The sequence below is a fragment of the Nymphalis io genome, chromosome 9 (genome assembly GCF_905147045.1).
Source record: "Nymphalis io chromosome 9, ilAglIoxx1.1, whole genome shotgun sequence".
Lineage (NCBI taxonomy): Eukaryota > Metazoa > Arthropoda > Insecta > Lepidoptera > Nymphalidae > Nymphalis > Nymphalis io.
The window spans coordinates 7,317,443-7,389,531 of NC_065896.1; the positions used below are offsets into that span (position 1 = coordinate 7,317,443).

Sequence of the window (72,089 nt, forward strand, 5' to 3'; positions counted from 1 at the left end):
ATATAAAAAACTTTACCATTTCAGAAAAAATAAATGCGAATACTATGAATATTGATATATATTTAAAGATGTTTTTAGCCGGCTTCAAAAAGCCTGCCATTTTTATACCTCGATAGCTCTACAGATTGTGAGCCGATTTTGTTAAATCTTTTTTATTCGATCAGATCGAATCGAATTTGATTAAACCTAGAGGGAGATCAAATTTTAATATGAAAAAAACATCCCCAAAATTTTAATAAATGAGAGGGCTGGTGTATTCGTCACGTGCTCTGTATATTACTCTTAATACTACTATTTTTAATGATACAATTCCACTTTAAGAGTCCTATGTAAATTAGAATAGAAATTTAGTTAAGCTTCCATCAATATATTATAAATGGCTAAAAAGAGCCAGTGCCATTAGTAGGGAGTTTAATATTAATATTTAATTTAGAAACTAAATTACCCCAAAAAATAAACTACCGTAACAGCCTGTGAATGTCCCACTGCTGGGCTAAAGGCCTCCTCTCCTCTTTTTGAGGAGAAGGTTTGGAGCTTATTCCACCACGCTGCTCCAATGCGGGTTGGTAGAATTCACATGTGGCAGAATTTCAGTGAAATTAGACACATGCAGGTTTCCTCACGATGTTTGCCTTCCCCGTAAAGCACGAGATAAATTATAATCAAAAATTAAGCACATGAAAATTCAGTGGTGCTTGCCCGGGTTTGAACTCACGATCATCGGTTAAGATTCACGCGTTCTAACCACAGGGCCATCTCGGCTAAAAAATAAAATAAAAAAAAATATATTTTAAAAAATTAAAAAATCTACTATAAAAATGTTCCTAGTAAGTTTTTTTTTTATAGAATAGGAAGGTGGACGAGCATATGAGCCACCTGATGGTAAGTGGTCACCAAACGCCCTTAGACATTGGCATTGTAAGAAATGTCAACCATCGCTTATAGGCAATGCGCCACCAACCTTGGGAACTAAGATGTTATGTCCCTTGTGCCTGTAATTACACTGGCTCACTCACCCTTCAAACCGGAACACAACAATATCAAGTATTGCTGTTTTGCGGTAGAATATCTGATGAGTGGGTGGTACCTACCCAGACGAGCTTGCACAAAGCCCTACCACCAGTGAAGTACTCCAAAATATTATAATATTACACTAAAAATATAAAATTATATAATTTTAATATAAGTTGCTAGTTATAAGTTGCTAGTTATATTTTAATATAAGTTAACAGCGGAATTTAAAGAAAACATGCAATGAAAGGCGAAATGAGTCACTAGTAAAATTAAACAAATCACTACAAATCGTTATTTGATGTTATTTACAGCACGAACTTAATAACCTAAGTACGAAATATTATCAAATATTTAATAATAATAATATTAAATAACTACATTATACACGATACCACCATACATAAACGTAATAGTCTCATATTCATTTAACAATGTTAGATAGATACTGACAGACGGAGAAAAGATTGAAATATAAACCTGAAGCTTGGTCCACGTTCCTAAATAAGTCACGTTTGCCATTAAGCCTCGATATCCATTTGTTACGAAACGAAATTGGACTGACGTGCAATATATGACAAAGAAAACGAACAAAGCGGATTAACTATAAATTTATATTGCAAACCATATTATTAGGACTTATTAATGCAGCATTAGATATCTTTACCTGCTATTTATTGGTACGACCAGTGTGTATGCTCGGCTGGATATTAAATCATCACTATCATCTCAGCCGGAAGACGTCCACATTCATTGTCCAAGGGTTTTGATCCTCACAAGATTGTTGTTCCAGCTTGTAGGATGCCTGTTCACTTTGTGTCTTAAGTTTAAAGACATGTATGAGAACAGAGGTTACATAATGTGTACTATTAAATTCGCCATTCCATCTTAAGAACTATGTTTTAGGTAGTTAGGAAGTGTTAATAATTTTAATAGGTGGGTATTTTTAAGTGAATTTTAAATATAACTTGATGAAATTTACACAATTAAAAATTTAATTACATTATAATAATACGAAATAAATAAAACAAAACATGAAAATAAAAATAAAAAATAGGCTGAATAATTAGGCTTAAGTTTAATAATAATAATAATAAAAAGTTTCCGCTTATTATTCATGTATAAAGATATATATTAGGAATGAAAAAACTGTTTTTACCCACCTAACTCATTGTATTGGCAAAAAGTGATCGTAATATAATTAGCTAGTTTTATTTTGAATGAGGTGTACAATTGTGCACCTTCAAAAGTTATTTCATTTCACTGGTGGAAGCTCGTCTGGGTAGGTACCACCTACTCATCAGATGTTCTACCGCAAAACAGCAGTACTTAGTATTGCTGTGTTCCGGCTTGAAGGGTGAGTGAGCCAGTGTATTTTCAGGCACAAAGGACATAACGTCTTAGTTCCCAAGGTTGGTGGCGCATTGGTGATGTAAGCGATGGTTAACATTTCTTACAATGCCAATGTCTATGGGCGTTGGTGACCACCTACCATCAGGTGGCCCTAGGTGGCGGACGAGCATATTCATCCGCCTTCCTATTCTATAAAAAAAGTTATACTTTTTTGCCGTAATTAGTTTTAGTTTTGGGCAAAACAAAAAATCTCGCACAACGGCTACGTATGGTGCGACTAGTTATTTATTTCAATTTCGTAAAGGACATGTCAGTATGTATAGCTTTGCTTAAGGTTTTATTAATATAAATACATGTACTATAAATATATAATTGTTTATAAAATTTATTTGTAGGTGTTAAAAACTAATTGTTAAAATCATTTTTATAATTTTATTTTGAGCTTTTTGAGTGTTTTGTTTTCGTAGCACCTCCCCAGATCTCAATTAAATACAATAAATGGGGTTTTACTAAAGCATCGTTGATTTTATGACGTAATTTGTAGGAAATACATCTGACTATGTTACGAAGTTGTCCAGTTAGAACGGAAATTTTTCTTTTTATGTTTTCTATATGTACAATCCATGTTAAAGCACTATCTATTTTTAGGCCAAGATAACTTTCTCTGGTTTTTTGCTGTAAAGGTATATCATTAATCGTAAGAGGGTCAAACAGCGGAATAATTTTGTTTTTAGCTTTAAATATTACATAACATGTTTTAGAAATATTAATTGTTAATAAATTATGTCGGAACCAGGAAAAAGATTGTTTAAATCCCGTTGTACTTGTGAGATAATGTCGTTTACGGAGTTTCCAAAATAAAATAAACAGGTATCGTCTACGTAGAGGGTTAGATGTCCTAGTAGTCCTATTTTCTGTATTTTATTGATATAGATTAAGAATAAGTAAAGGGTTTTAAATAGACTCTTGCGGTTCACGAGTTACAGGTACGGCAATGTTTTGATAATTATTATCCATTTTTACAACATGAAATATGTTATGTTAATAAGATATAGATTTTTAAGACGTTTCCCGTAACATTTAAAGTTTCTAATTTTTTTAACAGTAAGTTACGACGCGTCGAGCGCCTTTTTTAAATCAATAAACGTACCTAGAACTATGTTTTTATTGTCCATATTTCGTTTTAATATTGTAATTAAGAAACTAAACTAAACTAAGTACATATTCGAAGTGAGTGTATTACTTTTGGACCTAAATCCATATTTCTGTTTTTAAATAATAAATAATAATTAATATTACCGGTCTATGCGGCCATCGTGATTCGAAGAGGAAACAGTATCGGTTGTTATTATTTATGACTGCAGCAATAATAATACTACAATCTCTTTCTTGGCGCTATTATTCACAAAGCTTAACAAAGAAGATTGTTTATGTCTAAGGGATTTAACTCTTTATACCATAAGGATTAAATAAATTTCTTAAAATGCGTAATTGTAATGCTCGAGGCTTATTACTTGAACTTGTAATAAGAGAAGAATATAATATTTACATACGTTTCTTTAGTCTGTTGTTTTGTATTTTTACATTTTATAGGGCATACAAAGCCCTTTTTTTTGAATAATGAATATAATGAAATCCAAGTATACAAAACTTGGAACCAGATTTATTTCCACCGTCAACAACAATAACAATTTAGTATAAAAATTACAAGGGCTTTCCTTTTTTAACTTAAAAAACGATGTATTATATAGTTTTGTTGAATAATATTTATTATAAATGAGAGCTAAGATGGCCCAGTGGTTAGAACACCTGAACTTTAACGAAGATTGTGGTCCCAAATTGTATTTATATATTGAATGTATATGACTTTACTTCATGATTTCTTACAATATTTATGAAAAAATATTTGTAAACATACAATGCCGTAATCTATCCTATAGCTCTCTCTTGTTGCAGAGGATTCGGAAGTTATTTTAAAACGCCTTTACGGTTTGTGGGTATGCCGACTTGAGCACAAGATGAATTATTTAATAATACTAATTTAGTTTATAAAATGTTATTAAATCGGATTAAAAATCACGACCGTTAAGCTCACATGCTTTTATCTACGTTCATATTGGACCCAATAATTTTAATTTTTATAACTCGTAAGCAAAATCAATACGTATTTTAACGAGCAACCAATAACGGATTGAAATATTACTCTAGTATTTATTAAAATGAGGATAACAATTATAGTTCAAATTATTTTGATTTTAAAAGCCGGACGAACTAATTATACTGGAACATCGTTTGAGTAATTACTAATTTTAATGAAATGCCACCACATAATGATTGTGAATCACATGTAATTTATCAAATAATATTATGTTTAACATATATGCCTAAAATTAAACCATATTTGTTATTTGGTAAATTGTAGTGTTTATAAATGAAAAGGTTTTTGTTATTATAAAAATAATATAATCTTAAACAGCATGGAATGGCAATGGCATTTAATTTTCCCTCAGCTAATGTAATTATGGAATTAATATTCATTACCTATGTATTTTTTTCGGCCTAAAATTTTCCGTTACCCTGTATAATTTAATTAATAATAACTAATTGAAACTACAGCTTGAATATATTAAAGATTTTTCTTAATAAGACCGGAATAAGATAAAAAGCGTTGTTGCTTTCGTTAATATATTTGGGTTTTAGGATTTTTTAAATATAATACAAAAACTAGGTTAAAGCCGCGAGTTACATACTGTTTTAAATATAAAATTGACTATTTTTAAATATTAAATAAAAAAAAGAATTTCAAGCATTTATAAAATTCATTTCTTGTAGTTTCTCGATTGTAAATTCAATTTCTTCAACAACGCTGAAACCTAATAATATATTCAGTTATAAAGCTAACATTGTGTATATTTTAAATTTATAAAATATACACCTACTGATGATGATCTCCTCCTGACCGATTTCGGCCATGGCGGCCTATCTCAAGAGAAATTATTCAACTGCACATGTCATCGTACACAAGTGTGTGCGCTATTATATGTGACTCCCTTATTCTCAAAATCCGATGGGACGGTAAACCGACACGACTTGAAAGTCTTCAACAAATCCATTTTTTTTTTGTATTGGCCGATTTGGGGGTTGAATACAGTACTCCGGGATCTGCGGTCTTATATCTAGCCACAAAGCGACGAGGCAGTTATCTATATTTATAACTTGTGTATATATAACTATTATATATAACTTGTGGTGCTGGTGCCTCGGCTAAGTTTCACGTGCTCTATCAAACTAGCCATCATGGCATTTTTATATATTACTTGCTACTAGTCTCAATTTTAAATGGGTAGAATAAAGATCTACACAAAATGGTTATATTGAAAGAAAATGTTAAAATTAGGCCTTTCCTTGTCCAGGTTTAGGGAGCTTACTACACTTACTCCAAATGCTGGTGTACATAAATGTAACACAGTCATCCAACACGCTTAGACTTCTTCTTCTTTACTTATCAATTAATGAAATCATAACTGAAGTTAATATTTTAAACTTTGAAATGAATTAATTAACGCTGTGTTTGTGCACATCACGTAAGAGACAATCATGATAATATATCTGGAACTATTGTTATTCTGTCGTCGACGCTAGAATTCTGTATTCCATACTTGGTTGGACGTGCCAACTAGGATGTCCCATTAATCTATAATTATATAAATAAATGTTGTTATATTTGTATGAGGTTATTAGTTTTAGTCACCGCTTGACTGATCGCCATGAATACTCACTTTTTTTCGATCAAGTCGTTATACTATTCACTTTATTGTAACTAGGCATTAGATGGCGCTGCAGCTCATCAACTTTTGTACCGACCAAAAGATCGCTATATCAATCGATATATATTTAGGCCGAGCATTAGCTGATTACATATAATTATGTGATTTGTTCGCTTTACGATAAAGATTATTACTATTTTGATAATACATGTGTTTATCAAAATAATAATAATCTGTATGTATATTCATGTCCAAACTTATAACATTATCATTTAATGGTACGTATACTTTATGCGTTTATTAGTTTTGGGCAAACCCGTCTGGGTAGGTACCACCCACTCATCGCATTCTAACACCAAACAGTAATAAATCGTTAGTATTGTTGTGTTCCGGTTAGAAGGGTGAGTGAGCCAGTGTAACTACAAGTACAAGAGACATAACTTCTTCATTCCCAAGGTTGGGGGCGCAAAGTAAGTAATAGTTAATATTCGTTACAGTGTATTAGTACGAATGTCTATGATATATTTCATTTAATTTACTTATTAAGTCGGTAAATTAAATTTAAATGTAATTGATAAATATATACACTCACTATTTAGTAAACCTTAATTCCGGATAATTAACGATCGGAAAGCTATTTCATATAAATCAAAATAAATTCTTCATCGAAAATTATAAACACAAATTCGCAAGCATTTAAAATCATCACATAGTTTTCAAAATTTTCTAAGTTAGTTGTTGCTTATACATTTGTTTTGGAATGAAATTCTTTTACAAATTATTTACGCTTCAGTATAATAAATGTATAAATTAATCTCTCTCGGGTCGTATCGGCTAGAAGACTCATCGATCTATGGAAGTTAGGGATTGCAGAATATTCCGATTTTTGAGCACACATTATAGTATCTCTAGAATTAGAGAGAAGAGTATTGAGCGTATGGAAAAAAGACAAAATACAGTTAAAGAAGATAAAAAGAAAAACTAAATTTAAAAAAGTCCAAACAGTATGGAGAAAATTAAGATAACATCGAGTGAAAATAAAGTGACTTTTCTTTGATTAAAACCCACAAGATAGGCGAGGAAGTCAGTTAAAGCGATGGGACGATAATTTTGCGAAAGTAGCAGGTCCGGAGTGAATACGTACGTACGGATAGCTTATAGGAAATGACAGAATCACTTGTGCAAGAGATATTATACAGCACACGTATGCCTACAAACACAGGCGCACTATTTATTCCTTCACTCGTATAATGTTGACCGGAGAGAGATATTTCTGTTCCTGAGGCTTGCGAGAGTATATAAGAGGTCATAGATAATACCGACAAGTTAATATCCTGACTGACTATCGAATAACTGCTAAAGCTATACAAGACATAGATACTTAACATTTTGAGAGATGATTTAGCGAAATGTTGATGTAAGCTACATCTCCTCAATCTTAAGCTACATTCTATCCTCTCATTGCCATTAACCCCGATGGACTGCTAAAGATGTCGCTATCTAGAAACCGTCTTATACGAGTATATATGTTTAATTTATAATCATTTCATGATCATTTTGTTTAAGGACATTTTTAAAAATAAATTTTGTTAAACTATTTACTATAAAATATATTATAACTATGTGGCCAAGAACAACATTACCTTAATAAATTCTTTATTGAGAATCTATTTAATTAGAACATATATAAAAAACTATATTACTGAGTTTACTTAGATTTCAAATATATAATATAACTTCTATTGATTCTCCACAAATTTTGCAAAGAAAAGTTTTCAGGAACGTACTAAATAAATATAAATAAAACTTGGTAACCTATTCTTAATACTCTTGGAAACTTTATTTAAGACAACATTAACAAAATATATTAAGTTTTATTTTAAAGGTTAATTATGTGTTTTGCTAACTTCAATGACAGTAAGCCCCATATTTAACAATGTCATCTCAGCATTTACATGTCTGCTTGCGTTCCCAAGAGGGAAGTCTTTCTCCACTATTATTCTCTATATTTATAAGTTATTCCATCACATTACTTCCAAATGTAAATGTTCTTTATACATATAAATTTGTTTGAAAACGACTAACAACTTTATGCTCAGTCTAAGTTAACAAACGATCCCTGATATCTAGTGATAACTGAATAATGCTCTACTTTTGGCCCCTCAAAATATTGTTCTGATCTGAGAAACTAAACTTTCTACCTGTCAAACAACTCAGAAATCATAGAATCTTACAATTCACTATATTTTAAATTGAATAAGCCAGGAGCCTGAATACCTTAAAATCAAATTAATCATCCTACGTCACCCCTATAACTGCTAAATTTGGTCTACTGATAACCCGTTCCTTCGTAATCCACCATGGCGTACTTATTACCTTCCTATTCACTCTGAGATTGTGAGGCTTTGAAACTAACGTCCCATTGACGCAAGAAAAGCGATCACTAAAAAGTAATTTAAGTATAAGGTTAAAAGCCCTTTTCTCACGCTACAGTGTACACAGTAATCTCTTTGCGTACAATTTCTTCCCTCATTTAGTTTCTCCCTTGAATTAAGTCCATTCGTTTTGTTTCTTTCTTCTTTTTTCCCTGTTATGACTAGTGCGAGTTAATTTTTGTCGCAATTATGTTTTAGTTTATGTATTGATTAGTCATTAGTTGCTCATTATTGCTATTATTATTTATATTTTGTGTTGTTTTCACCATATTTTCAACTTTGGGTGTACAGGACGAGGATAAGATTTACCATTGTCTGTTTTGCATCATTTGTATAATAAATAAACAATCTGATATTATTATTTTTATTCTATAAAAAGCAATATTTTTATGTTTCTTGCACGTTTCTTAGAAAAAATATAAATTAAAATTAAAAAATTATCTTTGGAATATATAGAGAAAATGAATTTACTTTTTGTGACTTTTCAAAGTCGCGTTGTAAAACGAAACGTGCAAGTATTACGCGAACTTAGTCTTTTATAATTAAGGCGGGGCCATACTAGTTATTTATACAAGGGCAAAGGACTCACGTAGCAAATTGCGCCAAGACTACATCATGAATTGAAGGGTCGACGTCAAAACTACGGACTCGCAATATAATTCAGTAATAGCAGAGGCCGTGTGAATTAAGAACTAAAATACACATAACAAAGCGAAACTCATATGAATAAATATTTTAAGCATCTATGTATATATGTCTATAAACCTTTTTGTATAATAGCACTGTGTATTAATTCATTGTGTAATTTTACGCCATAACGATTCGGTATGTTATTTTTTATAGAATAGGAAGGCGTACGAGCATATGGGTCACCTGATGGTAAGTAGTCATATAGGCATTGGCATTGTAAGAAATGTTAACCATCGCTTACATAGCCAATGTGCCACCAACCTTGGGACCTAAGATTTTATGAGTGGGTATCCACCCAGGCGAGCACAAAGCACTACCACCAGTAATTACAAACAATATTAAAGATTAAACAGAAGACAATAATGACAGATTTTATAATTCACACATGTGAATGTGGAGGTGTACCCTTATTCATCGCTCTAGTAATTTGCAATAGGTTTCTAATATCTCTTAATTGACAGCCTAATAAAGTAGTCAACATAATAAAGAATATGTTGTAAATAGAAATACGATCATAGCTATTAGAATTATTTTAGCTTGTTTAAAATATAACGTATTCAAGGTATCTTCTTATTGTTATCTTGCTGTAACATAATATGTACAGAAGATTCGCTTCCTCGCTATCGTTTGTGTTTGATCCTATTAATTATTATTAATTAAAATTTGTTCTATAAATATTTGTGCCTATTTAGTCTTAATAAAAACTAAGACCTTTAATAACAATTTGTACGTTTTGCAATTATTGTAAGAAAACATAATTTTATAATTACTAAATTATTGATTACATCGAAAATAAAATTACTGATAATTAAATACAATATACACAGTAGATATTTGTATTTTATTTACGCAATATCCATCGAAACCACCTAGATTTTAAAAGAAATTTGGTTAAAATATATAAAAATCACTACGTATATCGTATCGTACTAAAAACCAACCAAACTACTTCTCATATAGTAATTTCAAAATAAATATGAGAAAAAAGTTAGAGCCCGAAGAAAGACCAATATACAGTGTAGTGACCGTGTATCGTGAGAGAGGGTAAGTAATGAAAAACAAACATTTTTATATTAGAGTCTGTAAATAAACATAAATGAAATGATGTATTTGCAGCCAAGTTCTATACAATTATGATTTTAAATCAAATGTTTATTTTAAGTACTACAAGTTAATATAGCTTATGCTTAAAAAAATTAAGAATACATTATAATCCGAGATAATCCTATGGCTGGAACACTTAACTTTTAATCGAAGATTGCCAGGCAAGCTTCAATGAGTTTTCATAGGCTTCATTTGTTGTTCTAAGTCATTACCTTCTCGGTGATGAAGGAAAATATTCATATAAAATCTATATATAAATAACTGGCGACATTTTGTCAAGTGTATATTAAACTAACACGCAGTGGAGCCGGCTAAGCAAATTCTATCTGCTCATGAACATTTTAATGAAATGTAAATTAGTATGGAGTACATAATGTAATTATAATATCTTGTATTGAATCCACTGTTGGTTGATAAATAAAACTATTATTACCAAGGTTTGAGCTCGTAAATTGATGCTGATTTTATACAATATTCAAAAGTTTTTGTAAAAAAAAGCTTGAATAAAGTTTTTTTTGAGACCTACGAGTATACATATAACGATCCTAAATTTGGTAGGTCGGAAGTGGTAGATCCTATTACCTTTTTTATACTACATTCAGGCGGACGAGCAAATGGATTATCCAGTGATTAGTGGCCACCACCGCTTAGGGAACTAAGGTGTTATGTTCTAACCAGAACACAACAATACCAAGTGTTGCTGTTTGGTGGTAGATATGACATGGGTGGGTAGTACCTACTCAGGCGGGCTTGCACAAAGCCCTACTACTACTAAAGTAATTACTATTTCTCACCAATATTTCTCACAACTGCAATTACTATTTAAGGTTATCTAAATTCAACCAACCAGGTACCGTATATGCTTAAGTATAAATTCAAAGTAAATAAGAACTCGTAAATGCACTTACCTGTAAAATTCTCTCCTGTTAAGGAAAAATATGTAAATAAAACCACTACACTGCTACTCTGCGCAGTACTGAATATGCATGTCTCAATTTTTAAAATATACATTTATGTTTACAGTTTTGCAAAATAGCAATTTGAATTAAATGAATATACAATTATTATGTATACCGAGATTGCTTATAATATTGGTTAGACTTGAAATAGAGCACATCAACCTATAATCTTCGGTGATTACAGGTTCAAGCCCGGGCAAGCACCATTAAATTTTCATGTGCTTAATTTATATTTATAATCCATTTCGTACTCGTAAAGAAAATGACATGATTGCTTCGGATAACGTTCTGCCATACATATGTGTACCTACCAACCAGAATTGTAATAGCGTAGTAGAAACTCCATTACAGGCTGTTACTTTATAGTCCGAGAAGGCTTTCCGACAGAGATCAAGCGCAGGAACAGCGTCATGTGTTTTCTAAAGCACGGGAGTGTAACACTGTGACTGCTGATTGACTGAAGATTCCGCGATAGAAAAATCTTCATCCGTAAAATTAATGAGTCACTAGCCTTTTACTTTTTAAATTTATAAATCACCATATAACCATAAATTGAGTAAAAGGGATTTAAATTAGGAACAAAATCACATCCGATTCTTTTTGTAATGTATATTTGTATTATAAGTAACCAAATAATTACTTAAAGCCGTATTAATCCATTTTGAAGTGTGATAAAACGATTGCCATGTACACTGAAGATAACATTTCCATTGACAGAAATTACTTGCAGCGCTTGGAGCAATTCGAGAAAGCAATTCTCGCTTACAACGAAGCTCTCCGGTGGAATGTGAGTTATAAATATTTTGTTAGAACAAATTATGTGTCTCATACTTGTCTTTCGAAAGGAGATACGAGTATTTATCTCGGATTATGTAACCATATGCTAAAGTATAACAGAGTATTATTTATTTATATTATGGCATAAACTTTTGTTTACATTTTAATATCACAGTTTAAGAATACTTATAGGCCGACTTCAAAACAGTTTTTTTTTGTATATTACTCGATAGCTTAACCGAATATCAACTGTTTTTGATAATTCATCATCAATTATATAACTATAAGAGGGCATATAAAATAGAATGAACTTACACGATTATAATTACTCGATTCTTAGGCTATTGAAAAAATATTTTAATGATTCTTTTTTCATTGAATATTCTATTATAATATTGTACATATAAAATAAAAGTGGTAAAATTATAATCTTAAGTCGAGTCACTTGCTTTGTTTTTTTAACTTAATAACTTATATCTTCTATTTAAAATATTTTTAATTGATAGATCTGATATTGAAATATATTTATAGATACTCTGAGAGTGGTTCCATGTAAACTTACCTAGAGTATAAAACTTTGTACTTCGAAACGACGCTGTCTCGTTTGAGCAATGTTTGAACGTGTTTTGTAGCTATATTTAGTATAGTTATCAAAAATGAATTAAAATTAAAATAATAAAAAAAACCTAAGGAATATGAACATAGTCTAATATTATGTCTCTGGATATTAGATAAAAACACCTCTTTACCTATTTTATAGTTTTATGTGAAGTGGAACTTAACTAGACTTCAGTATGTTAGATATCGTTAGTAGGAATTTACTTTCTTATAAGTATTACAAACAATCTTGTTTGCTTTACATTCGTAGAACTCTGACATTGGTTCGCTGCTCGGTAGAAGTTTGGCTCGCGCCAAGGCGACTCATTATGCTGGTGCCTTAGAAGATGCTGCACGAGCTGCCCGTGAGTTATTTATTAACATTTACAGATATAAAAATACACTATTGTCGTATGTTAGATATCGTTAGTAGGAATTCATGAAATAAGGATTCATGATATATGTAGTATAAAATTAATTAAGTAAATTCTATGACTATATTTGCAAGCATGTTTGGCCGAGTGTCACATAGATATTTAATAAAATTTCTTAACATATTAATGTGTTCCTTGGATATTCGAAAAGCGATATATATCGTTTCAATTCAATTGAACAAAATGTATAGCGTCGTAACACTGTACTATGCAATACAATGAAATAAATACAATACGGTCGATTTTAAAATGAACATAAATGTGTATAACGTCTAAGAAAGCACGTCAATTAATGGATTTAGAGATTTCATGAGAAAGAAAAATCTACGTAGCGATACTGCGTAAATGTATATTTAATTTAATGAATAGGTAAGTGTAAAGTTGATTGATCATAATTTATAATTTACGTTTGATGAATCCTTTTCAAGCAACAACATATAACTTAAAAGTATTATATATTGATATCATATATCTATTATAAACATGAAGTATTAAAATGAACGGTGCATTTATTTAAAAATGTTAAATATAATCTTGGTATTATCGCTTCGTTAATATAGAACTCGAGCCGGAGAATCTGACAGCTCTGCAAATAAAAGCGAAAACTGAATATGAAAAATGTGAATTCGAGAGGACCTTAGTGCTCGCTTATCGAGGCCAGAGATTGAGATTATTGCCGCCAAACTTCGCAGATTGTGTACGATGCGCTGAAGAAACGGTAATTGTTCAATCTATACTAATATTATAAATGTCAAAGTAAACCCATCTGTTTGTCTGTTGTACTTTCGCGGTTAATTTGCTGAACCGATTTTGATTAAATTTGGTATGAAGAAGGCTTAAAACCATAGACTACTGTTTTATATCTAACACACAAAAACTAGTTTTAAACAAATTACATATAATCATATATGTATGCAACTATTCTATTCTTATGTTTTTGTAAATTTAACTTGCAAAGGACTATTTTTTTAACACTATTTTATAAACTAGTAACTAACTGTATAAAATATATTTACTTGTATTGTATATATACATACGCATGTATAAATGACCATGATGAATATTTTGTATATTTTTATAAAATATATTCATAATTTTTAGCTACCTACATTTTTCATTACAACATATGAATTCCTAAACCTAACATTGTCTGGAATGTATGATGTACTTCTGCATTTATTTGTGTTATGTGTATAAGAGTATCTATATATATAGATATTCTTATGTATATATATATATATATATATATATATATATACATACATACATACATATATATATATACCGTATATATATATATATATAAATATATACATACATATATATATATATACCGTAGCTAACGTACGTACCTAACGTAGATTAAATTTGTAGAGTTGTAACTTATTTATAGTTTCTTTAGTTTACTGGGAACCCAATAAGTATTCTAGGTAAGAGTACGTAAATAGACTACAAAATCTTGTTCAAACGGGTGCTTATCTTTGTGCGACCCGGACTGACCTCACCGGATAATGTTGTCAAGGACCACGGGACGCAAACTGTTCTTTATTGAAACCTGTAATGAAAATACCTTTTAAGCAAGCTCGACACATCGTTGACAAGTTTAACAATATCAACTAATATTGGAAATTCTGTAGGTATTGCTACTTTTAAATCAATCGAATAGGGAATCTTTTTATTTGTTTTTTTTTTTATATAGAATAGGAAGGCAGACGAGCATGTGGGCCACGTGATATTAAGTGGTCACCAACGCCTATAGACATTGAGATTGTAAGAAATGTTAACCATGGTTTACGTCACCAATGTGCCACCAACCTTGAGAACTAAGATGTTATGTCCCTTGTGCCTGTAATTACACTGGCTCACTCATCCTTCAAACCGGATCACAACAATACCAAGTACTGCTGTTTTGCTGTAGAATATCTGATAAGTGGGTGGTACCTACCCAGACGAGCTTGCACAGAGCTCTACCACCAGTATAATTGTTTATTTGATAAAATTAATTGTCTTATAAATAAAAATCTTGTGATATAATTAGTTGCGTAAAAGTCGATCAGAAGTCGAAATTCTGAAATAATCATTAAAATACCAACTACCACTTCAAACTAGAAAAAAATGAAAGGAACTTTATATTGTAATATTCACGCCTGCTTAATTTAGTAATTTGTTAAGGTACGAGAATGTGTTGGCGAAACAGCTGAGAAAACACTATCTTCGAGAACTAAACAATTACAAGTAATTGATATGGTTTACGATACTATGGACAACGTCATAAATGTACCCAAACGAAAATCTAGGATGCTGCCACAAACAACCCATCAAGTACATATAATAATAATAATAATAATATCCTGGGACATTTTTCTCACACGGCCTTCTGATCCCAAATTAAGCCTTTACAAAGCTTATGCTATGGAAACCAGACAACTGATATACTACATATACTACTTTTCTTTTGTAAATATATACTTATATAGAAAATTACACCCAGACTCAGGACAAACAGACATGTTCATGCACACAAATGTCTGTCCTGGGTGGGAATCGAACCCACAACCTTCGGCGTGAATAGGCAAGTATCTACCGACCACGCCAACCGGCTCGTCAAATTACACAAATTAATTGGAGACAATTTAATTATTTTAATCTGTAAAGCTATTCTGTATGAACAAACTCGAAACTCATCACTATAATAACAATATTTTCAAAGAAAACACGCACCTAAATAGTATGTTCATAAGTCGGTTGTCAACATTTCACGGTTGAGTAATGAAGTGAGTTCTTACAGACTAGCACTTACAATATGTATGAGAAATATTAGAAGTATTCCATTTGTTAACGAAGGAAGACATATATATATATATATATATATATATATATATATATATATATATATATATATATATATATAAATTAATATGAAGAGGGACTCTTAACATTCTTCGCGTTTTAGATTCAAGAAATTTCTCGTGTGGAAAAACAGAAGGCTGAACATATATCCCGAGTAATGGCTTCGAAGTATTTGGAGCAAATGGCTCATGATAAATATTTTCTCACAACACTTTGTAAAGATGAGAGACTTTATTCCGCAAATAAACTGGGAGCGCAGAAACTACAAATATTAGCTAATAAAGCTTTAGCAGATGTTGAAAAGAGACAAGTAAATATATAAATTATTGATATTTATTTATTTATTTATTTATTGATGTTGCAGTAAAAAATTCACAGTAGAAAAATTTGTATAATAAAACATAAATAAAAGTAACTCAGATAATTATGTATTTACTGCATTGGTTATTATATTTTCAAAGAAGATGAATGCTTACACACATATGTACCTACACATTAAATCTATGTATTAATTGAATATTCCATACTATTTATTAGAAATATTGTAATGATATTGTAATCAGATACACAATTAGAATTATTTGATTAGTAAAACTTATTGTTTTCGATCGAATGCAATAAAAATTGTACTACTTTTAAGCGATTTTTAAATATAGCAGTTAAAAGATTAAAAAAAAATATATATTAGAAATATACACTTTAACAGTGCACAAAAGAAATTGGAAACACGCAATGCACATAACATTTTGAAATATAATTATGTTTTAGCTTAAGTTCGCATATTTTTTATTGTTATTTATTTCAATCAATTATTATATTATATTGAATTGTATTAATGCGGGCTATAAATATCAATATATTAAAACAATGTTTTAAAGCAATTATTTATGGTAGGCTGTTCTTCGGGAACGTAGACCTTTGTATGCTGCACGAGCCATAGAAGCAGCTGCTAGAGCCAGACTATCCAAAGCTCGTAAGCAAAGAATAGGGCACGCCCAGCGTCAGCACGCAACAGACGCTCGTCGACTGGTTACTGCTGCTCAAGATATTTACGAGAACCATGACACGGCAAAATGCCTTGAAGCAGCTGAATTTGGGATGGAGCAAATCTCCAGAATTCCGTCAAATATGCTACCAGACAAAGATGTTTATTTGCAGCAACTACATGAAATCATCGCAGAGGCCTTCTTAGATCAGGTTACTTAATACGATTCATAAAATGAACATTTGTTATTAAAATACCAAATAAACCATAATCTTGTTATAAAACGTATATGTATGTAATTATTAAACTTTTTTTAATAACTCTTCGTCACGCTTTCAAAATTCTAAAACTAAATTTGTCATCAGTCATACCTTTTATTTTTTTATTATTTTTCTTTGTATTAAGTCTTTAGTCTGTAAATTTATTACGTTTTAAATTTCTATTTTATTCACAGAAGCGTGTTAGAGATGAAATGAGCGAAGCAGATCGCGAGAAAAGAGCCTTTATACTATTGGGAATACCAATATCGCGTGAACCGAGCCGAGATTCAATTTTGCGTACGCGACCTCCGGCGCCCCCTCGTGATGCGAAGTTAGAACTTTACGTGAATATAATATTTTACAGCTGAAATTTTAATATTGAATATTATTATTTAATATATTCGTTCATTGGAATATATTTGCGTGTATAAATAGACGCATCCCTTAGACATTGATTAGACATTAGATATATAATATCCCTTAGACATTGATACTATATTATACTATAGAGAATAAACCGGAACACAGCAAAACAAAGTATTGCTCTTTGTTGGTAGAATTTAATGGATTATGGTATATCTATTTGAGATTAATAAACTTCAACACCTGAAATTTTGCGCATACCAATCTGTATTTTTACAAGAAGATTTATAGTTGTAGTAGCGCTCCAACGCATCAATTTCTATACCCTTCAACCGATGTGTTATGCTAGTATACACATACTTATTTCGCGAATTTTACATTACATGTATAGCTTAATGATAAACATTTTTAGACGTCGTCTACGAAGGTTGGAGCGAGCGTTAACTGTAAGCGGCCGTGCGTCAGAACGCTGTTACGCGTTACATGAGTTTGGACGCCTTCTTGCTGACACGAAACAAGCACACAGAGCAAGATTCTACGCTTTGAAATGTCAATCCGGTAACACGTCATGTTTCATAATACTACAGTTGTATTTTAAAAATAATATAATAGAAAACAGTTATTCATTTTATAAATTTGGCTTTGATAAAATAGAAGAAAACATGAAGTTGGATAGAAGTTCAGACGTCAACATTTTTAAATTTATGTTAATATGCGGACGGGCAAATGGGCCGCCATATTAAGTGGCCACCACTACCCATAGACATTGGCGATGTAAAAAGTATTAACCATTCCTTACACCGCCAATACGCCACCAACCTTGGGAACGAAAATGTTATGCTTGTGCCTGTATTTATACTGGCTCACTCATCCTTCAAACAGGAACGCAACAAAACTAAGTATCTCTGTTTGGCGGTAGAATATCTGATGAGTGGTTGGTACCCAGACGGGCTTGACAAAGCCCTACCACCTAGTGAAGTTATAGGTATTAGGTTTAAAAAGTAACCTATGCCATTCCTTTGGGTTCATGCTTGCCTCTTACCAAATTATATCGAAATCGGTTTAGTGGTAGTCAGCCGACGCGTAACAAACGGACAGAAAGAGTTACTTCCGCATTTATAATATTAAGTATAGATATATGTTAATTGATTTGTGCTGCTGGAGTAGGATTTAAAAAACATTTTATTTTTTTAAACGGAAATATAAATAAACGAATTATAAATGCTAAAACTAAAATAATCTTATTTATAACATTACGTATAAAAAGCTAAATATATAAATATTTAAACTTTGCAGAAGCGAGATCCACTGGTCAACGTGTTTGGTTACTAAACGCAACATTTCTCTTAGCTCGATGTCACATACTACAAAACAATCGTCCTGAATCCAGAGCGGCACTGATAGAGGGAGCTGGACTTGCTAGGTCTTTTGGTTATAAAGATGTTGCTGCATTCTTTGATACGGTATCAATAAGCAGTTTGAATAATTCTAACGTAGTTGTAATTATAGCTCTGAAAATTATTCGTGATTTTGCATATTGTGTGTCGCTTTTTGCGTATGTGCGCGTTATTGCACGTGTGTTGCTATACGCCTATGTGTACGTGCTTATCGTGTGCCGCTATATGCGTATGTGTGCGTGCTTGCGTGTGCCTCCCTACATTAGCATGTATGTTTGCTTGCGTTTGTGTCACAATATGCCCATGTGTTCGTACTTGCATGTGTATCGCTATATGCATATGTGTGGGTGCTTGCTATTGTTTGAGTTTTTTTATAAATTACATAAAAACAAATACATAAGTATGTATAAATTTACCTTTACTCTAGTTCAGTAAAACATGTTGTATTTGCATGCAATCCGTATTCAATATCGTATTCAATTGTTTGGATGAACTATTGTTATTTTATACACAAGCATAGTCTAGCAGGAAGTAATAACAGCATCAAGTGCAAACACAACTCTTCATAAATCTACAGCAAATGTGCATTTTATTTCTCACTACCTACTTTGTTTCACAATATTATTATGAAGCTGAACAACAATATATGAATATTATTTAGATTTATAATAAGAATCATTTAACATATCGAAATAAATATATATATATATATATATATATATATATATATATATATATATATATTCCTAATATATGTTCCTAATATATAAATATATATATATATATATATATATTAGGAACATTTATGTACTAACCAAATTTAGTAGTATTGTTATTCGGTTTTGATTGCATTTTTGAATAAAAAGCGTAAAAGTTTAAAATAACAACCTGTATTCGCGTACAATCATTATGTAAGTTTTAATGGCATACGCGCCGCTGGGTTAGTATTAAAACGTCCCATACTTTACTAATGGTCGGTATACATACATAAAAATTATATTTACGTACATGTGTCTGAAAATATGGAAAGCCGAGCCGAGACGGCTTAGTGGCTTGCACACGTGAATCTTAACTATAGATTACGGGTTCAAACCCGGGCAAGTACCACTGAATTTTCATGAGCTCAATTTGTGTTTATAACTCATCTCGTGCTTAGCGGTGAAGGAAAATATCACGAATAAAACTGCATGTGTCTAATTTCGCTGAAAATCCAAAGTGCCAAGTGTGAATCCACCAACCCTTATTGGAACGGCGTGGGTATTTATTTTTCAAGGTCACCAACGTAAATAAAATCTAATATAAATTAATATTATTTGTCTTCCATTTAAAGCCAATAACACATATATTTGTAGTGCGTTGATGTATCATTGGAAGGGGAGATAGGCTCTTCAGATTCGATATTGGAAAAACGCGAGAAAGCTATGGTTAGTCTGATGCAGGATGACGACATGCGCAAGGCAGCTGAGCACCTGTTTCGAAGAATGTCTGTCATACCCGCTTCCAGGTAATATTAGAATTTAAATATAATGAGATCAAGTTATATACTATATTCCTTACTCCATTCTCACTTTCATATGTCACATTTTATTTGTCAAAAAAGATGTAATACGTAACGCTATATTTGTACGCATGGTTAAGGAAATATAAGTCTTATAAATTTAATTACTGACAAATATTACATAGACACGCTGGTAACTAAAACTTCTATGTTGACATAATATTTAAGAAACATAAATCTCACATAGAATATTTTTAACATCTATTATAATATTGAAAACATTTGCCAGAACGTCCGAACGGATAATTTTCTCTCGGACAACGTGAAAAAATAAACTGTATTTTAAAATAATCCTATAAGAATTCCATTTTTTCATCAGACGTCGAAATTCTATAAATACTTTATTAAAACGTAATACATATTTAAACATTTAACATTCCGAATCAATAGTGTTTTTTTTTTTATAGAATAAGAAGGTGGACGAGTATATGGGCCACCTGATGGTAAGTGGTCACCAAACGCCCTTAGACATTGGCATTGTAAGAAATGTCAACCATCGCTTATAGCCAATGCGCCACCAACTTTGGGAACTAAGATTTTATGTCCCTTGTGCCTGTAATTACACTGGCTCACTCACCCTTCAAACCGGAACACAACAATATCAAGTCTTGCTGTTTTGCGGTAGAATATCTGATGAGTGGGTAGTACCTACCCAGACGAGCTTGCATAAAGCCCTACCACCAGTAAAGTGTAGTGTAGTCTGGACGTAACTGTAACTGGTAACCGGTAACTGGAGGCCACGACGTCAAAATTTTATAACCTCTAGAGTTTTTAATGTAATATATATACAACGTGTAAAAAACATCCTGTCCGAACCAAAAGCGGCATATAGATACGTTCTAGACATTACTAAAAAAAATTAAAAAACAAATATTCATTAATATAAAAATGTTTTGTTTTGTTTTTGAAATGTGACATCAACAGAGCTTTTCGGCAGCTCTTTTGAGTGCCTTTGAAACGCCGCTAGCATATACAATATACATGTCACTACTGCTCAGCGTCGACCGATGTATTGTCTGCCGACTAAAATATCGACAAATCACCTACTTTACACTCTCAGTAAGCGGTTAGTGTCCAAATTGCTCAGAAATTTGAACACTAACGTGTAATTTATTTATTTAAATTTAATTATTAATTTTTTCAGGGAAACATATAGTAATTTTTATACTTCAATTTTTTTTTTCATAGCACAATCAAGTTTCTTCGACTTACTGAAACATACACCTAATTAATCTCACACAGATTATAAGAGATTAAAGAAAAAGAAAAAGAAAAATTAAATAAAAATAAAAACACACTTAATAAGTGTGATGTGACACTATTACGACCTTGAAATATTTTATTATTTACGCACAAATATCTTTTTGTTAAGCCATCTGTCGGCTGTCGTTGCCATTATGGCGGTTTCTGCTTCTTCAAAGACATGGCGGGGTGGGCGTCGTCACGTGACGTCGCTCAATTTAGCGCTTAAACCGCGATATATCATATTCTCAATATCAAGAGTATTTTAATATTCCTAATTTGTCTGGGTAGAAATGACTTTTAACGAAATTTAATGGGGCATAAATGTGCTACAGCTATGTGCAACGATGCCAGACCTCTATCGCTATTGGTGGTAAACACATGGAAACATCTTTGCTACAGCCATCTCAATGACGTCTATATCAAATGATTTGGTACACGATATCAACTCGGACACATCAAATAACTCTTCTCAGAGCTGCATAAAGTTCTGTTTCTTACTACTGTTACCAAACGTTAACAACAGCTGATCAACTGAAGTCATGACCTCGTGTCATCGCTGCCCAATAAGTAAATACCTAGCGAGCGCTGTCACCTGCGCCTGTGTTATCATGTGATTTTCGTCATTAAATTAAATTTTAATTTTATTCGGGGTAATTTTTTACTTATTATTTTAATAATGATTACATAAATGAACCGACTCACGATACCTAATAACCAGTTTACGAGTCGGATAGGGTTTTTTTACACACTGTATGTGTAGGCACATTAAAATACCATAAATTAAAGATACGATACACCAAAGTCACTGACAACACGTCTGTGGAGATATAAATACAAGAAATATATATATTCAATCATACCATATGTATATATATTACTAGCTGACCCGTGCCCACTTCGTTGGGCGATGAACATTTTTACTTGTGATCGATTGGCCAAACATTAATAAAATTGTCTCGCGTATTTTATATTTTAAATTATTTCTTAAACTATGGAACCAAAAAACAAACTGTAAACCTAATTTGATATAAATAAAATATCCTTGGTAATGCAATTTAAAAGCAATTTATTTCTAAATAAATTGACGTGTTGTATATAAAAAAACTGTCTAATAAAAATATCACTCAATAGATTTCAACACGGTGGCTTTTACATACCTATGTCGTATTATCTCTTTAACCATTGATCCAAATTATATGCAGTAAAAATGTAGTCTTTTGTTCTTGAGTTAATTTTAATTATTTTGATAACATTTCATAATTGTTGATATTATAACCAATAGACATGACTTAACGAATTAAATGATTTTTTTAATATAAAAAACTACTTTTTGTGACTTAAATATAAAAGTTAGACATATGCTGTCGCTGACTTTTTTGTGGGCATTATCAAGTTCTACAACCTTTTTTCTAGAACTCAATCATACATCTCTCATCGTTAGGGCAGCGTTCGTAAGAAACGTTTTCATTCGACCGTTTTTTCTCCGACTAACTTTGCAAATCCCACTACCACGAAAAAGTCTTTTCATTTTTCGAGTTAATATATATACGTCGGTCTATGACGTAAACGTATAAGTATAAGTAAACGTAAATGATGTGGCGTTCTATTGGTAATAGAATTGTCAAAATCGGTTAGGTAAATGCAGAGATTACCCCCTACAACGTCACAAACTTTACCTCTTTATAATATTAGTATAACTTATTTTTTTTAAGTGTATAATTATTTAAGTGTATAAATTATCATTATGTGAAAATTTAAACCGAACATAACAAATATTCTTTATAATATTTATAGCATAATTAACAGTTAGTTATCTATCTATGCAGAGATGGCATGGAGGTTAGAAAGCGTCAATCTTAACTGTTGATCGTGGGTTCAAGCCCGGGCAAGCACCACTGAAATTTCATGTGCTTAATTTGTGTATATAATTCATCTCGTACTTGACAGTGAAGAAAAACATCTTAAGGAAACCTACGTATATAGTAATAACTATACAAATAATCTGATAAAATGCACTGAAACCTTTTTACACTTTTATTATTACTCATAATAAAAATTAAGAAAAAAGTTAAGACTCACACGTCATGTAAGTATTATCTTTTAATTGCAGACGTTTCTCTGTGATGCCGGGCGCTAGAGCGGAGAGCGCGCCGTCCGCCGCCGGCCGTCGCGTATCGATCATGCCGAGAACTCAGCAGCCTGTGCGAATTGCACACAAATCACGACACCCGCTGGGATTTCAGGATTTCGACACGTGACTCCATCACAAAAGCAATTTACTAGTTATTTTATATAAAAAACAAAGATATAACATTTCACATATACTAAACCTAACCTTATCTAGTCTTTTCTATTTCGACATATTTTTATTAATGTTTATAGTTTATATTTTGATACCCTTTTATAATTGTTAAGCACTACGAAAATATTTACATAAAATTCTAGTTACTCCAATATTATGATAGTTTAATTTCATTATAGAGATAACAAAAGGGTAGAATAAATTAAGAAATGTATCTGATATTATTAAACATTATCGATAAAGTAAAAATCGAAGCAATACCATATTTAAATTTTTGAGTATTAGAAGAAAGGGAAGTCCTTTGTATCTCTCATATGTTTATTTATTGCTAAAAAGAAATAATCGATCGATCATAAATAGTCAGTTGATTTTCGGAGCAATTTTCTTTAATATTTTAGTGTCTAATTTATTTAATTGGGCTATTTTTTTTCAATAAAAGAATTTTATTGAAAACCGCACTTTATTTTAATAATATTTAAAATATTAACAATAAATCGCACCATATTTTCCAGGCCTTTGCTAGAATTAAATCCTAGCTACGCTAAGCATACAACTACAACTATGGGACGCGAATGTAAAGCAATAAGCCTATTCTTATCATAATGATATATAATCTATTGACAGCAGTTTTCATAGATATTATAGAAACCAACGCAATCACAGTTCATATAAGATTAAATTATAATATCATGTGACCATTTATGACATTATCGACCTAGTAAATTATATAAAAAATAATAATCAGGAGAAATATATTGCTAAAAATATAAAGTATATAGTAGGTATCTCTCTACGAAATATCACTAGCAACCTTTTATTCTAACTTTTTATTATAGCATAAAATAAAAATGTTATCTTCCTACGCTAACCATATACGAAAATAAAGGTAATTTAGTTTTTTTTTTAATAAATGTTACGTGAATTGTGATAAAACTGGAGTTGGTGGCGTTTTTATAAAACTAAAAGTCAAGTACATTAAATTATTAAAAATGGTTAAAAGTAACGAACGCTGTACACATAGCTCCCTGGTGAAATACCTTTTGGCTAAATTAGTGTGTATTGTTATTTGGTATTATTTCGCAGCAAATGGTTACCTGTCAGACTATAATAGAAGTTTCTTAAAACTATGAAACTATTGTATAAAACCTACAAAAATTCACACGCACACAAATTGTATTTTTTCTATTGAAATTTAAAAATATATATATACTTTTTTTGTATTTATCTAATAATATGTAGGGTCCGACCGTAGGCCGATTTTTGCCCGAAGCCGTTTAAAAATGTGGCACCGCAGCCTTTGGCCGTAGACAAAGCCGTGTTTTTTTAATTCGGTGTCGCTGGCCAAAAATCGACCTTCGCTCGGACACTACATAAGTAAAACGAAAAAATTATATTTTTTTTATATAAAAAATACAATTTTTTTTTGTGTGAAGTTTTGTAATTATCACAAATAAAAAATATTAATAATAAATTGAAATATCAGAGAAAAATAATAGACAATATACAATAAAACTTCCGACGACGATAAGTTTTTCTTTTTCGTGAACGTCTGAAATACTTTCAAACTGAATGTTGTGTTTTGTATATTTCTGTCCCGAAAAAAAAGAGACATACGTTTACGAAGTACAAAACTCGTCTAAAAGATTAGTTTACCGTGGGTCTGTCATAATTAATCGGGAATGCCATAATCTTTACAACAATCATTAATAACTAGTAAGCATCCGCTATGAAATGCTTGTAAACAGTAAAAGTTCATTCAGTGACATTTGACATTTCTAGACATCTCACCCTAAAGAAGCGCCTCTCGTGGTGTATTATTGTTTTATATACTCACATTGCATAAAAAAAAAACACAGAAAACGAATTAAAAGGATAAATTAGGCAAAATAAAATTATTCTTAGCACATATTTAAATAGTTTTTATTTTGACGTGTAATGGAATAGTTAGTTATAGTGGCCAATAATATTATATGATACGCTGTATGAAGTTAAATCGCGCTAACATTGTCTTAACTATTACAATGCGTTAGCAAGGGTAAATAACTGCTCTTAAGGGTGGATGGATACAAAAAATTAAATATGTTCCATTGCTGAAAATTTTTGCAAGTCTCCATTAATCTCAATGCGAGACGACGATATGAAAATAAATATATTTGAAATGTACGTGAAAATGTGTGTGTGATTTAAAAGCAGTAAAATCACATAGAGATATTTCGTCACATAGAAAGTTGAAACGTTTTTTTTTTTTATCTCATATCGTTTGACCGTTGAGTTGCTTGATGTAAAACATAGACACGTAGTCCAGTCAAATTAGCGATCAACTTCGGAATGAGAGCTGTAATAAGCTGATTTTTCGTATATACCTTCATTTAGACGTTCTTAAAGTTGTCTCAAAAGTCTCATAAAATCTCGTGTCTGCGTCGTAGCTTATTCAAGGTCAATGATAAAAAAACACCCGTAATTATCTCGGTTTTTATTGCTTCAATGATGTTAACAGTTAATACAAAAATTGTAGAACATTAAATTTGCAACAAACTTTATTTGAAACATTTTTTCATACGCTCAACCGTTTTTGCTATAGAGGGAAGTGAACGCGCAGCACTCCAAAACTCAATTGTGACTACGGAACATCTGTCTCATGAACTTACTATATAATTAATGAAGAAGGTCGTCACCGATTCCTTTGCACTATAGCTTATTCCAACCACAGGATTAAAGATTAATAAGCAACTTTGACATTGAATTGACCTGATAACATTCGTCGAGATTTTGAATAATATGCGATTTTCATTATGAATTTATGAAAAAATTGGGTTTTCAATGTCGAAGAAGATTTGGATTAGGTTTTGAATTGGGTTTTTTTTTTTTTATAGAATAGGAAGGCGGACGAGCATATGGGCCACCCGATGGTAAGTGGTCACCAACGCTCTTAGACATTGGCATTGTAAGAAATGTCAACCATCGCTTACATATCCAATGCGCCACCAACCCTGGGAACCAAGATTTTATGTCCCCCGTGCCTGTAATTACACTGGCTCACTCACCCTTCAAACCGGAACACAACAATATCAAGTATTGCTGTTTTGCGGTAGAATATCTGATGAGTGGGTGGTACCTACCCAGACGAGCTTGCACAAAGCCCTACCACCAGTTTGATGTTCTCAGAACTTTGTAAGTAAAATTAATGTTTTTTTTTCCTAAAATATCTAAGTGGACGGGCAAGTGGGCCACCTGAAGGTAAGTAGTCGCCACGGCTCATAGAATAGGCGCTGTAAGAAATATTAACCGTTACCCTTAAAACTCGCTTACCCTTCAAAGTGGAATACAACAATACTTAGTTATTGAAATTACTGTTTGGCGGTAGAATATCAGATGAGTGGTCGGTACCTACCTAAACGGACTTGCAAGTGGATATATGTAAGTAGAAAAATGGAATAGAGTTGTATTATAAATAATGATAAACTAATCAAGAACTGTTTATCTTGCATAATAGTAAAGCTTTCAGAAAATCGCATGGAATATGTAAATCTAAGGTTTATTTATCTCCACTCTTTCTTGGATTGAAAATCGCTATACTTATTCTTATAATAAAACTTTAACAACGTATATTTATAGATAAAAAGATAGCTCGACTCGACCATGTTGTATTTTATTGTAAAAGGTAATCTACCTAAGTGAAAACTCTCATTCAAGTTAAAAGGAGTAAAATCTAGAATTGAATCGGGATCTCTGTATTGACTGCAACCCGCAGACCCCAATTTACTTATATTTTAATTTGGAAGAAACATGCCTTTACTTCGTGTATAAATCGAATGAGATTACTTTATTGTAATATACTTAAACATTAATTTTTACTATTACATTAATTTTTAATATTAATTTAATACCGAAATGGCCTAGTGGTAAGAACGCGTGAATCTTAACCGTCGATCGTAGACTCAAACCAGGGTACGCACCACTGAATTTTCATGTCCTTAATTTGTGATTATAATTCATCTCGTGTTTGACGGTGAAGGAAAACATCGTGAGGAAACCTACATGAGTCTAATTTCACTGTAATTCTGCCACATGTGTATTCCAACAACCTGCCTTGAGACAGCGTGGTGGAATACGCGCCTAACCTTCTCCTAAAAAAAAGGGAGAGGAGGCCTTAGCCCAGCAGTGGGACATTCACAGGCTGTTACTGTATTCATTTTAACTTGTCTAATCAAATCAAATTATATAAAGACTTTGAAACTTTTGAATCGTCATCGTCAATCGTCAAGTAAATATAAAGCTACCACCGGTTCGGAATGTAGATTCTACAGAGGAACTGGCAAGAAAGTACTTTTTCATCCTTTTAATGACAATTATTTTAAATTTTTAAATTTTAATAAGTCAATGAACTAATACAATTAAGTTTATGCATATCCTGCTTGGATATCAAACAAAATAAGATACCTACATGCTTTTTGTCATTTCTAAAATCTTGTATTGAGTAATTTAATATATAAAATCTAAATCCTATCTATCAATCTATCTAATATCTAAACTAAATCTAAGCCCTATTTATCAAAGTTATTTTTGGATTTAATTTCATTTATAGTCAATGTCTTATTGAGTCGAAAACTAGGTGTTATTGTATGTAGTAGTTTATATTTGTTGCATTGTTGAAAACGTACGTATTATGCTTAAAAACATTGGTCAATTTTAACTGAAATTTTAGGCTATTCATTCTCGCACCACAATTTACAGAGTTCATGAACTAATTTGAAATGTATGTTATTTTATATGAATGATGATCCCTGTCAAAGTTAATTTAAAGTTATTACCATATTATGATTGCTATGAAAATAATTTAGTTATTTGATTAATTTTAGGAATACCATGAAAAGTGTATAGTAGTATATATTTAATATAATATCATTCTTAGCTAATATAAATTAGTGAACTCAGAATATCATAGTCATAGTAACTTTACAGCGAATTAATTCTCGTATTATATTTATACAACATTTAAGCAAAGTATTAATAAATTATAAAAAAATCACTTTATAATTATTTACCATAACCATTATGATAATCCGCAAAAAATGTCGCATTATTTGAAGGTGATTTCAAATGGATTTTATCATTCATACTTACATTATATTTGCATTAAACAGACACGACCTTTTCCTAGCAAATAAAGCGATGGACATTGCAAGCGCTACATTAAAGCAATAACAAACTTAGGATCAAAGTCGTGTGTATGTCAACTGGATCTTAACTTTACTGCAAATACACGTCACTCATACTTAACTTGACTTGGCTAGTAAACTCTGGTTGGTAACCGAGACCGATTTAGGGCGCTTCAACCAGTGTACTGTTACACCTGCACTTCAAATTAAGTTAAACATTATAAATACATATACACCTAAAATCATTTATTCCATAGTTAACATATTTCGGCACATATCTATCCATAGTCTACTATGTATCTTCGGAAATTATAGTAGTGAATAACTATATATATGTATATATAGTGAATAATTATAATAATTTTTATGTGAAAACTAGCTAATCGTCTAATAAGAAGAAAATTGTAGTAAAAAGAAAATTTGGATAGAATTTGCGTAAAATCTGTGACAAATTTCATGTCAATCGGGCGTATATTTTAGGAGATCACGTGATGAATGGTATTTCACCTATATATATATATATATATATATATATATATATATATATATTATATTTAATGATTAGTACTTATATTTAATGATATATAAATGTAGGCAGTACAGCCATACCGACAGTGTTCTCAACAAGGATTGCTTATATAAACTCAGAATATCATAATCATTAATTATAATTTTCGTTACCTTGCATGTTTACTAGTGGTATTATTTTGCAAGCCCCTTGAGTAGGTACCACCCACTAATCAGCTTATTGCTCAACGTCAATAATTTGTATAGGTATAATATATGTATATTGTGGTCTAGTTGGAATGTTATATATTCACATTAGAATCGCAAATTGTAGTCAATAAAAATAGTTGTACTATGTAATTATTTAAAAATATATTATCAGACGAGGCACGAAATTTATATTGAAGTATTATTTTGTTCCGTGTAATATACTAACTTCGGAAACTTAGTAGTTATTAAAACTAGTTCTCATTTTCAACTTTATTTTATATTTTTTATAAATAATTAAAAAAAATAACTTTTTATTAAGTCCTGTTACATTTTTACATTTACATTTCAACTAAATTGCAATAATGACACCGCTTTTAATATAAATGCATCTCGTCTACCTGGAATTAATAATCCTTCACATTGAAGTGCATTAGAGCAAAAAGCCATTAAACTGCGACCATTAGTGTTAGATAGATTTAAAATATATTTTTTAAATGTTTACCACACAAATTTTACCACTCAACTTTTAAGTATGTATGTATGTATCAAAAACGTTAAATTGCAAAAAAACTGACTTCTTAGATGATAACACACAATGGGAATGAAATGCCTCCAAGCCCTTTCAAATTGAAATATGAATAATTGCATTTTAAATAACAACTGGTAGAGAAAAAAGAAAAATCCCGTTAATTTGTGTTCCTATGAGAAGCAAAGGTCTCATAGGTCGGTGTTAGATTTGACAATCAATAAGTGTAATGCAATATGTAAAATAATATTGAATGGTGATTTTCAATTCAACTTTGAATATAATTTTAATAATCTCTATCGTTATGTTTATGGTCTAAAAATCTCTCGTAGTTAGTACAATTGTCGTTAGCCTTTATGGAACAATTTTTGCAAGCTCTTTGAGTGGGTACCACCCACTAATCAAGTATTATATTTTCTGCTAAATACCAATATTTTATATTGTTTTGGTCCCGTTAAGTATTCCACGTCACCTAGTGAATATATTAGATTTCATTGCTGGCATCACTATAAGTGGTGAGGTTTTTTTAACATTGCTAGGGCTAGTGATACAGTGTTCCGGATTGATTGAGTGGGTCAGTGTAATCGCAGGCAAGACTTAAAGTGGTATCCTTTAACTATAACCGTAACCGTAACAGCCTGTGAATGTCCCACTGCTGGGCTAAAGGCCTCCTCTCCTCTTTTTGAGGAGAAGGTTTGGAGCTTATTCCACCACGCTGCTCCAATGCGGGTTGGTGGAATACACATGTGGCAGAATTTCAGTGAAATTAGACACATGCAGGTTTCCTCACGATGTTTTCCTTCACCGTAAAGCACGAGATGAATTATAATCACTTTAACTATAATCATTAGCAATGTAAGAACCATTAATAAACAATTTATCTGTATTTTTATTATTTTGTCTTTATATAAATTTGTATTCGTAATTATGTTTAGTAAGCTTTTTACACTACAGTTTCAGTTATTTTTTGTGAAGCAAATAAATTTCGGATATAATAATTGAGTTATTTATTTATTTTAATAATTAAGGGTCTTGCTCTAAGCGGTGAGAGTGTTTTTTTTTATAGAATAGGAAGGCGGACGAGCATATGGGCCACCTGATAGTAAGTCACCAAACGCCCTTAGACATTGGCATTGTAAGAAATGTCAACCAATGTCGCTTACATAGCCAATGCGCCAACAACCTTGGCAACTAAGATGTTATGTCCCTTGTGCCTGTAATTACACTGGCTCACTCACCCTTTAAACCGAACACAACAATATCAAGTATTGCTGTTTTGCGGTAGAATATCTGATGAGTGGGTGGTACCATGGGTGGTACCCAGACGAGCTTGCACAAAGCCCTACCACCAGTAAAAAGAGTGTCTACCCAAATGGATGCACCATGGATGCAGCGCCATGGAGCGCACCACACCGGCGTATAGGGGCCGGCATGGTCATTCCGGCCCCCTCACGTTGAATAGGAGAAGGTCGTAATCTGCGTCATAGAGGATAAAGCCTTTGCACAGTATTGAGACATAAAGCGGCTGTTACTAAAATATGTTTAGCTAACATTATTTTAACATAAGTACTCACATAGGTAATTGATTATTTTCTAAGACTATATATGGAATCTGATCGACGTAACTATCAACGTTATTCTTTTTAGGAACATTTTTAAAAGTCGGCCAAGGATTCATCATCTCTCATTATTTTATTATGGTTTATAGCATCGGTGTTACATTTATTAAATCAGTTTCGAGAACAACTACTCATTTTTAGTTAGCTAATTATAATTTTACTAGGAGATTATTAGCTACACACAATTGTAGTAGCGGTGGCACCGTCCTCTCGTGGCATTCAAAATGTACTTGCATATTATATATTACATAGTAGATTCAAAGTACCAAAGTAACATAAGAGTTGTGAAGCTTGTGATCAAAATAACTTCAGCGCTTCTTCAATTAATAAATAAAATTAAAATAACAATTTAATTTAATAATTGTAGCTAGTAATTTAATTGTCTAATGTACCAGGACAGCAAAGTATTAAGAGGACGGTGTTTACGAATAATCGGTTTACTAGTATCAGGGCGACACGACAGCACAAGTGGAGGTTAGTAGATATTGTTGTAGCCGTATTCACTTACGGATTTTTATACAAAATTTATATTTAATAGTCTAAAAATAACAACAACAGGTGTAGTGTTGTTACGTTCGTACTTTGGCGGTCCGGTGGGAAGGAGGTATAATAACTTGCCTAATAAAATAAGAGACTGCCAAAGCACAAAAGTGTAGGTACGTGTTTAAAAAAGTTAAAGTTGTTTATTGAGAAAATTATTTAATTAAATAAGTTTGCAAAAGTTTAGGATTTGTTAAGAAAATGTAGAAAACTATGTAATCGTTTTAAGTCAACTATAATGTTCTTATCAGAAAAAAAAAAGTTTTTCAAACCCAATTTTATTTCCATTGTTCCTAGTGACTTTGCCGACATTCAAATGCAATTTTTTCATAAATCCACAATGAATACCATAGATAATTATTCTCGACTAATGATGGAGTTCATTTACAGCTCAAAGTTATTTGTCTTTTATTTTTATATGCCTGCACAATAGTGACGTAACAATTCTGCACAATAATTATTTACTTTATTGTATCTAAATTAAATAATTATGCAGACGATTATAGCATTCTTGTTTTATTAATCCTTTATATAATAAATAAAACTCAAACTTTGTAAATCAGTATATTTATTTTTCCTTAATGTTACAACACGTTTAATGACGTCATACTCATTTTAATCCATATATCTAATAACGCACCGAATTTATTAAAACATTTTTGTTAATAATATTTATTTATTTTAAATTTAATAATATAATGAAAATATTAGAACCAAAGGCCGTCTTCCGCTTCTTCTTCACTGTCAGTAACTTGTAAATCGTCTTGTATAGCGGGATCCGGCTGAAAATTACCACAGATTATAAAGAATCTTTAAATCATGTAAAATATTTAATTATATAAGTACATTCATTATCTGTTATTATTGTCTAGTTTTGTCATGTCTTATGCGTTATGAGTATCGATCGAATCGGCATTAAACATATTATGTATAATTTATTATATTATAAGCCTGTTTATGGCCTTGCTTGAATAAAATTATTCAGAAAATTACCAATATCAAAACTGTATTTTAATTAACAAAAATTCAGGGTAAATATTTTCATATTTCCTATTTCTAAAAACGTCGTTTTATATTGTATAAAAAATCCAAAGGATACAAACCTGCCAGTTCTCGGGCGGTTCCTCTTTGAACTGTGGATGCTCTCCTGGGACATTGTCCAACATCGGGACATCCATATTCATGTCTGGTTCAATCGGCTCCTCCTGTAAAAAAGCATTTTGTAATTAAAATTCGCGTTCAATCAACATCCAATCGTGATCAACTGGTCATAGGCGGAGAGCCCAAGGTCAGCGTTGTGACATTAAGGTGCACCAAAGGTCACGGTTCTCCGCCTTTATTAGGCCATCGTTTGGCGAGTCCCGGTACCCACTCTAGGAATCGTCTGCTCCAACAGCGGCAGTCACACAACTGTAACTCTTCCGAGAAAAAATAACTAAATTAAGAAGACACCAACTCATGCGCAGCATAGAAATTCTAAATTAAACACATACAAATGTCATACATATATGTGTAAATATATATATAAATTTCCGTACCTTCACGACAGCAGGATACATATAGTCTCTGCTATGTTGATCCAAGTCAACCAGGTCGTCTGACATCTGTGGAGGCTCGTCAGGCACTTCCCGTTTGATGAGGAACTCGGACGTGTCAAAGCTTGGCTCGCTCGGTGCATCGTCATCTACAAACAAATAAATTAATATATAGACATAAGTTTAATCTAAAACCTGTAATACAAAAGGTATTATTTGTACTATCGATGTAATGGAAAAAATTGTCTTGTTAACCGTAAATTTAGCTTTAGTATCGAGTGATTTTTTAATGAATTCAGAAAAATTCAAGATAGCCATCTTCATCATATTTTAATGTATTTCATTATCCTTGAAATTGGTTATAATCTCGAATTAATTTTCGAAATATATATTTTTAGGCACGATTGACGACGAAACGATTCTTATAACAGACGTTTAAAAGCCACCAGAAATATAATCTCACCTGGACGCACGGACAGTTGTACCATCGCTTCGGCTGCAAATTTCTGCTCCACCTCTTCGAGTCCAGAACTACCACTGTCGGAATATTGAAGATCTGCAAAGAAAAATGTAGATATAGCCTTTTTGCTTAAACACATGAGCGCTAATCGAGGCACGTGGATGGGAGGATAGCAACGTTACGATCACATAATAGATGTCTAGCCTCGCTTTAGCTACCACCGACTTACAAAAGTAGCATAAATGCTAATAATGATAATTCTTCAAAGTAATTTTGTTTATTGTAAATTAACTACCACTGATCTACTATATAATATATCCAATAAAATAATCACTAAAATCAGCGACGATATTGAGTAATATACACACAAGTCAAAGTACGCAATAGTTTTTCACTTTCAGCGGTGATTTTTTTAAGAAACCTCTTTTCTCGATGTTTTTATCCATTTAGTTTAAAAAAAAAGCAGTTATAATCTGATATTGAGGATACACCTAAGAAAAATCAAAACGGTCGGCTATTAAAGAGAAATTATAAATAGACAAGAGTAAATTGTATATCATAACCAGAAAATAAAGATATTATAATCTCGCTAAATCATTAATAAAATCAATTTAAGAAACATTGTAGCGCAAACTTATAATAATAATAAAAAATGTATCTATTTGCTATAAATCTGCTCGAGGCAAATTAGTTAATTAATCTATGGACAACTTAGTAGGTATTAAAAAAACGTGTGTGTCTCGTTGAATAATTAATGTATATAACAAATGTTTCTTTTTCTTTTTATTTAGTAACAGAATAAACAAGAGTTATTATTTAATACATAGTATTATTATATATAGTATAATCAACTTACCATCAACAAGACTGTTTTGATCTTTCTTTGGTCGACCACGTTTCCTTGGTGTAGCATCTGAGAAAAATTTTTTATAGCAAAATTTTTAATATATATAATAAAGATTTCATTACAATAAACCCAGTAGTTCGCACGATTGACTGCCACCACACAAACTTTACATTTATAATATTAGATATAGTAACATATTTCAACAAAAAACCTGACAAAAACATTTAAATTGTACAAGTCCCCTGAGAATACTACTCAGTGCACCATGTAACGGAACCATAGCGCGATTAGAAAACCGATACAGCGCCATCTACCGAGCACTTCTGCAAGGTATTTTTTTATTATTAAATATTACAAAAAAATAAAAATGTATTACATAAAAATAATTTATTTTATATATGATATCTTACGCCCGCGACAATACATCCAACGCAAGAAGTTCTTCTAGAAAGTTCTATGTGCAAGCTCGTCTGGGTAGGTACCACCCACTCATCAGATATTCTACCAAACAGTTGCAAAACAGCAATACTTGATATTGTTGTGTTCCGGTTTGAAGGGTGAGTGAGCCAGTGTAATTACAGGCACAAGGGACATAAAATCTTAGTTCCCAAGGTTGGTGGCGCATTGGCTATGTAAGCGATGGTTGACATTTCTTACAATCCCAAGGTCTAAGGGCGTTTGGTGACCACTTACCATCAGGTGGCCCATATGCTCGTCCGCCTTCCTATTCTATATAAAAAAAAAACTTACCGTCAGTAGACGTAGAGGGGAGCGCCTTCTGCTTCCGTGGCCGTCCCCGACCGCGCTTCTCGTCGTGTTGCGGCTGCAGCTCGTCGTCCAGGTCGGAGTTCTCTGCGTCCTCTAACATCTTCTGCTGCACGCGGACGATGTTCGCCTCCAGCTGACTCACGTGCTCGTCGAACTAGTTACAGATAGCTTGTATCAATTGGCATTAAAGCATAAGAGACGACTGGAACCGATATTTTTATTTCCGTTATTTTTCCTATGAAAACATTTAACAGATTTTGAAAATTTTATCAAGTATATTTCTAGAATGACAATGAAAATTGTCAAATGGAAAAAAGGATAAGATTTATAATTTTAAAATGAATGATGAATAATAATAAAATGTAAAAAGACACATTAAATGAAGTCTTTAAATGTTTGTTTTTTTTTGTGATTTTTCAGATAAACTCAGGTAAAGCTTTATTTACTCATAGATACTCAAAAGGAAATATATAAATTGTTATATATATTTTAACTGACTAATGTCTTTGATGGTCGAGTGGCTGACATATAAGGCTGCACATCCTTTATTCGTAGATTTTAACTGAAATTTAAACTAATAAAAAAAAAAACTTTCAGTGTTTACAGTGCCTTGGAAGGTGCGAAAAGCCACTAGTCTAACGCCTGAACTCTCTTTAGTTTTGTTGTTTAACCTTCGATCGATCTTATGCATTATGAATGAGTATCAATATATTATCTCCTGCATACTTGGTTCAAATCAATCTCGACCAAAATCTGACTGGAAGACATTGTCAGAACACCAAATGGAATAATTAGACCGCCCTCGTAAGTTTATAAAATGTTAATGTTATTTAAATTAATTGAAGAAAATTAAAATTTAAAAATCACTATAATATAACTATTTCCGTTTCACATATAAAAATATAACTGAGATTAACAAATACATGTGTAGTCGAAATGCAAGAAATATATTACCTGTTCTAAAGCCTCCTGGGTAACCTTGAGTACGGCTTCAGCTTGTCGTGTAAACTGCGAATTGATGCCGTTATATGCGCGGCAGTTGTCCACCAACAATTGTATGTCTCGTAAAAATTCTTCCCGACTATGATATTTGTGTGCTAAATAAAGTAGGAATACATGTTATTGAAATGTTAAAGAATTAAAATATATAATATTTTATTTACGAAATTTAAAGATATAATTTTATGTTTATCGTGTAGTAATATTTTTTTGGGATATCACTGTGGTGGACCCGTTTTAAATATTTAATTAAATAATAAACCAAATAAAGACCCGCCATAACAGAATAATGCCAAAAAAGTTACCATCAAAAACAGTTATTCCCAATTTTCTACAAACCAAATGCTAAACGCCCAATCGTCGGTGATGATTTTACAATACAAATATACAGATTATAAAATAATTATCTATAACAAATACCTTGAATCTTTTTGCCGATGGTCTCCATATCGATTGGTTTCTTGATAACATTGTAATAATCCTTCACTTGTTTTTTGTTGACAGGTTTTAAGAACGGCCACGCCTCCGGCATGACTTTCAGTTTCGTTGTCAAAAGATTTTCAAAGATAAATGACAGCGCGACCTGTTTAAAAATACATTTATAAAAGTAATATTTAAAAATTATATATTATAGATCTATTTAATAAAATAGGTATATAATAAACACATATATTCTGAATCAAAACTATATAATTTTTTTAAAAGATTACGTTAGAATGTTTTTAGTATATATACATATATTATTCACCTTATATATTTAAGGAAAAAATTACGAACTCGAGGATAAGCATAATTTGAGGATAGAAAAACTACCCGAAAAACATACCTGATCATTGTCATCGAGTAATGGATTGATTTGTTTTTCCAATTTCATAAATTGCTCCTCTTTTTCGGCAAGCTTTTCAAAACATCTTTGCATCATACGCTGAGCAGCGACTGTCAAACTACTCGTAGGACCTAAGGTTGATATTATTATTATTATTTTTATAATAGCTTCTACTAACACCGAGAAATTTTAAATAATATTTTAAGGTCTTAAGCGTTATTATAAAATAATAAAAAAATTGTAAAAATACATTTTTAATGATAACTTACCATTATACAGATTCGAATTCTCTACGATCTGATTGACGTCAGCCAGGAATTCCTCACGGCTCTGATAGTGTTTCTGCCTCAAATTATCCCTGATCGTCTGTAGATCCATTGGTCGAGATATAATTCTATAATAATCAGCTACTAGCTGTAAGAAAAAGCAAAGACGAATGCATTAGTGCGAAAGCATTGGTAAAAAAATAATAACAAAGTATTGTCTACCTTATCTATAAAGGTAACCCTCCCACACAGAAAACAACGATATAAAATTTATCAAAAAATTATTCTAAGCATATTTAATACGAGAAAAGTATAGCATAGAAAATAATTATACATTGTAAAATAGAACACAACCGCTTAAACCAATATTTCATAGATTTTTTTATAAATTCCGTAGAATAAAATTAGCAATCGGTATCAGTAACTTACCTTAGGGTTAACAGGAAACAGGAAAGGTTGAACATCCGGCAGATGTCGCATATGATTCAGCACGTCCTCCAGCAGCGAAGACAGCGTCACCAGCGGGTCAGTCCGCCGTCTCTCCGCCGGGCGCTTGACCAAGTAATCGCAAGACTCGCTAGCGGTACCACGACGTCTGTTACGACCTGCTGCGCGAAACTCTCCACGACGACTGCCACTGCGACGCTTGAAATCTTCCGCTGATTGCTATGAATTAGTATTTTAGATTCAGTACAAATAATTGATATAATAAGAAAATGCATTATACAAAGTTGGGGCTTTATAGAAATAAACCAAAGTAGAAATTAAATGTTGGTCCTTACAAGCCGGATATCACAAACACGTTTTTAATAGTTTACAAATCACCTTGATGAGCTTGGAGGGCAGGGTGAGCTTGGTCCCTTCCACGTAGCCGAGGTCGAGGTCCTCGGGCTCCGGCGGCGGCTCGTCGTGCTCGGGCGACAGCGCGCCGCCGCCCGTGTACAGCGGACACGCCTTGTTGGTGCGCATGTGGCCCACCTGCCCGCAAGCGCCGCACTGATAGCGGGGAGTTATTGATTAATATCAATATCAACACTGTATGAACACTGCTTTCAATTACAAACCGACGACGCTATTTTTTTTACAAGAGGTAGCTTGACAGCAAATTCTATGAAGATAGCTTTACTGTTAATAATGTGTAAGAAAAAAGTTAAAGAACAAAATCGGAATCGAGGAACCCGAGATATTATGAAACTCGTGTCTAGGATAACATTAATATAATCTCAAGAGAAAAATACAGTCAGCAAAACAATTACTTTCTGTTTTATTTTTTATAAATATATTTCATTTTTTCAATCCAAATAATAAAATTATATATAATTTTATTAATACCTTCTTATTAATTGTTATTAAATCTTAATAATATTTATTATTATTATTACCTTTAACTTTAAATCGGGTTTCAACTTAGCGCGTCGGCGAGACGGCGTGTGCAGATCCGGTTCTTGTTTTATTTGACCCAGAGGAATCAACCCAGGCGAGGTAGGGACTATATCCGACATTGTTGACACAGTAATATCTGGAAATATAACTAAGTATAGTAACTTTTCGAATAAAAGTATAGTTATAAAATAAATTTACAATAAAGATACATATTTTTACAAAATAATCCAATTATCATTGAACTTTTACAGAGCAATCTCCCTCTTAATCAGGAAATAGAGAGCCCAGCCCAGCCTAGATGCCCTTATATTTGCGCACACTCTTGCGCATCCTTTGAAAGCGGCGGGCATGACCGAAATCGTACATCATCAGTTTTTGAAATATCGTTTGTCGCAGATTGTGTACAAGATATATAATATCTCATATCGATCGTTAGAAACTTAATTTCAATAAAAAAGGAATCTTACTCCCTGGAATAGGCGTAGATGGTACGGATACATTTCCTGCAAGCCTTTCTCTTTCTTGATTTCGCTTGATACGCCTCAATTGTTCCTACGAAAAATATAAAAAACAATGACAAAATAATATAAGGCTATAGGCTAAATTAAACTTTACAAACAATAGTGATATTCAATCATCTAATTACTCTTCTTAAAATTTAGATGCAATACAATTACTACATAAAAAAAATTGCTAATTAAATACAATTTAAAATAGTAATTGTCATTTTCTATTTGGGGGGATTTTGTCATATTTGTTGTTCAATATTAAAAATCGTAACTTACCTGAATTCTTCTCTTTTCTCTCTTCATCTCCTCTTTTTGAGTCTCATCCATTGTAGCAAATTGCCGTATGAAAGCGTCATCCTTGGTGGATCGTATCTTGGTATACGCCTCGATGACCGCAGCTTTCCGTACTAACTCAACGCGAGTGTACCGCTGGCCGGATGCGTTACGGAATGTACGAACAATACGAAGAACTCGGCCTAAAGAAAATGAAATAATTGATATAATAATAGTTAATGAAAACCTTATATAATGATACACAATATTCTTCAAAATTAAAAAAATAATCCCACGTAGGTTTTATATGGGTATATGTAACTTTTAACTCTGTTGAAATGTTGACTCCTTGAAGTACGAAATTTATTTTGCGTAAAAGATATACCTTTACCTTGAATGATTTAAAAAAAGCAATTATTTAAAAATACAAAGATAAAATATCATCATTCATCATCACCACGTTTAGCCTGAACTTAACTAAGTCGTTATCTGAGTCGTTTGTTAATTTTTTTACACAAATAAAAAGTAAGTCTTTAAATGTCCCACTGCTGGGCTATGGCCCACTCTCATTAGAAATACCGGTTGGTGGTTGTACACAAGATCAAACGATTATTTTACGGCGTGACTAACGCCCCGTAATTTAGAAAAACCGTGTTGTTAAGATTGCATATGTACCTTGATTTGAAGCATTCTGCTGATCATTTTGATTGATTTGCGGCTTCTTTTCTGACTGGCCCAGAATCATTTTTCTTAATTCAGCTCTCTCAGCTTCTTCCCTTTCCATTGTTAACTACAACATTATGTAGACAATTTTATTAAACCATTAAGTTTTTTTTTAATTAATCGCAAAGTAGATGAACTGCCAACTGGGGGTTCTAAGGATAGGAGTGCACCTTTTCTTATAATTCAGTAAATGGCCTTTCTAGCACCAATAATTAGTTTTATTAATAAAAATATCAATAGCTTAACGTTATAAAGGTGTAAGTGATAACGTATCCAGAGTCCTCATACAAGTTTAAAACTAAATCACCAATAGGAATCATTCGTTGTCTTTAGAAATTCATAATAGTAGACAAATTAAGAGCAATACAACCAACTTATTGGTTCTTTATTGCAATTTTAAAATCATTTGTACTATATATTTGAATATTATTACCTGTTCCGTAGTTTTCTTATTGGCTAACATATTTTCAAGATTTTTGCCCATCTCTTCCAAGTCCGATTCCTCGCTCACTGAACTTTCCGCTTCGTCTGTACTTAACACTTCTGTGCTTTGTAGTACACGGTTCTGTAGTTCGAATATGCGCTGGCACTCTTCTTTGTATCTATGAAACACCGATTATTATTTTTTTAATCTCAAAGTGTCCCATCCAACAACCAAGGTCAACGGCGTATATCCATATATATATATATATATATCTCTTAAGTCGATTAAAGCGTAAATTAAAATCAAATCATAAAAATATGTATAGAACAATCTGACAAGACATATAATTTAATCTATCCTATACATCATATATCTTTGCAAAAACAAATATCGCAATAAATAAACCTTTCTTGATGCTCAGCTATGGAAAATCGGTTCCCTCTTGAGAATTTCGTCATACCCTCTTCACCGGCCTTTGCCTTTTCCGTTGACAAAGTTCTTACTACGTCGATAACCTCCCATCGAGATAGTTTTTTAATCTGTGAAAAAAAATATTTTTAATCTTTGTCGATCACAGATCAGCTAATGTTGTTCTTTAACAACTTGGAAAGTGACTTTTCACTTCTTAAATTCTTACCTCTTCTTCAGGCACTCCGAACTTCCTCAACAATGCCTTGGCGTTGTTCAAGCTGAGTCGCCTCAAGTCTGCATCAGTACCAGTTACAGTTCTCTTGGGTTGTTGTTCTTCATTCGGTTGCTGAGTCGGTTTGTTGGGAACGCGGACGTACGAGAATCCCTCGCCGCAGCCCGTGGGGTCGGCGGGACCGGTCAGCTGCAAGAGGCATTTGCCTCGCATCGCTTGAATATACGCACGTGTTGTGTTCCATGGAGCCACTTTAACCTTAAAAAAATGACATATATATATTTAATTATAATATTTAAGCACATTGAAAAACCCGCAGAGATTTGTCCTTGACGCGATTCAGCAACGCAACGCAACGTCCCTCAATATCCTCAGTCGTCATACCCCCCACGCCCCTGTACCGCGCAGGCGACGACTCATTAAAGCGGTCATACTATAGATTATATTATTTTTACATAAATATATACAACAACGGAGAACTTAGCTGAACTATTACATTTCATGGGTATTCGATGACCAGAAATTTAGAGAATTAATTATTTGATCAGAGTTTTAAAAACTGGATGAGAGTTTTGTCTGTATACGTTTAAAATGTTTTCGTAACTACGAATATTTTGAAACTAATGGTAAAACTGATTATACATATTAATCAACATCTCAACATAAATATATAACCTCCATTATAATACCCTAAGCTTAATTCTTATATTTACAAAAAAAAAAAATCATAATTCTCATGACATTTCTAAAGGCGTTAGTAATAAAAATTAAAAAATATATATAATTACTTCGAAGTAAAACCTACAAATTCAATACGGTACCTCGTCATCCATCTTTAACTGCATTTCCTCGTCATCATCCTCCTGCGGCGTGAAGATGAACTTCTCTCCGTAGCCCGCATCTTTAAGTCTCTGTTCCGCAGCCGCCATACTGAAGTACGCACAACACTGCTCCGGCGACACCATCGCACGTATCTCCTCTTCGGATGGCAATCGAAAATCTGGTTTTATAACCCACCTGGCATAATAGGATATGTTGTTAAATACAAACAAGTATCATTAAATGTTATATGTATTTGTCATGTCACAATAGAAGATAATTTTAACATTGTGGTCGTTTGCCTGTGTGGGTACCACCTATATATACACTAGAGGTTTCGCCAAGCAGCAATAAATTCTATTGCGTTCCAGTTTAAGTAATGAGTTTAATTACAATAACAAGTAATATTTATTGGTGGTAGAGCTTTGTGCAAGTTCGTCTGGATAGGTACCACCCACTCATCAGATATTCTACCGCAAAACAGCAGTACTTGGTATTGTTGTGTTCCGGTTTGAAGGGTGAATGAGCCAGTGTAGTTACAGGCACAAGGGACATAACATCTTAGTTCCCAAGGTTGGTAGCGCATTGGTGACGTAAGCGACTGTTAACATTTCTTACAATGCCAATGTCTATGGGCGTTGGTGACCACTTACCATCAGGTGGCCCATATGCTCGTCCACCTTCCTATTCTATAGAAAAAATATATATTTACAAGTAATTTTATAAGTTCAATACTTTGGCGCATTGAATTAAATAGAAGTCGTTTATACTTCTTAAAGTGCAAGTGTCTATTTTCGAACTTACTATACTATTTGTTTTGTTAAAATTACATAACATACCATTATATACCAACATACCATTTACATAACGTAATATATAAGTCATCGTTTGTATTATGAAACTATTACAAAAATCTTTAATTACTTTACAAATCCATATATAATTGGTAAAAATAATAGTATTCTATAAATTATGAAAAAATAATTTTTAATAATAAAAAATAAAAATTGTCTATAAAATCGTTAACATAATACACACCAATTAGAATCACATCCGGTTCGTTTGAAATCTGCACATAGCTTCAGACGTTTCCGGATCGAACTCTCCGAGTGGGATGGAAAAGCTCTTTTGATATCGTCCATTTTTATGCGACGCGGATTGTCAGGCGATTTCCAGAACAGCCTATATATGAAAACCTTGAAAAAAAAGAAAATACTCTCAAATAGTTTATTTTGTTATATATTAATTAATTCGATAGATAAGGAAAATAATATAAATAGAACATGTAGATTTTCACCTTACAAGGACCGAGCAAGAACAACTATTGTTTCACAAGCTTAATTAGTTTTAATTTTTTTAATTCAATTCTTTGCGATAAACGAAAACACCGTGAGGAAATAATGTATGGGAAGTTCTGCGAAATGCATATTACAATAGAATAAACTTCAAAATTTTCTCCTCTAGAAAAGAGGCGTTAGACCAGCTGCAAAATATTTAAGGGTCATTACTGTTATATAATAACATTAATAGGTGCCATTGGAGAGACCTATGTTCAGCAGTGGACGCGAAAAGGGCGATGATGATGATGATGATGATCCTGATGATGATGATGACTGTTATATGTTAGTATTTTAACTAATAATCTTTGCAAGAATGATTTTTTAATTACCTGTAGGAAATCTCTAACGAAATTATTAGCTCTTTTCGAATTTGGTCCTGGAACTTCATACAAAGGACATTCCTGACCAGCCACGAATAAAGCGTCAACTTCACGTATGTAATAAGCCTGTCTGTAATAGAATACAAGTATTTATTCATATTTAAAATTAATTTGTGACGTCATTCAAGCACAAATTCATATTATTATCATTATTCAGAATTGTGTAAAGGCTAAGGTAGGTCAGGTGGGCCACAATAGTTTGCCAGTGTAATATACACTGAGCTTACCTCAATCAAATGGCATAAGGCCACACGAATGAATGTTTGTTACTATAGCCGATTCCAATGAAAGAAGGATTAAAGATAAATAAACAATTTTGTCCTTGAATTGACATTACATTATATCTATGGAATTTGTGATTAAATTTGCGGAACGAATTTTGAAATAAAAAAGTAGATATTACACGTTAAATGGATTAGTTATTATAATACATAAACAGAGAAATATCAATCGAGAACTGTTTAGAATTTATAATATAGTATTAGTAGTAACAGCCTGTGAATGTCCCACTGCTGGGCTAAAGGCCTCCTCCTCTCTTTTTGAGGAGAAGGTTTGGAGCTTATTCCACCACGTTACTCCAATGCCGGTTGGTAGATTACACATGTGACATAATTTCAATGAAATTAGACACATGCAGGTTTCCTCACGATGTTTTCCTTCACCGTCAAGCACGAGATGAATTATAATCACAAATTAAGCACATGAAAATTCAGTGGTGCTTGCCCGGGTTTGAACCCACGATCGTCGGTTAAGATTCACGTGTTCTAACCACTAGGCCATCTCGGCTCTTTATTATTTATTTGCTATATTTATAATAGAGCAGAGCTTTTAGCAAATCGCTTGTTTACGTTCATCTACGGTTTGTTTATCTTTCCTCCTTCCCCTTTTGATTATATAATATACAGGCGCTCAGTGCCGCGTACTTGGTGCGTATGACGAGGAAGTCGGTGATATGCACGGTGTGCTCGTAGATGGGCGCGCGGTACATGTTGTTCTCCACCACGGACTGCGTGGCGCCGGGCGGCAGGATGCCCAGGAAGGGCGACGTGTGCGCGTACGCGATCTCGCCGTACTTCAGTGGCTTCGGACCGCTGTCCTGGAATTATTTAGTGCAAGTTTCGAGGAGTTCGTTTTGTGCGGCTTTTTGGTGGGTGAGTAAGCAAATGCAAAGCGCGGAACGTAATATAGCGCACTAGTGCGCGCGCAAACAGTACGGCAAATCTCGACCGAAAAATGTTTAGACGGAGGAGGAACGGGTTAACGTACTCCCCGAGGCACGAGAGTATAAGCTCTACCGACACCCGAACTTTAGGATGCTACTAAAAGTTTTTGACTGAAAAACCCAAAATCTTTTTATTATTGACTCGACCTGGGGTTTGTACCTACGACCTCAGGATCTGCAGCTTTATGAGTTCGCTGCTAAATCAACGAGGCAGAGTAAATACAGGCACAAGATACTATTTCTTAGGGCATTAGCAATAAATTTCACGCTCAATACTACTGACTTTCTATTTAAACTACATACTGGATCAAAATTAAATACAAAAATATTGTTAATATTAATTCACATTAAACATACCTTAGTAGCCGTTCTTTTGTAATAGTTCTTGATCTTTGTACACATTCCGACTTGGCTAATCAGTGGCGGATGTTCTTCGCAAAACTCCACGAGAATGAGTTCACCGTCTCTACCACTTAAGTCTTCAGCCGTCCTCATGAAGAACACGTCACCTCCACCTGAAGCTAGACGTTCAGCTTCACGTTGCTGTTAAAAAAAAAACTAGATTATAACAAATATAATCTATATTCGTTTTACTACAAACTACAAAGTCTTATTTTACATTTATTCAACCTTATCAGAAAAACAGCTAGAGGAAGTTATTGTACACTAATAGTAATAAAGAATATATGGCTACATAATAAGAGGAAATATGAAATATATATATATATAGTTTTTAAATTATTTAAAAGTACGGTTACGGATTTTTTATAATCATATAACGCAATTCATTTTTTTGTTTTGTAAGCACAAATATTAATTATACAAATCTGTACCCAATGTTGCGTTTAAACATTCCCATAAATAGATTAGCGCAGTGAAAAAATCATAACAATCGGTCGTATAATCTTTCCAGTGAAAATACGATAAACGATGAACCTTTCATTCCTTAGAGCCGATTAAAATGAACTCCTATTAAGGTTAAATTTGGTCAATTGGCCTCTAGGTTAAACATAAGAAAGAAACCTTAGCCTTCTTCTTGATATGTTTGAGTAGCGGCTGCACGGGGTGCGCCCCCTGCGCCGCGATGGCGCCGTACGAGAGCTTCCGCAGGGCGGGGCGGTGGAAGGCGCGCAGGCGGGCCGGGCCCATGTGCGTCTGGATGAACGGCGCGCGGAGCTCCACCACCGGCGTGCTGTGCTGGATGAGCTGACCGCCGCCCACTTTCAAGCGAGGGTTCTGGGATTTCGGTTGATAGTATCTGAAATATTTTTAACAATGTTTCAAATTGAACAGTTTTATTTATTTAAAAAATAACTTTACTAATCAAAACTGTGTATTTGGAACAAAATACGGAGTAAATGTTGCTAAGCAAGTTAAACGGTTTTAATTATTATAGGTTATATATTTTTTTAAATATATATAATAGGTTTACGGTCGGGCGAATGAGCTACCTAATGATACGTGGTCACCATGGCACATAGACATTATTGCTGTAAGAAATATTAACAATTCCTGACTGTGTGCTATCAACCTCGGGAATTCAGATGTTGTCCCTAATTACTGCTGTGTGGCGGTAGAATATGTGATGGTGTTGAATAGTGTGTGGTACCTACCCAGACGAGCTTGCACAAAGCCCTGCCACCAAGTGAAATACTTATATAAATATGAATTGATAAATCAATCAGGATATAGGATACTAGACGATTAGCGAAGACTTTAAGATGACACATAAACATCTTTTTGTTCGCATTAATATTCGTAACGGCCTCGTTTGAAAAAAAGTTAAGAACTTACACATCATTCGATATATTGAACGGATCTCGGTCAGGCGACTTCGGCGGTGGTGGGGGAGCATCCTCTTGCAGCACGTTTATAACACCAGCTTTACCTAGCAGTATCTTAGACTTCTTTACGTGCGGATGCGGAATCTTAACTTTGGGAGCTGGCCCTCGTTCTGAAAAATAATAGATCATGTGAATATTCACTTTTACACACAATAATGCACTCTATAACTCTCATAGCCATATAAGACAAAAAATTTGACTGCTATACGAGCCTCCTTCCAAGGTACGAGAATGTTAAAATTGCCAACTTCCAAACTCCGGACTGATAATGAAAATTACTCAATGAAAAAACAATGACGTTTATTTTGGTCTGACTCTAAGTTTAAGCTCAGAACCTCGGGGTTCTCTTTTTTATAGAATAGGAAGGCGGACGAGCATATGGGCCACCTGATGATAAGTGGTCACCAACGCCCATAGACATTGGCATTGGAAGAAACGTTAACCATCGCTTACGTCACCAATGCGCCACAAACCTTGGGAACTAAGATGTTATGTCCCTTGTGCCTGTAATTACACTGACTCACTCACCCTTCAAACCGGAACACAACAATACCAAGTACTGCTGTTTTGCGGTAGAATATCTGATGAGTGGGTGGTACCTACCCAGACGAGTTTGCACAAAGCTCTACCACCAGTAAAGCTATAGCTATAAATCCAATGAGACAGTCAAAATATACTCTGTATACTATATGTATATAACAATATAATAAATTTAATAAGCATCACTTACCTCTAGTTATCTTTGAAGGATCCACATCGTCTGGTACTCCAAGAATTATATTTTCATCATTAGGATCCAATGTTAATATTTTTGGTTTAGGTATCTTGGTCATATTCTCTGCATCCCAAATTACCTCATCTTCCCATGTGCCATAGACAAGTTCTTCGTTCTCAACTGGAAAGATACTATACCATGTGTTGTCTTCTCCATCAGCTGAAGATGCTCCTGGATTGTTTGACGTGGATGATAAGGATCTGTTAAAACAGTAAATTTATATATTTGAAATTTCTTTAAATAAAATACGGTACAGTAACAGCCTGTGAATGTCCCACGGCTGGGCCAAGAGGCTTCCCCCCCTTTTTTGAGGAGAATGTTTGGAACTTATTCCACCACGCTGCTCCAATGCGGGTTGGTTGAATACACTTGTGGCAGAATTTCAGTGAAATTAGACACATGCAGGTTTCCTCACGATGTTTTCCTTCACCTTCAAGCACGAGATGAATTATAACCACAAATTAAGCACATGAAAATTCAGTGAAGCTTGCCCGGGTTCGAACCCACGATCATCGGTTAAGATTCACGCGTTTTTAGCACTGGGCCATCTCGACTTACTTAAATAAAACACTAATGAGCATAATATTATTTCCAATTTGTTGTATAAAACACAAAATAAATATTTTTAAAATATAAATTTATCAATCATTCAATATGTACATATTTTTCATTAATCACATACAATTTTATTTATAAACAGCCCTTTTTTCATGTATTAATAGAGTTTTTATTTATTTTTACATTGTATATTTATGTATGAGTAAATTATCTTTTTAATTCAAATTCGAATTAGAGAGTGTATATTTATGTATATAGGTGTAGTATGTATGTACTAACGTGGGTGGCTTCTGCAAGGGTGCCGGTGGCTGCGGGCGGGGGTGTGAGAACTGCTGCGCGGTGCGACTCACGGACGTGGGCACCCAGCCCGCTGCGTTACTCTTACTATTGAGACGAGCTAATACCTGTAAATTAAATATTTTTTTGAATTATATTAATTACTAATACTCATAGTAGGTATAACTACATTATACTGGTGGTAGATCTTTGTGCAAGCTCGTCTGGATAGGTACCACCCACTCATCAGATATTCTACCGCAAAACAGCAGTACTTGGTATTGTTGTGTTCCGGTTTGAAGGGTGAATGAGCCAGTGTAATTACAGGCACAAGGGACATAACATCTTAGTTCCCAAGCTTGGTGGCGCATTGGTGATGTAAGCGATGGTTAATATTTCTTACAATACCAATATCTAAGGGCGTTGGTGACCACTTACCATCAGGAGGCCCATATGCTAGTCCGCCTATTTTATAAAAAAAAAACCACCCCTCCTCAACTCATCTAGTACCCATGTACATACCATTAATATTAAATAAAGTAATTAGTGCCTTATCAACCTTTATGTATGATGATGTTTCTTTTAATAATACCTAGGAATTCTATAGCGTATGATATAGCATATACAAAGTGCATCGACCTCAATAGCCGATACTTTGGTTAATTGGACCGTGTTGTGCCGAAATGTTCCCAACTACAGAAACATTAACAAAAGTTATTAATATTAAAAGAGAAAACAATTTTTTTTAGTTATATTAACCTTGCTACATAATGTTATCAATATTTTCTTTAAAGACATTTCTTAACATAATGTAACTCGTATTAGGCTTTATATGGGTTCGAATATTTCTGCACAACAATTAAATATATACATTTAATTTAAAAAATTATATATGTCTTTATTAAGCAGCAATCTTATAGGTAAGGATCTAATACAGGTAACATGATGCTTTTTTAGGCATAATAGCAAATTTAGATGATATAAAAGTAGTTATACCTTATGTTTTATTTCGCTGCCATCCCATATGACGTCATCTTCCCATTGCAATTGAGACACCATGAGGAAAGCATCATCTGGGAACCCACTGTCAGGACTGTCCACTTGTTCTTCTACTACTGGATTTGGAACTTCTTCTGTTGATTTTTCATCTCGATCTGGAGATGGTGCCTGTAATAAGAAAAACGTGATTAATTAATTAAAAACATGTTATATGATTTTTATGTTTAATTCAGTGATGGACAAAAGAAAATAAATTTAAAAAAAAAACACACACAAAATACATATTTAAAAATCTTTATTGGAAAAGAGCAAAAATTTATATCATAACTTAGTATGTGTCCCATTCCAATTGTTTGTCATATCCTAAAAATAAATACTTAAATAATATACTATATCTGGCAGGCTAGGTAAAACCAAAATAAATATTGGTAATAAGATTACCTTGACTTTAAATCCATAATCAAATCCTTCTCCCGTCTCAGGCACGTTGAGCATGTCATACCAGGCCTGGGCCGGACCAAACCGCCAGTGCGCCGGTGTAGGCCTCTGAGACTTATCGCCTGATGACTGCGAATTATTTTCTGATTGTGATGTTTGAGGACATTCCTCCATAGGTCTAATTGAAAGAAACATAAGCTTGGTGTAATCAATGTTGTTTTAAAAATTAGTAAAATGTAAAAGGCAGAAGCTCTATTCTATAATCAATTCCAGTGGTTAGGTTTCGAACAACATTGAATTTCAATCTCATTTTTCTCATTAAAAGAATTGAAATTTTTATGCTCACTTCTATAAAATTACTGATGACCTTCATTAACTGATTACTTGAAATATTAATATATTTTTTCAATAATAACTGTTCTTAATATTTATGTTAATTTTGGATGTTATACATAAAATTAATTCATCTTACTTAAGAAATTTCTCCTCATCGTCACTTGCATATTGCACTTCTTGTTGTTCGGGCGGCGGCGCGGTATCGCTGCCCGTACTCCCACTTCGTTTGCGTCGCCGACGTTTCTTCACACCACGCCATATTTGTGGTAAGCTGGATAATTTTCCGGGGCCGAAGAGTCGAGAAAACAAAAGTACCTGCAATAATACTCCATAATTAGATTTATAAAACAATTATAATTTTTATTTTTGCCTGTCTCTGTTTATTTGTCTAAGGAAATCTTCAAAATGTGTAATAACAATAACAAATGTAAATTATTGTCATTTATAATAAAGATTACTCTAAGTAACCATTAGTTGATGAAAAATCGTTTGAGTCTGTCAATAGTTAAACAGCTAGTCAAAATATTATTCATCACACTAAACATTTTATACTAATGTAATAATACTTAATAATTGATCATCTATTTCCTTACCTTGTCCGGTCTGAAGTCTGGAAACAATTCAGTAACATCGACATTTGCATATTTCGATGGAAGCATGGCAGCTAATGGGGTTTCCAACTTCTTAGGTCTGTCAGATTTTGCTTTACTAAAAATATTCAAATAAAGGTTTAAGCATGAACTGATCTTACGATTATATACAAAAGACTATTAAAAAAATTATTGCATATAAAATAATATTTTGCTTACAGAATACTTTTCTTCTTTCTTAAGCAAATGTAACCTTAATGATAATTAAAGTATTTCATAAACCTACTTAAAACATTCTACTTTATAAGGAGTAGGATACTTTACAAACATTAGTTGATACAAATATTTAATCAGAATTTCTTTCAAAGCATAATAATAGTGTCCTTATAATGATTTCCTTTATGTTTAAAATAAAATAGAAGTAAAATTATTCATATGTTGCCATCCACTGTACAATACAATAAGACAAAAAAAAATTATAAGTAAATATAATCTGTAGAATGTTAATAGAACTAACGGGACGGTCGATGGTGGAGGCATAAGTTCTCCATCCCCTTCCATATCACCATCATATCCTTCATCATTGTTGCGTTGTTCTGATTCATTGTCTGCATCTTCGGCTTTCCATTTTTCAGTACCTGCCTCTTTATCATCATTCTGCAACAATTTTTTTTTAATAACTTTGATGTCTAAGTCATGTTGTATAGAATTTAATGTAGAAATAGTATTAATAAATTTAGTTGTACTTGATGTGAGTATTATAACTATAATAAGTAACCGTACCGTAACCGTAACAGCCTGTGAATGTCCCACTGCTGGGCTAAAGGCCTCCTCTCCTCTTTTTGAGGAGAAGGTTTGGAGCTTATTCCACCACGCTGCTCCAATGCGGGTTGGTAGAATTCACATGTGGCAGAATTTCAGTGAAATTAGACACATGCAGGTTTCCTCACGATGTTTTCCTTCACCGTAAAGCACGAGATGAATTATAATCACAAATTAAGCACATGAAAATTCAGTGGTGCTTGCCCGGGTTTGAACCCACGATCATCGGTTAAGATTCACGCGTTCTTACCACAGGGCCATCTCGGCTTAATACTACTTAATACTATAATAAGTACTGTGACAATAACAAACTCTAAGCTGTGGATCTTTTAAATTCATAAAGAAAATCATATTTGTATCCAATTATTTAAATTATTGCGAAGAAACTTTTATTGTTTTTAAATGTTTACATATTAAATGTACCATCACATAGGAAATAGGTGTGATTCAAGTTTGATAATATTACTTTATTGAAAATAATAAATTTTTTTCTGTTATATAATTCTGAGTCTTAAAATGAATGCCCAATTTCTAACATAATAAGTTAAAATCAATATGTTTTATAAAACATTTTGGTATAACAAAATTGTTAATCTTTTCAAAACTTCTAACATACAAAATCCATTAAGAAAGTGTACTAATTATTACAGTAATATTAAAATAATATTATATTTTATTTTGAAGATTAATTAATTTTTTTAAATATTTTTAAGGGTATCAAATAATATTTTGTAAGGTAAATAAAAATAAAAGGCAATGCAAGGTAAAATAAATGTAATAATACAATTGCTTAATTTTTTACCTTCTCTTCTTCAGCGGCATCTTCAATATCAAAAAAATCAACAGCTGAAGGACTTTTCTCCGTGTAATCTGAAAGAAACATACAAACAAAATAATACACCTTTATAAAAAAACATCATATAAAAGAGTTTCTAAGGTCAACAGCGAATAATTACAATACCTTTTTCTTCATCATCCTTTACTGTTTCTTCTTCGTCCAATACTTCGGATAACATAGATCCAAGACCCAAACGGTGAAGAGATGACAACATGCGCTTAGACTCCCCATCAAGCAGGCCATCATCTTCCAACTGTCCCCTCTCATCAATATTTCCAAACAGAAAACCAGTCAAATCCATGCCGGATCGGCTGTGCTCATTAGGATCGTCGCTATCACACATTTTGTTCCTCTAAATCCTTTTTAGTAAGTAGTACTCATAAAATATCAAAATAATTTCCTCTCTTTGATAAATTTAAATTTTATCTAAATAGTTAATAATTAGCATCGAATTAACATTTTTTTCTGTATAGCGTCGTTTGTTATATTTATCCTAGTTGACGTTTGACAACTCATTCTACAAATGTGAAATGTCAATAATGACTTTTACAGAACCAGCACAATTGACATTCAGCTACCGAGATACAGATAATAAGCAGCGAAATATAGAGTTATGGTCTATTAATACACAGATTACAACAAAACCCAAGTTACGAATTGCAATAATAATTTATTCTCTTTGGTAAAAAAGCAAAGTTTAATTTCTTTTTTTTTACTTGAGTGTTCTCATACGTAATAAACATTTTATTTAATTTTATCATGTATTTATTTATTTATTAAGGATCTCTGTCAAAGGATACACACTTCGTGGAATAATGTTTTAAAATATGCTCTTTCAATTAAAGGAGACCACAGCAAGCAGATAAATAATGACTAAACAGAAATTAAAAAAATATAAAATAAATGTTATATAGTGGTACTCAATAAATAAACACAGGAACTAAATAAAAGGTAAACAATGGTTAAACTAAGACAAAGTTGTGCAAATTTAAGTACTAAAAATTAAAATTAAAATAAAAAACTTTTTTTAATAAAAGAATAATAATATTTTTTTACGTTTCAAGTTGTTTCGTTGTATTAATTGTAAAGCTTTTACTTTAAAGTATTTTTATTAGGTTATTTGGTACATTTTTTATACGGTAAATTTTGTTTACGTGTGTTTCCAAAAGATGTAAACACGCGTTGTTGACACCTTTAAAGACGTATCACGTCGTAAAATTATTTGTTTTTGTTGTTTGTTTGTTGTTTTGAAAGCTTAGTGATAAGTAGAACATAATTTTCAAGTAATGTTAATTATAATTGGGAACCAAGCGAAACATTTGTTTTGTCAGAAAAGATAATACATAAATTAGAAAAGGCTTTAATAATCTGAAATATATACGTACATATATATATTTCAGATTATTAAAGCATATATATACATATAGGTACGTATATGAAAATTCCAGGCTTTACTTATTATCTTTTTACAAATTTACGTTATTGTTATTTATAGTGTAGACGCATTTAAGAAGTGACGATGGCTGAAGTTCTGTGTTGTTTGTTGAAGTGAATGGCAAAAAGCATTATTAACTTCAGCCGCCCGTTCACATTATACCCTTAGAGATTTTAGCTCTGACTTTAGCGCTGAGTATATGATACATAATAATAACATTCTGTCTATGTAAATATTTATCAATTACCAAATAAGGGTACCTATTTCTTTTATTATATATTAAAGATGGCCCAATACTTAGATGGCCCACCTGATTTTAAAAGGTTACCAGCTCTCATAGTTATTGGTGATGTAAGACGTGTAAACAGGGACGGATTTCATACCTTGGTTTCCCTAGGCCGATGGAAGGTTGCTGCTCTGCTACTAGTTGATTTTTTTAATAATCAGGATCTATAAATATCACCAAGTTTTGACGCCTACTAAATCCACCCACACACAAATAAGTGCCTTAGTTGGTAGTGAAAAAATTGCTAACACGACCAATGCAATACCAACTTAGGCACTTATTTGTTGTTGTATTGTTTTCGATCATAGAAACAAAGGCGATAATGTGCTAACATTATATGTGTTATATAGAGCTTGAGGCTGTTATATTATGATCAAATTCGCTTCGATTGCAGCCCGCGACACATGTAATTTTTATTTTTAAAATTTCCCTTGCTGGCGTAAAAGAGTAGACAGTAGTAAGTAAATACAAATAAAAAGCGCAAGCATATCTCATGCTGTAGCCCCTGTAATTCCGATTGATTTCTAATTTAATACCAGGTCTTACAGTTCTATGAAATTAAATCTTATTCAAATTAAGTCTTATTTAAATTTACTTTACATGACAACAAGGATTACGTGTGTAATGCTCCGTCGCTTATCGTAGTCGATTCGTTGACGATTGAATTAATAATTTATGAATCTTATGATAGTTGTGTGTGTTTTCTTTGTTTAAATTATTTTACATAAATAAATAATAACTATATCGGGTTACTTACTATGTCTACTACATGAACTTGCGTACTTACATACCTAATATATTATAGTAACCCGACTGTGCGAAAGTGAGGTTGATTATTTGTTCGTTTTGGTTTCACGTCTTAACTATTTAACTGATGATCATAAATAAGCAGCTTATTCAGTAGTAGTACAACAGTAGTACCTAGTTTTTAAAAATTGCGGGCCCAAATCAAAGGGGTTCCAAAAGTTACCATGCACTTAATAATTAATTCTTTATAATCTCGGGCCCGGCTGTGAAAGAAAACATCTTAAGGTAAACCTACATGTTAGATGTGTATCCAACAACCTGTCCAAACATAAGACCTTTGCATACAGAGATGTCCTATAGACATCTGACCGTTGATAACTTACTCATTATTTATTATTTATATTAATAGAATAGTTTTGTTGTTAGCGAAGTAATAGCTATATTATAAGTTTGTTGTTCGAAATCTATTACATAATCCTTCATTCGAACTACATGTGAACTAGACATGATATGTAACCTAACCACAAGCAGGACGCCCTACATAAATTAGATCCTAATCAATTTATTGTCCGACGTTTTAGTAGCACAGTTATCGCGGCCAACCAGAACTAAAGTTATATCTACGATTATAATTTATCCACTAAACTTACTGTATGTGTTAATCAACAATGTTTACCGTTTTAGTTTAGTTTATATTCACTTTGATAATTAAGCTAATAACAGTGTGTTAGCTTGATAAAATAATCATGTTTTAATTTCAAATAAGTGTTGAGCATTTTGTAAAGAATAGCCGTGCCTATTAAAATAAGTCTGCATTATGAAAATAATGTAATAAATAATAATTTATATTATTGTTATATTTACTACAAAACATGTGAATTTTGCTTGTTTATTTTTATATTGTATATTTAAATATTTCGTATTTTTGCTATTTTGACTACCGGTTTCGGTGAATATTATATTAGTATTAGTCAGTTGAGCACTTGATATAATTTCTCATTTTTGTGTTTTAAAAGTAAGAACGGCAATCATCATTGACTTGTGAAACAAGTTTGGTTGTTAACACTGTTGATATCATATTGAGTTGTATTAAAATAATAAAATCGTTAAGACGGAGAAGAGTGTTTGAATTTTAATACCTGCGAAGTGAAAATTTTTAACAAGTGGAATGGATTGAAGTGTAATATTATATTAATAGGCTAAATATGCATTGATAAACAAAAATAGTTTCTAACAATGCTTTCATGACTTTTAAGCATTTATAGCAGAACGTCTACCTACTTATAACTTAAATCCAGTAAAATATTTTAACCTATTATTTTGCGTTCAATTAAATTGGTTTCGATTTAACAGAAAGAAATTGCTATGTTTTCAAATGTTGTGTCAGAATATTAATTTTCACCGTGTAGAAATAGATGATTCCATTCAATATATAATAATTGAAACATGACTAAGGTATTAATTAAGACTAAATTACGAATCAATGGAATAATTACAAATCACATTGCACCAACGCTAAAGGATCATCGGTCTAAATGTAATCTATTTAATTATGGTACATATATCGATATCGATGATACAATTACCACTACTATGAATAGTGCTGGAAATTTATTTAATGGAACACTGTCCATGGCTATTTTCTATGTAATGCCAGTTTTGTATATCGTTCGTAATATTTAATATCGCTAGTAAGTACGCAATTTGTTCTTAATAATATGGTAAGATGTAGTTATTATTTATAAATTAGGCTGAATTAAAAGTTGTTTCAAAATACTAATCTAAGTACATATTATATTAATCATTACATGATCATCCATAATTATCATAATTCAAAAATAAGCATTGAAATTTTATCGTAATATAATTGTATACCTATTGTTTTAAAGTAATGCTACAACATTAAATTTTATTTTTTATAACAAGATTTTTGAAGACTTTACTGTAAGATTACAGCAATGTTTGAAAAAGATAAATAGTATTCAATCATAATATAAATCATAAAAACAATGTGCTGAAGACGGATGTTTTTAAAATGGGATAATATTGAAAACGGAAATGAAGAAAAGGCAGTATTCTCTTGTAGGTTGTATGCATGAAAAATGAAAAGCTTTCACCGATGAATAGGAAGAATAGTTTGCTATTTATAGCTTATGCCATCTTAAAACTTCAAGTACGGTGAGTCGGAAAAATGGATGTATTTTTCCATATTTCGATCATGGTTTTTGATTGTGCTTTAATTAAGGTAAACTTCGGCCGAAGAACTAATTTAATACAGACATAAATAATTAATGTTTTACGGCGTTTAAAAATTAATTCAAAATTAATAATTATTTTAAAATCATTTGCAAATAAACCTTTATCTTTATATATACTAGTTAATCGTGCCGGCTTCGCACGGGTAGATAAGAAGAAAAATGTATTTTGGATAACTTTTGCGTAAAATCCGTTCTTAGTGAGCGTCTGCGTCGGGGTGACTATATATATACTGTGACAAATTTCAAGTCAATCGAATAGGAGATCTCGTGATGAGTGGTATTTTGCTTATATAATATATAGATATATCCTGACTTTCTCGTTGGTCTAGTGGCTTGATGTAAGATCGCAGACCCGGAGGTCCTGGGTTCAATTCCCAGGTCGGGTCATTAAGAATTTATTGGGTTTTTCTGTCAGAAAATTCTCATAGCAGCCCGGACTCTGGAAGTTGGAAGTGTGTACACTCCCGTGCCACGGAAAGCACGTAAACCCGTTGGTCCTGCGCCTGAACTCTTTCCGGTCGTGTCAGATTGCTCACCCATTGGATTATGAGAGTTAGCATACAGCACACAGTGCATTTGTGCTTGCGCACACACTTGTGCACTATAATATCTCCTGCGCAGTTGACTAATCTCTCTTGGGAATGGCCGCCGCGGCCGAAATCGGTCTGGAGGACATTATTATTATTATTATTATATAGATATATTTCTTCTGTACAGGTGTATCGATGAACTAAAACGGCTAGACCGATTTTGATTAAATTGATGGCTTAGCTTGGACCCCCTATGTGGTCGATAGGTTCTAAGATATTTTTTTAGCAAAAATTATAAATTAAATGAATTTTTTATTTCACCAGTTCGATCAGTCGGATCGGGCAACTAATCTTATAATAAAAACGTGGAAACATACACCATTTTCTATATTTTTATCATAATTTGTGCTTGTACTGTAATTATGATGAGCTTCGGCCGAATAATTAATTCAATAAACACGAAGGTTAATAGTTTTATTTCTTTGGTTAATCTGGTTTATAGAGACCAAGCACACTCATATTATAAAGTTTTAGAGAATTTAGAATTAATAACGATTGTAAATGAATGTTATTATAAATAATTAATTAGTTTATAGCGTGAATTTCGTTTTTGATGGGTTACAGATCTATCTATGGTAGAATCAACCCGGGTTATTCTATTGCCAAACAGCTATATTTAGTATTGATTTGTAAAAAATGTTATAATTAACGAAAGTAATGGAGGTACTTCCTTCACCATCAAGTTGCCTGCTCTTCAGCGTTCTTTAAAAAAAATTATTGCAAATCTATTTTCTTTCGAACATCAAATTAATAATGACAGAAAGAGCGAGATCAGTGTTTAACTAAACAGCCGCTAAGCGACGTCTATAATAACATTGCATATACTTTGTGTTATAATATCGTAAAGAAATATAAAACTACGTAGAAAACTCACTTGCTTCACGCATTTATCTACAGGAAATTAGAGCTCTTGTTATTTTCTCAATAAAATAATTTTCCTGTCGATATGAAATCGTCTGAATGCAGACTTTAATTTTAATATTGTATATGAAAAACTTTTTACTGAAATTTAATTCGACATCTTTTTGAAATAAAATCGAAATAAATTATATTCAAGATCACTTTTATCGTCACTTGGAACCAATTAACAGTATATAATTTTAATGTAAAACTATCACCGGTTTGGAATGTGCCTAGATTCTACGGAAAATAAGCGACAAAAACTGAGTAGTTACATAATTATCATCATTCATCGAACTATCATATTTTAATTGAAACGAATAGGTATTATATAGTGTTCGCGTATGTGCTTAAATACAAGTGCACTTTCTATTTCCTCACTTTTATAAACCAACGCGACCGCAAAGAGTTTAAGCTCAGAATAAACTGCTTTTCGTGCTTTCCAAGGCACGGGAATACCACGCTACGTTGACGTAGACGCTAACGTAAAAACTGCTATTGAGAATTGCTTGTCAAAATACCCAATTACAGTTTATTTACCCGATCTGGGGCTTGAAATCGAGACCTTGATGTCTGGAGGCTTATGAGTTAGCCACTAGATCAACGAGTTTAATTTAGAAAAGAAATATCGTAACACATAAGTTGACTTACAATATTATAATTTAATAATTAAAGTTATATGAAAGACTCAAGTAATATGCGAAATATAAAAAGTCAGTCACCCTAACTAATCAAAATCTGTTTAATTTTATACTTCGTGACGTAATTCTTAAGGCGTGATAAAGTTATTTTACAAGGGATTGCTCCATAATCCTTTAGCAAATTCAGCCAGCATTCGTCGGCTTAATTAGCGTGAGATTCAAAGCTTGAGATAAATAAGCGATTCGACTGGTTTATTTGTTTACATTTTGTGAAACATCTATTGAAATGCCTTGGGGGTGAGACTGACTCGTATACCGCGACGGCCAACGGCATGATGCCTTTATAATGTCATCTCCATCATTTCCTTGTATGCGTATACTATTATATAATAAAAAAGCATATTTATTATATAATAGAAAAAAAAACAAGATTTTATATTATATTTATTTTATTAAAGATACTCGTATGTTTTTATTTATTTTACTCAATAATTTCGAGGTTTCACGTCTGTTGGACTTCCCGTGTCTATCACAGTTTTTTAAAGACTTTTTAAAAGATAAATTTAACTTGTATCCCAAGTTTTACTTTGTCTCCGTACTTAAGATACTACGTAGGATTCTAAGATTTAGACATCCAGGGAAGCCAATTCTACTAATTTATAACGGTTACGATACGTTCCTGATTCTATTCTTTAGAATTTGCTCCTAGGATTTAAGCATGGAAACTGTTTTCTATATAAGTTTAAGTTGCATAATACATTTAATACAATAATCGAAAGTTATAATAAATAAATCAATTTAAGAAAAACATTTGAATTCGAATATATTATTATAAAATAACGTTATAATTTTTAAACTTCTGTTACATTCTAACGAAAAAACATTCATTTGATGCCAGATAGTATCAACATTTGCTATGAATAAAAATTTCAATTTAATAAAATTACAATATAAAAATATCAATGAATAAGTTAATCCAATAACGACTCGTTACTATTACGCTTTTGAAAGCTGAAAGTTTCCCATCCGCGAATAAATCACGTTGAAGTCAGCAATTTACGTTTGACATGATAAACTCAGTCGACGGACTTAATTTTGGGGCAAAAACTGTAAATACCTACCATGGGTAATGATTAATTAAAATTTTATGTTTAGATGTTAATATTACTTTTTTACTGGCATTAGAGCTTTGTGCAAGCTCGTCTGGGTAGGTACCACCCACTCATCAGATATTCTACAGCAAAACAGCAGTTCTTGGTATTTTTGTGTTCTGGTTTGAAGGGTGAGTGAGCCAGTGTAATTACAGGCACAAGGGACATAACATCTTAATTCCCAAGGTTGGTGGCGCATTGGTAATGTAAGCGATGATTAAATTTTCTTACAATGCCAATTTCTATGGGCGTTGGTGACCATTTACCATCAGGTGGCTCATACGCTCGTCCGCCTTCCTATTCTATAAAAAAAAATTACGATCATCGATACACGTCAATAATATAAAGCTACTTACAAATTGCATGTAAGCGTTTAACCACATCAAGATAAGCACTATTTTTTAATTTAGAAGCATTCTAATTTTATTTATCGAACTCCGAATAATAATGAAATAAAATATTTTAAAGATCTTGAAGATCTTCAAAAGAAGTCGTATCGTTTAAGAAAAATTTAGTTCGACACGTGAAACGTTCGAGTAAGTATAAGTAAGTTCATATTTTATTAAATTATTTATTCATCATTATTATTATTGAACGAAACGTTTTAATAAAGATTTCCTTATATTTCTAGTACTACAGTTCCTTACAGAATTGTAATGATCAAAACAAGATTCCATTAAAATGTGATTTGTGAAATTTGTTATGCTCATGCCCTGAATCCAAGTCGAAATGTTAACAACACAAGATAATTTGTAAAAGTTTTCAATATAAAATGAGTTTGTAAATTAAATTAATTGTCATATAGATTTCGCAAAGTTTAAGGAGTTGGAAACTTCAAATACATTATGAGTTTAAATCTACAAAGAACGCCAGAGAACATAATATTATATATCATGGATTGTTTGTGAGCAAATATATATTTTTTATTATTAATAATTGTATCTACAGCCAGCTCTATACCTTTGTGCCCGTGGCTTGTTTGAGCATTAAATGTTATATTGTTAGGCTCCCATTATAATGACTAAATTCTTAACATCTTAACTACTGAATTGAACATTATGAAATTTTGCATGCAGGTTGTCACGAGTACACATCAGAAAACAAGGTATCTAGTAGTCTACACACGTGGGTGGAAAATAGTATAGTAATAATAGCGAATTTAAATTGTAATATATTAACGATCTTAGACATTAGTTAGCGAGTGATAAGTTATACTGTACTGCGTATTCTGCTTTCGAATGTCAATTCGATAATGACAGATAGAGATAAATCAGTGTTTAACTAAGCCGTAAGGCCGTATATAATAATAATATAATTACCATCCATTCTTAAATGCCATTATTTTGGGCCTTTGTATTAAAAGCTTCGGATTCGCACCTCGGATAAAATCAAATTAAGCAACTCATACGCAATCCTCAGTATCAGTCAGCTCGTCGAGAACCCACGAAGTCCTAGTTCATTAGAAACATTTTAATGCTATGATCTACTATCACATTATTGGAGCAGTGATAATATACTATGATTACCTAGGCATTTTAAAAATGTAAGTAAAATAGAGACACACAGGGACAGCAGCTAAAAATAAAAAGAAACAACACGACATTTTCACCTTTTCCTGCAAACGAAAACTTAATTACTTAGGTACACGTTTACGAAATATATACAGAGTTAAATAGGCTTTGAATCTGTTAAGCTCAACTCTTTTAATTATTCTCAACTTTCGGAAAATTTACATTAACTTTTGCTTGAGCCTAAAATTAATTCTCTTTTGGACCTCCATTGCAACAGACGACTTCAACAATTTAAAATAATCGTTTTGTTGTTAAATCAACATTTTAAATTCAATATTAGAAAAGGCTTGATGAAATATAAAAATGAAAAGATGTGGCTTAATGACTGTATTAATGCATCATATCGAATTTGAAAGCTTTTTTTATAATTGTAATTTTATTTGTAAATATTCTGTTCGAACGCGAGGTCACGCATTCAATTTCCGGCGGAGATAAATGTTATTGTTATGAAAAATTCGACAAAGGTTTTTTGACCCACGGCTTGATAAATATAATATAGGAATAGGATTCATAAATTTAATCTACTTGTATATGATTGATGAAAAAGAGTAATTGACTAAGTTTCTAGCTGGTTTTTCTCGTTTTGAACATGTTGCTTTACATTAAATTTAAAACCTTTAAAATCGTTTGCCCAGTTATTCAAAATTTATTTTGATTTTCATAAATTTTGGAAAAACTTTTTTTTTTATAATAAATATTAATACATTATGTATAATTGTAAGAAGTTTTTATCATTTGTTTAAATGATAAAAAATTCTTACGAGAACAATAAATATCACGTACCGTCTACACCACGAGTTCTTATTTATCTTATTGTTACATGTCATAATATTTTTATTATCTCATAGTTGAAAAGCATGCTCATAAACAAGAAAGTGTAAACTGCCGTAAAAACAACACGAAAAGTTTATTTTGCACCCTCGCGAAATAACTACATAGTAGGTACACCAATTTATTTTAGTAGCTAACTGAACGTAAGCTACATAAAATAAATTCTTTCTTGGGAATTGTAACAAAATCATGTTATGTTAAAAGTTATATTCTTTTATAGAAGGTAGGGCTATTTGAATAAACACCCATAGACCGGCTATTCTACCTCAAATCAACGATACTGAAATATTGGTTTGTTCTGTTTTGAGTGACGACTGAACTAGTGTATAGATAGAGGGTTGGCGAATGGCGACTTAATTTAATATTAGGTCTCCCATTCGAAAGTAAGTCTTCCTAAAATAGTTTAAAATATACTTAATTTGCACAAAAAGTTAACTAACAAAGCTTCTGACAATATAGATTTACAGCGATCGTATTTTTTTTATTTCGATTCGATCGAGTTGCGCGTGTCGTGATCACGACCAGAATGGGATTTAGACAACTCCTTTGAATAATAACAGATTATATATAAAATTCGATTTTGCGTCAATGCAACCTATTTGCGCAATCCTAATGAATGGTGTAAAACTATAAAACTGTATGTATCCGTTAGGTACTCTTTGAGTTTATCGCTGTCTATCTAACAGCCAGATAGCGGGGTGACTTTGTTTTATAATATGTAGGATAAGGACTTCAAAGCAAACGTGAAAGTGATTACAACTAGGCGACAAAAAGATAATCATAATCATTTTTATGACGTCCTTCTTTATTAAAATAACTCTATAATAATTGCAATATATATCTCTCAATCAATACATACTCTATAATATTTTAAATATAAACAAAAGCTTAAACAATATAAGCTGAAGTTTTCAACTCGTTATATTTTATGTTTGCGCACACACTTGTGGGGCTATAATATGTCCTGCACAGTTGGCTAATCTCAATTGAGATTGGCCTTTATATGTGGTACATATTTGTGTACTATAATATCGCTTGCACAGACGCCGTTGAGAATGACTGCCGTGGCCGTCATCGGTCCTTCTGACCTCATCATCATTTCACTGTCAGTATAGTGCCTAATCCTTTATATTTACCATCAACGTCCCATATTAAATGAACTTTGATGAAAAAGCTTATACCTACATTTATGACAAATTTTAACTACTCCAAAAACCAATTTCAGCGAAGGCAACGTTATTATGTTATTGCAGTTTATACTCGTATCAATTTAAGTGATAACTCGAGCGTGCAAAGAGCCCCCTGTAATAGTTGTAATCAGATTAATGAAATTAGATCTTAGTTCTCTCTCCCACCTGTTGTATCTTTTAAACGCCTGAGTATCTTCATTTATATGCAAAATATGTAATATAGGGATGGTTCTTGAAACTATATTTGTACTAAAATAAACCTCGTCAATGATATAAGACAATCACTGTAAGTGTTATTTAACAACAACGTTTTCAATAATTTTAAGAACTTCTTTTGCATTTTTTTCTTAGTACTATAAAATATATTAATTAGGGCCTGATTACATTCGTTTGCTTTTTGTGAGAACTAATATTAAACTATTTGACCGAACGTAGGACACTCATATTATTATCTACTAACTGGTATATAATAGTTCAAAATCCTGAGCGAATCCGCTTTAACAAAGAAAGGTTAAAAAATTTAAAACGTGCCATCATCATCCATCTCAACTTGTGACTGTTTTAAGCCTGAGCTAAGTTATTTACATATTGTGTAAGCTGCATTCAATCTAACCATCAAGAAAGCACGGGCCTGAAAGTACCAGCCGCAAGGTGGCTCGTACCAACCTACCTTTAAAAGCATCCGACGGTTAACGTCTGGCGTCTGGCCTCAAAAGTCTGGTGGATGATTTTTCGAAGTTTTTTTTCACTATGACTATAAATAAATTGTATAAGAGCAATCAAAAGATGATGGAATAATACTTTTCAGTGTATATAATATTATTTCATTCAATGATTTAACTATGTGCTATAGCATATTATGTGTATTTAATAATATACTATAAAAAAAAACATTTTTTTATACACTCGTACTAAATATTCGAAAGGAAAGTTGGTTAAACAAATTTACAGCACTGTTTGTCTTTTCACTGAGAACTCTCGTACTTATTCAACTAGGCTACACTGAATTTAGCCGAGATTAATTTTTAAGAGTTTATTCACAGTGCCGCTATTTAGTTCAAGGTATTCAAGCGATGTTACCTATTTAAGAAAAGTCTTTGTAAGTTAGAACCGAAGCAATTAAAAAAAACAACGGACGTTCATATACCAGCTAGTGTAAATAGTATTATAGGATTAAGAGATTTAGGATATGAGTGAAGTTGTGTCTAGACACATTTTATTTATATTGTGTTTCTAGACGTATTATTAAGTGACGTAATACTTATTTGTGTATTTTCGAACGGTAGATAAACACATAGGTAGGTACTAGGTACTAGGTACAGTACAGTAACGAAACTATTAAAGTCGTTCCTATATGTCGCATACATTCGACTTAAAACTAACAAAATGTGTTTTATAGGGGCGTTTATTACCCCTCGTAGACAATCCTACCATCAGGGGTCCAATTCTACTAATTTATAATGGTTACGATACGTTCCCGATTCCATTCCCAAACGGCAACGGATAAGTTTTGATTCTAATGTTTCTTAATAGAATTGGCAGTTTCTTAATAAATTTGACCCTCTGTAAGCAAAACGACTCATTTCTTGAATATAGTATAAGGTATGAATACATCGTATTTATTAAACAGCTATTACCTTCTCCTCAAAAAGAGGAGAGGAGGCCTTTAGCCCAGCAGTGGGACATTCACAGGCTGTTACGATACGATTACGATTATTACCTCTAACTCCTAAACTTGACTTAGATATGTAACGAATATCATAAATTTTATGTAACTGTTCTGACGAAGAAATTAAAACAAATTTTTTTCTTCATGATTTATTTTAAATAATGATTATATTATGTGTAATACAAAAAGTATGAGTTAAGTCGATCACTCCGGCATACATCTTTCTAGTTTAACACCTTTATTTGTTATCCTTAACAGCCTGTGAATGTCCCACTGCTGGGCTAATGGCCTCCTCTCCCTTTTTGAGGAGAAGGTTTGGAGCTGTGCGGGTTGGTGGAATACACATGTGGCAGAATTTCAGTGAAATTATACACATGCAGGTTTCCTCGCGATGTTTTCCTTCACCGCAAAGCCAAACCAAAGCCAAGCCAAACCCGGCATCGGTTAAAATTTACGCGTACTACCACTGGATTCTTATGTACTTATTAAAAAACTTTTCATTTTGAAAATTTCTAAAATCACTCGTTTAGTAAAGTTTGTAAAGTGATAAGGTAAGATAAGATAAGCGATTCTAAATAAGAGAAAATGTTTAAAAATATAATATTTATTTCCATATGAATTAATGCTGAATATAAAGTAAGAGTAAACGTAATTATTGTTCTTCCCGTTCCAATGTATAAATGGTTACTGTGATTTATCTATAAAGGTCCATATATATTGCCACTGACGATTTTTAGACATTTTATAGATCTAAAAATAGTTCATGTTTAGTTTTTTAACTATCTATTATAGTTTTGGCAGCGTTCGTTCGGAAAGTTCCGAACCGACAATTTTCTCTTCTACTACGTTGACATAAGCCGTCCGTCCTGAAACTTTAAGCTAAAATAATATTAAATTCATAGTTTTAGCATGAATACTAAGTTACACTAAGTTTTATATGATTATTTGGTTCTCCTGACCTAAACATGATACATCATAGACATATGATAGTGCACAAATGGACTATTATAAGGACACTCTATTCTCCCACTTGCAAAATCCGACGGACGGGAAATCGACCTGGGTTTTCAACCCTAAACATCGAGGCATACATATGACTTTATACCATCGAGGCAGTCACATAGTTTTTTAAAATATCATAATGGAAATTAAGATTATTTTATTATTTAATCACAAGAATTGTAAGAGAAAAAACAATTTCTAAGAGATTGCAGGAATTCATAATTGTTCTTGTCTCACGACTATGACTCATTAACGAGGAACTGGTAAAGCCTTATTTTATCACAAGATTTCTCTCTACATTCAATGGTCTTAAAGTAAAATTTGCGGCTATTGTTAGCTTCTGAGAAAGCATTATGAAATTAAGATTCTATACTTCAATTCGACCTCATTTTAAGCTTGTGTATAATTATGTAAAGTTATGTTAATCTCATTAACATATTTTGCTGTATAAGATACCGTTTGTGATTTTATTTCATTAACCAAAAATAATACTGCATCTTCCAAATCTACATGTTATATACTATATTGTATTTTAAAGCAAATTATACAAACACAAAAATCTCATATTTGTACCAGAGAACTCAAGTGGTTATTTGCATTTGTTTGGGGAGACAGATAAAACAATGCTATTTAACATGGAAATAATATTACAACATTCAATTTTCTAATTGTTCAAATTACAATATTTAGGTACATCAAAAAATATAATAAAAGTACATTGAAGATACATATTCATATAATAAAATTACTGATAACATAGCAAAAATATTAAAAAGGCTTAGAAACTAGATATAATTGTCAAAATAATAAAATGGCAAAACAAATGAAAGATATCAGAAAGGTGCCAAGTCTCTAGAGACCGAAGGAATATTATTATCATATTAACTTAATACTCAAGTAAAAGAACTATAATTTATATATAATAAAAATAAGCATTTACGACAGCACTTAGATTACTTTAATAAAAACATTGGTCCGCTAATCTTTTTAAATATACATTACTTTAACAAAATAAAATAACTGTTAAGAGCTGTAGCGTAGGAATTAGATTTTAAATAACAAATTGAAATAAAACAAGTTACTTTATGGTTAAGTTTTGTGCTAGCGCGTCTGGGGGCTACGAAAAGCAAAGATTATTAAATGAGTTGGACTAAACTATAGCAAAATATTGTATTGTTGTGTTGAGGCTTAAAGTATGAGAGAACTGGTAACATAAAGGTTAAAGGGATTATTCATTTGTCTAGATATACTATTGCGTTTCAATCGCAACAAAAGATACAGGCCAGATTTTCAATGCTTAAACGTAAATTCTTTACTTTACTTTCTTTCTTTAGTTTTACATGTGGGTAAAAGAGTCACAATGTTTTCATTGCTAATATATAATATATGAGCAGTAGAGTAACATGAGATAATTCGTAGCATATAAGCCAACGTTATATGCTACGAAATACATTTCCATAATGAGTTCATATTTCTTGACTAAAACATTAATTGAACTCACTAATACTAATTTAACTTTACAAAAAAATATATTATATGTTATAGATATTATAGACTGTATATATATATTCAGTCTATAATATCTATAACATATAATACATATAGTCTATATATACAGTTTCAAAATCTCAAACATTAATGTCTAACTTATAAACTAAAATATAGGAAATAATCACACCATCCGCACGGGTGTCTCCTTCGTTTTTCTAGTGCGTGTCTCCAACATTTTTATATCTGTTCGAGGCCATAAATAGGTCCAGCGTCGGGTTCGTAAGACAAACAAGGATCGTTGTCAAACATTTATATGATTCTTATGCTATTATTTTTTATGCTTTTCGTTCTTATTTATTTTCTAGTATTATCTTGAGTAATGAGTTCTTTCAAAATCTCAAACATTAATGTCTAACTTATAAACTAAAATATAGGAAATAATCACACCATCCGCACGGGTGTCTCCTTCGTTTTTCTAGTGCGTGTCTCCAACATTTTTATATCTGTTCGAGGCCATAAATAGGTCCAGCGTCGGGTTCGTAAGACAAACAAGGATCGTTGTCAAACATTTATATGATTCTTATGCTATTATTTTTTATGCTTTTCGTTCTTATTTATTTTCTAGTATTATCTTGAGTAATGAGTTCTTCACAACAGTCCACGATCCCTTTTTCTTACATAAGTAAATTTTATCTAACACAAAGAGAAACAAATTAGTTATTGAAGTAACTATTACAATAAACAACTTCCATTGTGGATCAGTGTAATAGAAAAGCTAGAACAGAAGATAGGCTTATTAATTTAGTTATGAACATGAAAACTAATTACTATAGAGGCGCAGAAACAATGTTTGCGGACTACGATCCCTTTAAACGGGACGCCTTGGTAATGGCAATGGCGTCGTAAAATCAAATGCGTATTTATTATCTCAATTTAGACGAGCTTATCCATAGACTCCTCGTTTAATGCTCTAAGCTTCAAACGTGTATAGCAGACGGGATTATAAACTACTTAATTTAACAATCTCCACACAATGAAAAATCATTAACGTGTCAAAAGTTTTAATGCGACTTTGAAGTGACACTTCTTTGAACGCGTTAAAATTTCATGGTCAAATTTAAGTTCAACGTTTTTCTAATGTTTGAGTAAAACTGTTCGGATAGAAATCAATTTCATATTTCTTGTATTAAGAGCATAACTGCAATCTTTTATTAATAATAATCTAGGACGCCAACTAAAGATTGTTTGTTAAGCCCTTACTTTTTATTAAAAAAATAAATAAAAGGTTTTGGCTCTTACTACATTTACTATCCGAGAAAAATAACATCTTCTGTCGCATGTCTCTCATACTTTATAAAGTCAAAAGAATAACGCCATATTCATCAGAATAATTTGAACAACATGAACAGCAAGAAAAAATATTAAATACAAAGCTGTCGGTCCTTGTATATAGAAAAAGAATAGAAATGAGATCGCGCACCGAGATGAGCGTAATAGGGACGCGCGCGTGAAATCTGAAGTTTTGCCGGCTTCAGGCGCCATTCATCGCATTTGGCTTAATTTTTTTTAACCTTAGAATACACAGCAGCATCAACTATGGTCAAGTAATTAGAACACGATGAAACCCGGATAAGTACCGCTAAGTTTTCATGAAATTAATATCTGTTAACGCTGTCAGTACACCGCATGCTTATCCACCCACTTACTACCGAGCAGCGTGTTGGAATAAATTCCAAAATGTCCTCCTCAAGAGGCACCTTAACGTAGTATTTTACGTTTAACCAAACTGTTTGCTCCTAATTTATTTTTGCATAATAATCTTTTCATGATATGTTTTTGACTTATGAGACACATTCAACATATTTACATGAATTAATGAAAGTTTGCAACAAATGATACAAGCTTGTTGGACTATCAACCTTAACGCAGTAATCGCCTACGAGATAAGCTTTAAAATGCACTCCTAATGAGCTTATACAGCCTAACCAAGTATAAATTGTACCAGGATTTTTAGCGCACATTTACTACACTAAGCGTTGCAAAATGATAATGAAGCATATTAGGTTTTTATTTTAAATATTTGCATTTTGTGGAATAAAAACAGAGAAAAAGGAATTGACGTAACCCAGTGAATAGAACATGAAGATCAATTCACTGAATTGTGAAATTTGCAAAACACTCATATAATTTACAAAAAAACGAGTATAATAGATTAATTCTCGAAACATTTTTTTTAAAATGTAATCATTATGAAAACAAAAAGCTAAGTAAGATTAAACGCTAGTAAAAAACCTTTCAAAAATATGTCAAGCGACTTCTTCAGTAACTAAGAAATAAGTGGTAATTTTCTCCCAAAGATACGATATATATATAATAATATTTAAACTAAATACTAAATAACTTGCAGTATATATATTTTTAATTTCTTTTTACACCGTCAAGTTAACATCCAAGTTACAACACATACTTCCCAGAGTATATTCGACTTTATTGTTACGATTAAATAAATTTAAAACACATGTTAAAAAAAAGAAAAAATGTGCTTATTATACATATTATGATTACATAAATGATAAAATGATTTTCATATAGTATACAAAAAAATATTATTTAACTATATATATATATATATATATATATATATATATATATATATATATATATATATATATATATATAATAAGTACATATATATATATATATATATATATATGTACTTACGCTTGTATATGCTTATTACTTCGAGTTTTTGTCGCTTGTCGGTACTTCACTTCTCTAATCAATAC

The 72,089-nt window shown here is 32.2% G+C and overlaps 2 protein-coding genes across 2 annotated transcripts; one reads left to right on the forward strand and one right to left on the reverse strand.

Moving 5' to 3' along the window:
- Positions 1-10,232: 10,232 nt before the first annotated feature.
- LOC126770529 (outer dynein arm-docking complex subunit 4-like) lies at positions 10,233-24,492 on the forward strand. Its single transcript, XM_050489960.1, has 12 exons — positions 10,233-10,300; positions 12,037-12,106; positions 12,965-13,058; positions 13,688-13,845; positions 15,300-15,449; positions 16,081-16,287; positions 16,872-17,174; positions 17,417-17,553; positions 17,998-18,143; positions 18,882-19,048; positions 20,335-20,486; positions 23,896-24,492. Exons 1-12 carry the CDS (start codon positions 10,233-10,235, stop codon positions 24,041-24,043), a joined length of 1,800 nt encoding a protein of 599 aa, XP_050345917.1. The 3' UTR covers positions 24,044-24,492.
- Positions 24,493-33,229: 8,737 nt separating this feature from the next.
- LOC126770480 (transcription initiation factor TFIID subunit 1) lies at positions 33,230-54,045 on the reverse strand. The gene is made up of 35 exons (XM_050489870.1): positions 53,665-54,045; positions 53,506-53,573; positions 52,399-52,538; positions 51,885-51,999; positions 51,428-51,606; positions 50,959-51,133; positions 50,515-50,685; positions 49,522-49,646; positions 48,640-48,884; positions 47,860-48,019; positions 47,089-47,323; positions 46,423-46,608; positions 45,767-45,939; positions 44,793-44,913; positions 44,162-44,319; positions 43,126-43,321; positions 42,299-42,562; positions 42,067-42,200; positions 41,671-41,839; positions 41,190-41,304; positions 40,518-40,717; positions 40,200-40,284; positions 39,732-39,868; positions 39,175-39,345; positions 38,779-39,015; positions 38,353-38,497; positions 38,084-38,214; positions 37,678-37,840; positions 37,213-37,355; positions 36,241-36,412; positions 35,500-35,556; positions 34,647-34,739; positions 34,187-34,332; positions 33,752-33,853; positions 33,230-33,430 (listed from the first exon to the last, which is right to left on the reverse strand). The coding sequence occupies exons 1-35, from the start codon at positions 53,882-53,884 to the stop codon at positions 33,356-33,358; spliced, it is 5,406 nt and encodes a 1,801-aa protein (XP_050345827.1). The 5' UTR covers positions 53,885-54,045; the 3' UTR covers positions 33,230-33,355.
- Between the last annotated feature and the right edge of the window lie 18,044 nt (positions 54,046-72,089).

What these genes read in the sequence shown, in the direction of transcription:
- LOC126770480 (XM_050489870.1), bottom strand. Translation starts at nt 53,884, where the DNA reads ATGTGTGATAGCGACGATCCTAATGAGCACAGCCGATCCGGCATGGAT. An exon ending in CCCTTGCAGAAGCCACCCAC is followed by an intron (nt 48,885 to 49,521) that starts GTTAGTACATAC and finishes CTGTTTTAACAG; the next exon opens with ATCCTTATCATCCACGTCAA. An exon ending in GAGAAAAGAGAAGAATTCAG is followed by an intron (nt 40,285 to 40,517) that starts GTAAGTTACGAT and finishes TATTTTTCGTAG; the next exon opens with GAACAATTGAGGCGTATCAA.
- LOC126770529 (XM_050489960.1), top strand. Translation starts at nt 10,233, where the DNA reads ATGAGAAAAAAGTTAGAGCCCGAAGAAAGACCAATATACAGTGTAGTG. An exon ending in CAGAGGCCTTCTTAGATCAG is followed by an intron (nt 17,175 to 17,416) that starts GTTACTTAATAC and finishes TTTTATTCACAG; the next exon opens with AAGCGTGTTAGAGATGAAAT. An exon ending in GCGCCCCCTCGTGATGCGAA is followed by an intron (nt 17,554 to 17,997) that starts GTTAGAACTTTA and finishes AAACATTTTTAG; the next exon opens with ACGTCGTCTACGAAGGTTGG.